This window comes from Gymnodraco acuticeps, unplaced genomic scaffold, assembly GCF_902827175.1.
Source record: "Gymnodraco acuticeps unplaced genomic scaffold, fGymAcu1.1, whole genome shotgun sequence".
Lineage (NCBI taxonomy): Eukaryota > Metazoa > Chordata > Actinopteri > Perciformes > Bathydraconidae > Gymnodraco > Gymnodraco acuticeps.
In genome coordinates this window covers 1-58,401 of record NW_022992125.1, presented here as the reverse complement: position 1 = coordinate 58,401, position 58,401 = coordinate 1, and the positions used below count along the sequence as shown (strand labels likewise).

The window sequence follows — 58,401 nt, the reverse complement described above, 5'->3', positions numbered from 1 at the left end:
TTTTCTGTCCTTTCTTTGTGCAGTTTTTCATTATTTTGGTCGTTATGCATCTTTTTCTCTCCAATCCGAGCAGCGCTTTATCGAACAGCCCTCAGTATGAAACACATTCACATGATTATAAGCGTGGTGTGAAATGAAGCCGTGATTACCTCGCGTGTGAGCCAACACACGACGCGTCATCGTGTCGGGGGAAATCTCACGGTGACTTTACATCAGCTCCTGATTTTAATGAATCTGCTGCTGGTCCAGGATCAGACCTGCAGGGAGCCGGGGGTAATTAAATAAAACTCGTTAAGAGAAACTACAGCGAGCGATGAGACAGCTGCTGAGGACGAGTGAGAGAAACACTGACGAAGAATCCTGTAGATTCACTCATTCAACGCCCTTTCAGTCTTGCTTTTACAATTTCAGAGACAGTTCCAGTTTATGGGGCTTTTGTGATTGTCCGAATAAATGAACCACAAAAACCAGAAATTCTCACAAATGTATGATTTAATAATCCAAGAGAATATCCAAGATACTTTAGAGCAGTGGCCAAAAACCCTTTTAAGCCCATGATGCTCGGCCTCGGCCTCGGCCTCGACCTCGGCCTCGACCTCGACCTCTGCCTCGACCTCGACCTCGACCTCGACCTCTGCCTCGACCTCGACCTCGGTGAAAGGTGGATCTAGCTGTTGCAGAATTGAGTGAAAACACGGCCCAGACTTCCAGTTTGAAGCCTTTTATGAATTCCATCAAATCATTTGGTGCAACTTCCACTTTGATTAAACCAAGAATGTTTATATTTATTAAGGATCCCCATTAGCTTTTGCTCTCGACAAAAGCTACTCTTCCTGGGGTCCGACACTTAAAACAATAATACAACAATAATACAGCAACATTTAGGACATAAGTCCTGACATCATTAACAACATTAAAAACATCATCAACAACATGAGATCACATGACATGAGGGTTCACAGCTCACAGGGTACGGTCATCAGTAGCCCTTCCACCTCTTGTTGAAAGAGGCTCTGGACTCTGGACTCTGGACTCTGGACTCTGGACTCTGGACTCTGGACTCTGGACTCTGGACTCTGGACTCTGGACTCTGGACTCTGGACTCTGGACTCTGGACTCTGGACTCTGGACTCTGGACTCTGGACTCTGGACTCTGGACTCTGGACTCTGGACTCTGGACTCTCTGTCAGCAATGAGTTCCTTTATAGCTCTATAAGACACAGAAGAGTTCAGGAGATGGGTCCTGGGTGTAGGTGCCCGTAGATGGCCTGATGCAGCTTGTCTAGTCTTATAGTCGTGCTCGTCTCTTGTGTAAACTATTGGATCATAAAAATACAGTGTTTTTTTGCTAAATTGGACGTTTTTTAGAAAAGTGATAACACGAGATTGCAGACGTTTCTCAACTGAACACAACTAACAAGTCAAAAAGGATAAATATATATATTTACATCATACCTATCATTTTAAGTTTCATTCATTCCTTCATTACAATCCTAAATATAAATGTATGTCGCTTATTTTCCATTTGTTTGAGTGAATGAGTAAATTATTTTGTTGACAGCAACAACAAAGAAAAAAACAACATGTTGCAGTGAGCAGATAACAAAGTGCCATTTGAACTGTGAGGCTTATCCACTGAAGCTTCTTTAACATTAACATTAAAACTAGTTATTTCAACACAATTCTTACAAATTCAAAATTCTAACAACATTCTTTATCCGTGCGTAGACCATCGGTGCGTTCACACCGGACGCGATTACATGTAAAGTCAATGTAAAGACGTGGACAGACGCTGTTGATGCGAGTGACGCATTCGCGCGGTAGCCAATCAGCGGTGAGGATCTCAGACTGCCGTCACCACTCAAGCTCACAGCTCCTCATATCTGTTCAGAAACTAGACAGAAGTTAAACAAGTACAAACCACAGACTGTCTGTGTCATGGCGAATACAGTCGCTGCTTTATTTATGTCTGTAGGCCGTTGCTGTGAGTGTGGACGGTCGGAGCATATATAACGTTAGCTTAGCCGATCTCCATTTAGAAAACACGCATTTTAAAGGTGTTTCTCTGCCGTCTGTCTGCAGACTTGTCAAAGCATTAATTCATGGTTTTTACTAACCGGTATCAGTACGTTGTTACTTCGGCATCATTTTGAAACGTGTATTACAATTAAATCACGGTCAAATATGTTCATCTTGTTGTAGTTGGTTTCTACCACAGTATTTACATGGAGATAAGCCCCGCCCCCTCTCCAGCGCGTCATTGTTTGATCATGTGGCCTTAAGTTACATTTGGGAGAAAAACACTCAGAAAAGCTGAAAGTACACTGGTTAGTGTGCAAGAAATATAAATCTAGGTTTTCTGAAAATCTCAAAAAAATGTAGTCATCCAAGCTCTACAATTGCATTTTCCGTTAGTTAGTGCAATGCATTCTGGGAGATGCAGTTGACTGAATGTCCACAGGATTCCTGTTGCTGTTATTATAGCAGCAGATCTTTTCTAACTCTCCACGAGAAACATGAGCGGTTGTTGTTTTAGCGGCTCTATATTCTCAGTTCTCTCCATCGTCCACTTTCCCACGTCTAGATCTCTGCTGTCATCATCATTCATTTCTACAGACCTAGAACATGTCTGAAGTCCTGCAGCTTCAACGTGTCTACACTCTCCGTTCCCTTTGCATCTTTTTGAGGGGAATCGTGCAATAATTAAAGTGTTTTTCAGAGACTGGAAATCCTCCGCTGAACTTTGAGATGATTTTCTGCGTCAGATTAATTTGACGTTTTAAAGTTTGAACGAGACTCAACAGAAACCTGGACCAGAGGATCCTCCAGAGACATTTAAACTGTGTGTGTGTGTGTGTGTGTGTGTGTGTGTGTGTGTGTGTGTGTGTGTGTGTGTGTGTTCTAACGGAAGTGAGATAGTCGAGGCTCCAGCATGAGTCAGAGGGTTTGAGAGACATTGGAAGCAGTGGCCGTTCTAGACCAATTTGACTGGGGGGGCCACTGGGGGGCCAGTTATTTTCTGAGGGGGGCTCAATAAATGCAGGACGAAAAAGAGAACTAGACAGTATGAAGTAATTGCGCATAAGAAAACAATGCAATACAGTTATTGGTATTTGTTTCAGTACACTTATTTATTTCAGATAGATCTTATAGTTATTACTGTTAGCTTCAGCTTAAGTTATAGTGCAATGTTTGCACTCACACATTTAACATTTAAAAAAATAAATAAATACAACTTTTCATTGTTAGGGGGGCCACAGGGGGGTCAGAGGTCAGTGTTAAGGGGGCACTGGCCCCCCTGCCCCCCCCTAGAACCGCCCCTGATTGGAAGCTACAGAACAAAATGAATGAGACTTTACAATAAAACTGTTTAAATGTCCTTTAAATATTTGATATGCAAAAAACACTTTCAATAATCCAATAAAAAGGGTTGTGTCTTGTTTATGTCGTGTATCAATGCTGCTCTCAAACAGAAAGACGGTCCTTGAGTAAAACTCTATTTATATGAATGGGAAGGTAAAAGGAGAGCTTCTGGAGCTTCTGGAGCTTCTGGTGCTTCTGGTGCTTCTGGTGCTTTTGACATTGTGGCTGCATGCGAACACAGCATTGGATGTTCTCTACTGATACACATGTTGTGTTATTACTTTGAATCCTCTTAAAGTGGGATTAAATCTGTATGTATACAATTTTCTGAATGACTTAGCTAAGGGTTTTGAAACTGAAATTGTGTTTTTGTCACTAAAACGGTAATTTAATAACGGAAAACCCTTTTTATTTGAAAGGGCAGGTACATTTTAAAGTGTTTTTCAGGCATTTTGAGACATTTTGAATCTAAAAAGTACCGTGTGTTCTATGTTCTCAATGCTAACTCACTGATATGGGCAAGTTGAACTTACGGTACGTCCACACTGCAGCTTTTCAAAAATCTTGAAAATCTTGGAGCTGGGCGTGTCTGAAAGCTTGGGGATTTTTTGCGAGCAACGCGACCAACAACCAATCACATGAATCTCCCTCCCCCGACATACAAAGCAAAAAACCCCGGGGATTTTATGCGAGCAATATATATATATATATATATATATAAACTCCCCAAACAGGCGAAAACCTACCAGTTTCACCCACTGTCTCTGCCACCTCCCTCCATGCCTGGTTCCTCCGGTTTGTATCCCGTTAATAGTTCTGGTCGTAAAGAACCGGGTGATTTGCTACCGTAATTTCTCGTTTGGAATATGAGGAAATGAACTGCGGTCTGGCTCTCCCTGCTTACACGCGGTTTGATTGGCTGACGCTTCTACTGTCAGATTTGCATAAACGGGATTTGATTGGCTGTCGCTTCCAGCTCAGCTTCAAAAGTTGAACATTGCTCAACTTTTGAATCCTGAAAATCCTGGAAATCCTGGAAATCTTCGCTCCCCCACAATGCAGTTCGGCGACAAGCGAGGCAAAGTGACGTCATCCCCATTCAAAGTCAATGGGCAGAGAAGCGTTGGAAGCGGTTGAAGATTTGTTTAAAGCTGCAGTGTGGACGGGCCGTCACTAAAACAGTTTTTTTGTCACTCAAACTGTAATTTATTGAGTAAAACTAATATGAATTGGCAGGCACATTTTAACTGTCTTTTTGAGACTTTGGTGCTTTTGACATTGTGGCTGCATACGAACACAGCATTGTAGTTCTCTACTGATATGCGTGTTATCACTTTGGATTCCCTTACAGAGGGATGTTTCCTATTCTCTCACTGAATTAGCCGAGGGGTTTGAGACTGAAATGGTGCTTTGGTGACTAAAACAGTAACTTATTGACGGTTCCTAACAGAAAACCCTTTTATTTGAATGGGCAGGTACATCTTTAAATGTTTTCTAAGTATTTTGAGACATTTTGAACTTTGACAATTTTCTCAATGCTTTCTGACTAATATGCAAGTTAGACGAACTAAAACAGTATAGAGGCGAAGTCCCTCCCCTTCCTCCATGGGACCTTATTTAGGAAAAAGTATGTATTGAAGTCAATGGAGAGAGAAAGATTACCTTTCGATCCCGTTTGAATTGTGCCACGAATTACACATATGATGTTTGTCAATTTAAAAGATAATTTTGCAAGTCAAACTAATTTAAATATGTCGTAAAACTGTGAAGGAACACTTTGTGTGTGAAACCGCTCAATGAACTGATTGATTGATTGATTGATTGATTGATTGAAAAGTGTATTAACAGCTTGTATATTGGGTACAGTACAGTACAGCTCAAAACATACAATTGTTAAGGGGATGCAGACCAGAGAAAGACTTTCGTCTTGTTTACATCAGGGTCCCCCATTTCCAATTCATCATGTCATTTAAGACATATAAGACATACAGATGGCTTATTTACAATTTACATTTTAGATTTCGTTCTAATACATCCTAACCGGACATTTAAGACATACCAAGTCTACAGATATACAGTTAGTAACAGAGTCTAAAATGCGAGTATATACATAGATGGGGGGGGGAAGCTGTCCATTGAACGACAGGTTGAGATTTGTACCATTACCGGGGGCCAGTTTTGCAATGCTCTCCCCCGAAGGTGCTCTTTAAGAGAGGTTTGAAGGTAAGTATAGTTTTACTTTCCTTTACAGTTGTGGGAAGAGCGTTCCACCTTGATGTGGCATCATTGCGAAACGTGTATTCCCCCTTTTTTGTGCCAAATCTGGGTTTCACATGATTTGTGGAGCTCCCTCTGGTGTTATGATCATGGTATTCCTTGACCTTTGGGAAGAGTTTTGACATGTACATGGGTACCATAGAGGTGTAGTGGATCTTGTAGACCAGGCCCATTGCAAGTAGCTGTACTCTGTCGTCTACTCTAAGCCATCCTAGGTTGTCAAAGTGGGCAGAGGTGAGGTGGGTTCTAGATGAAAGGTCAAGCAGTAGTCTGACCAGTTTATTTTTGCGATGTTTGAAGTTTTATTTTTAGCGCCTTGGAGGTGCTATGGTACCATGACGTGCAAGCATAGTTATAGTACCCTTGAATGAGTGCTCCTGCCAGAGTTTTCAGGGTGTTCTTGTTTACCAGAGAGGAGATCCGGTATAGGAATCTAGTTCTTTACATCTCCCGTCTCGCACCACACACCCAGACGGCCGTCACGTTGAAACATTTCACTTCTTTCTTTCAGAACGAGGCGGAAAGTATTCATATTCATATTCACACACACACACACACACACACACACACACACACACACACACACACACACACACAACACACACACACACACACACACACACACACACACACACACACACACACACACACACACACACACACACACACACACACACACACACACACACACACACACACACACACACACACACACACACACACACACACACACACACACACACACACCACACACACACACACACACACACACACACACACACAACACACACAACACACAACACCACACACACACACACACACACACACACACACAACTGGCAGAGAGCGAACGCTGGCGCACTTAGCTGCCGCTGCTCTCCAGCTACTTTTACTTGTATGTAGCCTAATGCAACTGTTATCGCTCACTTTGATGACTTTGGCCATTATAATATGATCTGGATGTATCTGCCCAACGATCAAATTAACCGGTGTACGTATATGCAGTGTGTGTGTGTGTATTTTGGACTAACATCAACCCTACCTGCTGTGTGTCGGGGCCACCACCCCTCACCTGGCTGCTTCCGCGGCGTGAGGCCCATCCTCTAGCCAAACCTCACCGACAACTATGTGGATCAACAGCTGTTTGTGTGGTCTGTGGTCATCTGGACTGCCCTGTCGTTCAACCAAGCTGCTGAGCTCCTCCGACTACGAGTCCACCTGCCCGACACATCACCGGCATTGCACCTCTTTCTGGACATCGCTCGTCATCCCCGTCGGAAATATATCCACCGTGGTTCCCGGCGAAGGTTTTACATCGATGACTCCAAACCCATACAATCCATCTGGTCTTCAACTCGACAACACCCAAGAAACTCCGCACGCAAAGTTGACCACACTGTCTTCGCCAGCTTAGCCAGGTCGGCTAACGTTAGTGCTAAACATAAACACGACCACACTGATGTCAACTTTGCACTATTCAATATCCGTTCTCTTACGACCAAGGGTCCTCTTCTCCAAGATCTCCTGACTGATCGTAAGTTTGATTTTCTCTGTTTGACAGAAACGTGGCAACAACCTAATGACTTTTCACAGCTGAATGAATCTACTCCTCCTGTTGACAGATGTGGAGGCGTGGCCTCGACTGAAATACACATTTCGATCGCTTCTTCTGTCGTTTACATACATCTTTTGGTATATTAGGCTTCGATAGGAACACTTTGATGCACATTCAGTACCAGTGTGTGAGGTTGTGCTTACGATGGCAATATCCGGACGCGAACAGCGAGGACTACAAAAAGAAAAACGAGTTGATCGGGGATGTCTGTTCAAAACATTGCGAGCTCCAATAAATCATTTAAACCAGCTATTGTTGCCAGACTTATTTCTGAATATCGTTCTTAATGTGATACCAAGTCCATCTGAGACCTGTGTACACCTTCAGACAGCCTCCAAGTGAAGCACATGTTCTTTACTCACAGTTTGAAAGCAGCGTGGAGAAGTCTTCAGCTGTGTTAAGTTGTGATCCGCTCGAATAAATCCTTAAAACCAGCTATTGTTGCCCGATTTATCACTGAATATCGTTCCTAATGTGATACCAAGTCCATCTGAGACATGTGTACACCTTCAGACAGCCTCCCAGTGAAGCGTACGTTGTTTACTCAGAGTTTGAAAGCAGCGTGGAGAAGTCTTCAGCTGTGTTAAACTGTTCCTCTCAGGTAAACTGTGATTCGCTCAGGGTCAACTGGGATCCACCCATGGGAAAATGGGATCCGCCCAGATTAAACTGGGTTACGACTTCTGTGGCTATCTACCAGCGATCATGTTTAATATGAAAGACACACACATCTACATGCCTTATAAAAACGGCATTCTGCAGCACTCATCCAGATCACATGTGACTGTTAACTCGTTTTGCAAAGATAGCAGCAGAAATGTCATTGCTGCATGTGCAGGGATATTAGACTTTAAAATGCTGATGGGTCATTAATGTTGGTCTCGGCAAACAATATTAGGAATCCTCTATTCAAACTACATAATATTCAGTGTCCATCGACATGAAAATAACAAAAAAGTTCATGCTGGACTCAAACCCGAGTTCCAACAGCAAAAGTCACTCCAGCCCTGCGCGTTATGAGTGCGCCACAGATCAACACGAGGTATCGAACCACCACACTATAATATTTTAGATTAACCTTAACACACTTATATGTAAAACTAACACTTATCACAACATAATGTGGGCTCGCAGGCTGATAAACTAGGATATCTGATCTCGGTGGGTCTTAATGAGGCTTGATACAGACCTCAGTCAGTAGGCTATACTATATTATAATATGTATATTATATGGCTTAAAGTGTACATTCGCTCACATTATAAATGATGGTCGGGTTGCATTTTTCTGGAACTTTTTAACAAGGTTAATCTAAAATATTATAGTGTGGTGGTTCAATACCTCGTGTTGATCTGTGGCGCACTCATAACGCGCAGTGACTTTTGCTGTTGGGACTCGGGTTTGAGTCCAGCATGAACTTTTTTGTTATTTTCATGTCGATGGACACTGAATATTATGTAGTTTGAATAAAGGATTCCTAATATTGTTTGCCGAGACCAACATTAATGACCCATCAGCATTTTAAAGTCTAATATCCCTGCACATGCAGCAATGACATTTCTGCTGCTATCTTTGCAAAACGAGTTAACAGCATGTTATCTGGATGAGTGCTGCAGAATGCCGTTTATATAAGGCATGTAGATGTGTGTGTCTTTCATATTAAACATGATCGCTGGTCACAGCGACAGAAGTCGTAACCCAGTTTAACCTGGGCGGATCCCATTTTCCCATGGGTGGATCCCAGTTTACCTGAGAGGAACAGTTTAACACAGCTGAAGACTTCTCCACGCTGCTTTCAAACTCTGAGTAAACAACGTACGCTTCACTGGGAGGCTGTCTGAAGGTGTACACATGTCTCAGATGGACTTGGTATCACATTAGGAACGATATTCAGTGATAAGTCGGGCAACAATAGCTGGTTTTAATGATGTATTCGAGCGGATCACAACTTAACACAGCTGAAGACTTCTCCACGCTGCTTTCAAACTGTGAGTAAAGAACATGTGCTTCACTTGGAGGCTGTCTGAAGGTGTACACAGGTCTCAGATGGACTTGGTATCACATTAAGAACGATATTCAGTAATTAGTCTGGCAACAATAGCTGGTTTAAATGCTTTATTGGAGCTCGCAATGTTTTGAACAGACATCCCCGATCAACTCGTTTTTCTTTTTGTAGTCCTCGCTGTTCGCGTCCGGATATCGCCATCGTAACCACAACCTCACACACTGGGACTGAATGTGCATCAAAGTGTTCCTATCGAAGCCTAATATACCAAAAGATGTATGTAAACGACAGAAGAAGCGATCGAAATGTGTATTTCAGTCGAAGGCCACGCCTCCACATCTGTCAACCAGTTGATCGGGGAACCAGTTAATCTGGAACACCGGCAGAGGGGGAGGTCTCGCGATGATTTACCGCGAGAGTTTGAAAGTCTCGTCTGTATCTGTGCCTATTCACGGCTCATTTGAATCAATTGCCTTACAACTCAATGGGCCTATCCCTACCATAGTTGCAAGCGTCTACCGTCCACCTAAGCTTAATAATAAATTCATAAACGAATTTGCTGCTTTCCTCACACATCTCTGCTCACTCTCACCTAACATAATAGTGCTGGGAGATTTTAATATACATATGGATACTGTCAACAATGCTCTCACAAAGGACTTCACATCTTGCCTGGAGAGTTTTGGATTACAGCAACATATCGATTTTCCGACTCATTCCAAAGGACATATTCTGGACTTGATCTGCTGTTCTGGTGTCACTCCTCTTAAATGTACTGCCGCTGATCTTCCCATTTCTGATCACTCATTAATATCCTTTACTGTCACCTTAACACTGTCCAAACCAAATTTGTCACGTGTTATTTCCTTCCGCAACATCAAGGATATTAATGTAACTACACTCTCCAGTGGCATTGACAACCTCCCCAGCATAAATTGTTCATCCCCGCCTGATGAACTGGTTTCTCATTACAATAACAATCTTCATAAACTGCTCAATACCCTGGCTCCTTTAAAAACCCGGTCTGTTTCCTTCAGCCATTCTGCTCCTTGGTTTACACCTGAACTACGCCAACTCAAAACAAAATGCCGTCGATTGGAACGCCTCTGCAAAAAAACTGGACTTGTCGTTCACAAAGAGATGTACAATAACCACATTCTCCACTACAAGGACACTCTCTCTACAGCCAGATCATCATACTACGCAGTTCTCATCAGCTCTGGCGAAGGGAACACAAGGGTCCTGTTCTCTACAGTGAAGAACATTCTACGACCACCGGACTCTCTTGCACCTCATCAGTATTCAACTGCCTACTGTAACTCCCTCATGTCATTTTTTAATGACAACATAGAAAACATTCACCAGCAACTAACTCCTAACACCACCTGCAGTATATCTCTCCCTGTTTTCACCGACCATCTCTCTCATTCTCTTTCAAGTTTCACACTTCCCTCTGCTGTTGTAATATCTGACCTCATCAGTAAATCCAAGCCATCTACCTGTCAGTTAGACCCTCTTCCTACCCCCCTGGTAAAAGCCTGTCTACCTTCATTGTCCTCCCTTATAACTGTCATCATACACTCCTCCCTCACCTCTGGTCTTGTTCCCTCACTTTTCAAATCAGCCGCCATCACGCCCATACTGAAGAAACCTGGTGCAGACCCCAACAACTTTAATAACTACCGTCCCATATCTAACCATTTCTCTCAAAAATCCTGGAAAAAACTGTTGCATCCCAAATCCATACCCACTTGTCTGACAATAACCTGTATGAACAATTTCAATCTGGTTTCCGCCCCCATCACAGCACAGAAACAGCACTGGTGAAAATCACTAACGACCTCCTCATGGCAGCTGACTCCGGACTATTAACTATCCTCATCCTCCTTGATCTTAGTGCAGCTTTTGACACCATTTCCCACAGCATCCTCATTGACAGACTGACCTCCATCGGGATCACTGACACACCCCTCCTCTGGTTTAAATCATACCTCTCTGGCCGCACTCAGTTCATCCAACTCAAAACCTTCAACTCACAGCCACTTCCAGTCACGACCGGTGTTCCCCAGGGCTCTGTCCTGGGGCCTCTGCTTTTTATCATCTATTTACTTCCTCTTGGCAATATCTTCCGTAAACACAACATCCACTTTCATTGCTACGCGGATGACACCCAGCTCTACTTGTCCTCCAAACCAACCACCATCCTCCCTCCATCCTCCCTGTCTGACTGCTTACAGGACATCAAATCCTGGTTCTCCTCTAACTTTCTCAAACTTAACGACAGTAAAACCGAGGTTCTCCTCATTGGCACAAAATCCACCCTAACCAAACCTGACAGTTTCTCCATTACTATAGACAACTCTTCAGTCTCCCCCTCCCCTCAGGTTAAGAGTCTGGGGGTCATCCTCGACGGCACACTTTCATTCAAATCTCACATCAGTAATATCACTCGGTCTGCCTATTTCCATCTACGCAACATCAACCGCCTCCGGCCGTCCCTTAACCCTAAGACCACCGCCATTCTTGTTCACACCCTGGTCACTTCCCGCATCGACTACTGCAACTCCCTTCTCTTTGGTCTCCCTCTCAAATCCATGCACAGACTTCAACTGGTTCAGAACTCTGCCGCCCGCATCGTCACCAGAACCCCCTCCATTAACCACATCTCTCCTGTTCTTCAGCAACTTCACTGGCTCCCCGTCAAATCCCGTATCGTTTTTAAGATTCTGCTCCTCGCCTTTAAGGCCATCCATAACCTCACTCCTCTGTACCTCTCCGACCTCCTGCACATCAACACACCCATCCGCACACTCAGGTCTTCTGCTTCCCTCAGCCTCACTGCACCCCCCTCCCGTCTAACCACCATGGGGTCTAGAGCCTTCAGCCGCTCTGCACCCCGCCTCTGGAACTCCCTCCCACCTGACATCCGCAACACTGACTCTCTCCCCATTTTCAAATTCCTCAGAGACTCAGCAACCGCCATCTCACCAGTCATAGCTCACATAATTAACCTCTCCATAAAACAGGGAAAAGTACCCAAAGACTTCAAAATTGCAAGAGTAACCCCCCTGCACAAAAAGGGCAGCAAATTGGACCCAGGCAACTACCGCCCTGTTTCTATACTTACCTCCATCTCGAAAGTCATGGAAAAAATAGTATATGAACAGGTCGAAAAGTACCTCTCGGAAAAGAAACTAATCTATGAATTTCAATCTGGCTTTAGAACATCCCACTCCACTGACACATGCCTTCTTTATTTGAGCGACCACATCAAACAAGAGGTGGACGAGGGCAAGTACTGCGGCATGGTGATGCTGGACCTACAAAAGGCTTTCGACACTGTCAATCACCCCATTCTGATTGACAAGCTAAAAGCAATTGGTTTTGATAAACTATCGGTGAGCTGGATGCAATCCTACCTGGAGGGGAGAGAACAGATGGTGGAGGTAAACGGTACTCTGCCCCCCCCCCTCCCAGTGAGCTGTGGTGTTCCACAAGGAAGCATATTAGGTCCGTTACTGTTCCTAATTTATGTAAATGACATGTCATCAGCATGTGACTGCAACTTGTTCCTGTTCGCGGACGACTCAGCCCTGCTGGTCTCTGGCAGGAACAGGTTGCAGGTTGAAAAAACCCTCAGCTCCGAGCTCGGCAGAATCTGCACCTGGCTCGCCGATAATAAACTATCATTACACCTGGGTAAAACAGAGTCCATTCTCTTCGGTTCGGAACATAATCTCAGCAAATCCGACGACTTCTCAGTTGCAGTGGGCGACATTATTGTCACAAGTAAGAAGGAAATTACATACCTAGGATCTATTCTTGAGGCAAACCTCTCCTGTGACAAAATGGCATCCAATGTAATAAAAAAAGTCAATCAAAGAACTAGATTCCTATACCGGATCTCCTCTCTGGTAAACAAGAACACCCTGAAGACTCTGGCAGGAGCACTCATTCAAGGGTACTATGACTATGCTTGCACGTCATGGTACCATAGCACCTCCAAGGCGCTAAAAATAAAACTTCAAACATCGCAAAATAAACTGGTCAGACTACTGCTTGACCTTTCATCTAGAACCCACCTCACCTCTGCTCACTTTGACAACCTAGGATGGCTTAGAGTAGATGACAGAGTACAGCTACTTGCAATGGGCCTGGTCTACAAGATCCACTACACCTCTATGGTACCCATGTACATGTCAAAACTCTTCCCAAAGGTCAAGGAATACCATGATCATAACACCAGAGGGAGCTCCACAAATCATGTGAAACCCAGATTGGGCACAAAAAAGGGGGAATACACGTTTCGCAATGATGCCACATCAAGGTGGAACGCTCTTCCCACAACTTTAAAGGAAAGTAAAACTATACTTACCTTCAAAACCTCTCTTAAAGAGCACCTTCGGGGGAGAGCATTGCAAAACTGGCCCCGGTAATGGTACAAATCTCAACCTGTCGTTCAATGGACAGCTTCCCCCCCCCCCCCCATCTATGTATATACTCGCATTTTAGACTCTGTTACTAACTGTATATCTGTAGACTTGGTATGTCTTAAATGTCCGGTTAGGATGTATTAGAACCAAATCTAAAATGTAAATTGTAAATAAGCCATCTGTATGTCTTATATGTCTTATATGTCTTAAATGATATGATAAATTGGAAATGGGGGACCCTGATGTAAACGAGACGAAAGTCTTTCTCTGGTCTGCATCCCCTTAACAATTGTATGTTTTGAGCTGTACTGTACTGTACCCAATATACAAGCTGTTAATACACTTTTCAATCAATCAATCAATCAATCAACGCCTCAAAACATATCTCTTCACACTCGCATATCCACCCTGATCATTATCCATCACACATCCTCTGTTTTATTTATTTGATTTGTTGCATTGTCTTGTTTATGTTTCTTATGCTGGTGTTAGGTATTGTGTATCTTGTTTTTTATGTGTTTGTACGGCGACCTTGAGAGCCTTGAAAGGCGCCTATATAAAATAAATGAATTATTATTATTAAAAGAGGTGGAAATCACTCCAAGTCTGCACGTTGAGAGCTGTGCACACACACAAGGGGAGTTAGTCGGTTCCTAAGAGCCAGCATGCGGGACCGGGACTCTGGGATTTGTAGTCTTTCTAGCTACGTATTTTTCATCGTCTTATATTTCAACAGTTTTACGACAAACTGACTTTTTTGATAAGGAAATGATTTTTAAGATTGACAAACATCATATGTGTAATTCATGGCACAATTCAAACGGGATCTTTCTCTCCCATTGACTTCAATGCATGATGTTTCAGAAATAAGGTCCCATGGGGCGGAAGTAGATGGGCGGGACTTCGCCACTTTATTGTTGTCACTCAAACAGTAAGTTATTGACGGTCCCTATAAACTCTATTAATATGAAAGGGCAGTATTGTTACGTTTTGACTCTTCTTGAGAGCTTCTGACATTGTGGCTGCATGCAAACTTCTCTACTGACACACTTTATTATGTTTGGCTTCAAGTGGGATAACATCTGATTGTTTGCTATATTCTGAATGACAGTTGTTTAAGTTGTATCTGGCTTTTTGAGAGCATTTGAGGTACTTTTGACATTGTTGTTGCGTGTGATCACAGCATTGGATGTTACACATGTTGCTTCATTACTTTAGATCCCCTTAAAGTGGCGTGAAACCTGCATGTGTGCTATTTCCTGAATGACTTCACACTCTTCTTGCTCAGAGATGCAGATCTGTGTTTTCCTCTCATGTCGCCCCCCCCCCCCCCCCCCCCCCCCCCCCCCCCCCCCCCCTCGCCGCTCCCTCGGGTTCCTCCCTGGGAAAAGACTCTGTTTTCCTGCAGCCCGGAGAGAAATGGGTTATTTTGGGAGAACACGTCATGGCTTTGAGCCGCAGCCCAGAAGCTCTCCGTCTTTCCAGCTCGCCCTGCTGACTTGTTGCAGCTCTGTTTACCTTCTTCTGCGAGACATTTCAAACCTGCTCGCTGAGGAGGAGAGAGTGGTTCTGCTGCAAAATGATTATCATTTGTGGTTCTTCTTTAAAATTCTGGTTACGCCCAAACACTATTAAATGTCTTCATTAAATCTGCCTGTTTTCTGAATGACTTTTTTTGCATCATTTTAGACAAATGGTTTTGAACTGAAATTGGTTTTGGGTCATTTATTAACGGTCCCTAAAGGAAACCCCTTTTTATATCCTTTTAGTTATTTTGGGGGCATTTTGGGATCATTTGTAGCAGTTTTTAAAATCTGGTTACATGCAAACACTGATACATGTCTGTCAATATGTTTTTATTATTGTCTGACTTGTTTCACAGCACAGGACTGTTCCTCTCTGAGACTTTTAAAAACCTTCTCGCTGCGAGAGGAGGAAATAGTTGTTCTTGTTTCTGCTACAAAATGCTTGTAATTTGTGATTCTTCTTTAAAATTGTAGTTGCGTCCAAAGACTAGTACATGTCTTCAGATGTAGTTCAAGTGGGCTTAAATCTGCATGTTCCCTATTTTCTGAATGACTTTTTAAGGACTGTCCACTCCAAGTAGGGAATGAGTCCTTACCCCAAGTGAAGGAGTTCAAGTATCTCGGGGTCTTGTTCTCGAGTGAGGGAACAATGGAGCGTGAGATGGGCCGGAGAATCGGAGCAGCGGGAGCGGTACTGCAGTCGCTTTACCGCACCGTTGTGACGAAAAGGGAGCTGAGCCAGAAGGCAAAGCTCTCTGTCTACCGGGCCATTTTCGTTCCTACCCTCACCTATGGTCATGAAGGATGGGTCATGACCGAAAGAACAAGATCGCGGATACAAGCGGCCGAGATGGGTTTTCTCCGCAGGGTGGCTGGTGTCTCCCTTAGGGTTAAGGTGAGAAGTTCGGTCATCCGGGAGGGACTCGGAGTTGAGCCGCTCCTCCTTCGCGTCGAAAGGAGCCAGTTGAGGTGGTTCGGGCACCGAGTTAGGATGCCACCTGGGCGCCTCCCTAGGGAGGTGTTCCAGGCACGTCCAGCTGGGAAGAGACCAAGGGGTAGACCTAGGACCAGGTGGAGGGATTATATCTCTTCTCTGGCCTGGGAGCGCCTTGGGATCCCCCAGTCAGAGCTGGTTAATGGGGGGGAAAGGAACGTTTGGGGCTCTCTGCTGGAACGAGACCCCCGAGACCCGACCACGGATAAGCGGGAGAAGATGGATGGACTTTTTAAGCATCATTTTCACTAATATATCCAAGTTAGCCAAATGTTTTTAAACTAAAATGGTCATTTATTAACGGTCCCTAATTATATGCAGAGACTTGTATTGAATTCTTTGGGTCATTTTGAAACACTGATAAATATCTTTCCATATACTTGTATTATTATTGTTATGGCCGGTTCCACAGCACAGCACTGTGTATCTCCCTCTCAGACACATGTTGCCTTAAAATAGGAATATTTTAATGAAAAAGTCTTGTTTTGTTCAATAGCTTCTTTACAACAGGACACGTGTTTTTAAATCAATGCAGCATTGTATTAATGGAGTGTGACACACCTCTGGAAATATACTGGATTTTAAATCAAGGAAACAGTTTAATAATACAATTTGGAGTAACTGGTTTACATGAGAGCTATGGAAAAAACCTCCATAAGACACATTTATTGTAATTTTTAAATACATATATTTTCACTCTATGGGAAAATGTAAGCATTGGGTGTAATAATGATTTAATGACGGTCCCTAAGTGAAGTGAAAGGAAGAGAGGAAGCTGCTCTCAGTGAAAAGGAGAATACATGTGTGTTTGTGTTGTTCCTCGTGCACACAGCTTCATCGCAGAGCCTCGTGCAGGGTGTTTGGCTGCAGGAAGACAACAGGTACTCAGGTCCACATCATGAATGAAAAACACCGCTTTCCTGCACGAGAATCGCGTGTTTTTGCATGAAATCTCACGTGTTTCACGCCTCCATTCATGATTGCATGCGCGTATTTGGAAACATCACACCGTGTTTCACCTTAAACTTGAACCCACGCGCATAACCTTGAGCCGGTGCGCGCACTGGAGACAACAGGTTCCTTACGCACGACTCTTTGCGCGTTCACGTGTCGTCATGTTTACAGGCAGTAACAGGGTTTTAATGTGTGCACGATTTCTGTTGTGTTTGGGTCAAATCTGACCGGTTTACTACTTTCATCAAATCATAGATATTGTGTTCAGAACAATCAACACAAATTAAACGTGTCTGTGACTCAGATGTGCAAATATTATCCATCAAGGGTAAGCCGAATCAAAGGGGGGGTCATAAAATATCTTAAATGTTAAAAACATATAAGGTCAAATTCTGCTCCTTAGACTTAATAAATAATAATACATGTTTTTTCTAATGGAAATCAGAAGCAACCCAAATAATAAGGAATTTGAAACAGGGTGTAATGTGTGCACGCGTGTTGCTGAATATCTGGATTGGATCCATAACGAGCATATGCGTGTGTGTGTGTGTGTGCGTGTGTGTGTGTGTGTGTGATGTGTGTGTGGTGTGTGTGTGTCCCCCTCAGACTGAGCGCACACACACACGTCAGCGCGAGGAGGGCTCTGTGAATGTGACAGTCCAGACAGCCGCGGCAGAGAGAGCACGCGGAAAGGTGAGGAGCGCAGCGGGGGGGGGAGGGCAACACAATGCCAGAAGAGCCAGCTCACCTGCAGACGTGACACGGAGTAACGAAGAAGAAGTAAAAAGAAAAGACTCAGAAAAGACGCGAAAGAGCCGGCGGAGGAGCGAGAGAGGAGCGTTGGAGAAGCGCAGAGGAGCGGCGGCGCCTTGAGGAACCTGGGGAACCATGACCGTGGTTCCCGGGGAGAACCTGGATGAGACTGTGGCTCTGGACCCGCAGCAGAGCACGAGGAACCATGACTGCTGCTGCGAGCGCGTGCTCATCAACATCTCGGGGCTGCGCTTCGAGACGCAGCTCCAGACGCTCGCGCGGTTTCCACAAACGCTACTGGGGAACCCGAAGAAAAGGATGCGTTTTTTCGATCCTCTACGCAACGAGTACTTCTTTGACCGCAACAGACCGAGTTTTGACGCGATTCTTTACTACTATCAGTCCGGGGGGAGGCTGCGGAGACCCGTTAATGTTCCCGTGGACATCTTCATGGAGGAGATCAAGTTCTACGAGTTAGGAGAAGAAGTGGTGGAGAACTTCAAGGAGGACGAGGGCTTCATAAAAGAGGAGGAGCGCCCCCTGCCGGAGAGCGACTTCCAGCGCCAGGTCTATGTCTGACACTCATTAAGAAAACTAAACCCATTGTGACCTTATAATCCTTCAAATAGTGACATAATTAAAAAGTCCTCTCCTGCTGATGTCCAGGTGTATATCAGTATGTAGTGTCTCTACTTTAAAGAGTCCTCTCCTGCTGATGTTCAGGTGTATATCAGTATGCAGTGTCTCTACTTTAAAGAGTCCTCTCCTGCTGATGCTCAGGTGTATATCAGTATGTAGTGTCTCTACTTTAAAGAGTCCTCTCCTGCTGATGTTCAGGTGTATATCAGTAATGTAGTGTCTCTACTTTAAAGAGTCCTCTCCTGCTGATGTTCAGGTGTATATCAGTATGTAGTGTCTCTACTTTAAAGAGTCCTCTCCTGCTGATGTTCAGGTGTATATCAGTATGTAGTGTCTCTACTTTAAAGAGTACTCTCCTGCTGATGTTCAGGTGTATATCAGTATGTAGTGTCTCTACTTTAAAGAGTACTCTCCTGCTGATGTTCAGGTGTATATCAGTATGTAGTGTCTCTACTTTAAAGAGTCCTCTCCTGCTGATGTTCAGGTGTATATCAGTATGTAGTGTCTCTACTTTAAAGAGTCCTCTCCTGCTGATGTGCAGGTGTATATCAGTATGTAGTGTCTCTACTTTAAAGAGTCCTCTCATGCTGATGTTCAGGTGTATATCAGTATGTAGTGTCTCTACTTTAAAGAGTCCTCTCCTGCTGATGTTCAGGTGTATATCAGTATGTAGTGTCTCTACTTTAAAGAGTCCTCTCCTGCTGATGTTCAGGTGTATATCAGTATGTAGTGTCTCTACTTTAAAGAGTCCTCTCCTGCTGATGTTTCAGGTGTATATCAGTATGTAGTGTCTCTACTTTAAAGAGTCCTCTCCTGCTGATGTTCAGGTGTATATCAGTATGTAGTGTCTCTACTTTAAAGAGTCCTCTCCTGCTGATGTTCAGGTGTATATCAGTATGTAGTGTCTCTACTTTAAAGAGTCCTCTCCTGCTGATGTTCAGGTGTATATCAGTATGTAGTGTCTCTACTTTAAAGAGTACTCTCCTGCTGATGTTCAGGTGTATATCAGTATGTAGTGTCTCTACTTTAAAGAGTCCTCTCCTGCTGATGTTCAGGTGTATATCAGTATGTAGTGTCTCTACTTTAAAGAGTCCTCTCCTGCTGATGTTCAGGTGTATATCAGTATGTAGTGTCTCTACTTTAAAGAGTCCTCTCCTGCTGATGTTCAGGTGTATATCAGTATGTAGTGTCTCTACTTTAAAGAGTCCTCTCCTGCTGATGTTCAGGTGTATATCAGTATGTAGTGTCTCTACTTTAAAGAGTCCTCTCCTGCTGATGTTCAGGTGTATATCAGTATGTAGTGTCTCTACTTTAAAGAGTCCTCTCATGCTGATGTTCAGGTGTATATCAGTATGTAGTGTCTCTACTTTAAAGAGTCCTCTCCTGCTGATGTTCAGGTGTATATCAGTATGTAGTGTCTCTACTTTAAAGAGTCCTCTCCTGCTGATGTTCAGGTGTATATCAGTATGTAGTGTCTCTACTTTAAAGAGTCCTCTCCTGCTGATGTTCAGGTGTATATCAGTATGTAGTGTCTCTACTTTAAAGAGTCCTCTCCTGCTGATGTTCAGGTGTATATCAGTATGTAGTGTCTCTACTTTAAAGAGTCCTCTCCTGCTGATGTTCAGGTGTATATCAGTATGTAGTGTCTCTACTTTAAAGAGTCCTCTCCTGCTGATGTTCAGGTGTATATCAGTATGTAGTGTCTCTACTTTAAAGAGTCCTCTCCTGCTGATGTTCAGGTGTATATCAGTATGTAGTGTCTCTACTTTAAAGAGTCCTCTCCTGCTGATGTTCAGGTGTATATCAGTATGTAGTGTCTCTACTTTAAAGAGTCCTCTCCTGCTGATGTTCAGGTGTATATCAGTATGTAGTGTCTCTACTTTAAAGAGTCCTCTCCTGTTGATGTTCAGGTGTATATCAGTATGTAGTGTCTCTACTTTAAAGAGTCCTCTCCTGCTGATGTTCAGGTGTATATCAGTATGTAGTGTCTCTACTAACTTTGAATGAACGGGTACTTTTATGATGTTTAGGGCATGTTATCTTCTTTTGACCTCCTGGTTGCAGTAACACTCACCTTTCTTTCTCCCCAGGTGTGGCTCCTGTTCGAGTACCCGGAGAGCTCGGGTCCGGCCCGAGGCATCGCCATCGTCTCCGTGCTCGTCATCCTCATCTCCATCGTCATCTTCTGCCTGGAGACGCTGCCCGAGTTTCGTGAGGATTCTCAGCAGCTGTTCCAGCAGGTAGAGAGGCTTTGAAGTGTCCTTCAGTAAAAAGTACCCATAACTAGCAGCTGCTTTAAAGAGTACCTGACCTCCCTTTATATTAATAGAACAATAATGTCATTGTTAGCTAATGAATGTTTCCATGCTGAACAACGGCAACATGACAACGTTTCCATTGGTCCCTCTTCTTTAGAGAAGACCAGGAAATGATGGATACACGGATCGTGTTCAAATCAATAGGCACGCAATGACTCTAAAGAATAATGATCACGCATCAAACACACATTCAGACTAAAGGAACCAGCTGTTTGGAAAATGAGAGAAGTAGAAAGTACAAGTATTTGAGTTCAACATGTAAGAAGTAGAAAGTACAGGTATTTGAGTTCAACATGTAAGAAGTAGAAAGTACAGGTATTTGAGTTCAACATGTGAGAAGTAGAAAGTACAGGTATTTGAGTTCAACATGTAAGAAGTAGAAAGTACAGGTATTTGAGTTCAACATGTAAGAAGTAGAAAGTACAGGTATTTGGGTTCAACATGTAAGAAGTAGAAAGTACAGGTATTTGGGTTCAACATGTAAGAAGTAGAAAGTACAGGTATTTGGGTTCAACATGTAAGAAGTAGAAAGTACAGGTATTTGGGTTCAACATGAGAGAAGTAGAAAGTACAGGTATTTGAGTTCAACATGTAAGAAGTAGAAAGTACAGGTATTTGGGTTCAACATGTAAGAAGTAGAAAGTACAGGTATTTGTGTTCAACATGTAAGAAGTAGAAAGTACAGGTATTTGGGTTCAACATGTAAGAAGTAGAAAGTACAGGTATTTGGGTTCAACATGAGAGAAGTAGAAAGTACAGGTATTTGAGTTCAACATGTAAGAAGTAGAAAGTACAGGTATTTGAGTTCAACATGTAAGAAGTAGAAAGTACAGGTATTTGGGTTCAACATGTAAGAAGTAGAAAGTACAGGTATTTGAGTTCAACATGTAAGAAGTAGAAAGTACAGGTATTTGAGTTCAACATGTGAGAAGTAGAAAGTACAGGTATTTGGGTTCAACATGTAAGAAGTAGAAAGTACAGGTATTTGGGTTCAACATGTAAGAAGTAGAAAGTACAGGTATTTGGTTCAACATGTAAGAAGTAGAAAGTACAGGTATTTGTGTTCAACATGTAGAGAAGTAGAAAGTACAGGTATTTGAGTTCAACATGTAGAAGTAGAAAGTACAGGTATTTGGGTTCAACAATGTCAAGAAGTAGAAAGTACAGGTATTTGGTTCAACATGTAAGAAGTAGAAAGTACAGGTATTTGGGTTCAACATGTAAGAAGTAGAAAGTACAGGTATTTGTGTTCAACATGTAAGAAGTAGAAAGTACAGGTATTTGAGTTCAACATGTAAGAAGTAGAAAGTACAGGTATTTGGAGTTCAACATGTAAGAAGTAGAAGTACAGGTATTTGAGTTCAACATGTAAGAAGTAGAAAGTACAGGTATTTGAGGTTCAACATGTAAGAAGTAGAAAGTACAGGTATTTGAGTTCAACATGTAAGAAGTAGAAAGTACAGGTATTTGAGTTCAACATGTAAGAAGTAGAAAGTACAGTATTTGGGTTCAACATGTAAGAAGTAGAAAGTACAGGTATTTGAGTAACATGAAGAGTAGAAAGTACAGTATTTGAGTTCAACATGTAAGAAGTAGAAAGTACAGGTATTTGAGTTCAACATGTAAGAAGTAGAAAGTACAGGTATTTGGGTTCAACATGTAGAAGTAGAAAGTACAGGTATTTGTGTTCAACATGTAAGAAGTAGAAAGTACAGGTATTTGAGTTCAACATGTAAGAAGTAGAAAGTACAGGTATTTGGGTTCAACATGTAAGAAGTAGAAAGTACAGGTATTTGAGTTCAACATGTAAGAAGTAGAAAGTACAGGTATTTGAGTTCAACATGTAAGAAGTAGAAAGTACAGGTATTTGAGTTAACATGTAAGAAGTTAGAAAGTACGGTTTGGGTTCAACATGTAAGAAGTAGAAAGTACAGGTATTTGAGTTCAACATGTAAGAAGTAGAAAGTACAGGTATTTGAGTTCAACATGTAAGAAGTAGAAAGTACAGATATTTGGGTTCAACATGTGAGAAGTAGAAAGTACAGGTATTTGAGTTCAACATGTAAGAAGTAGAAAGTACAGATATTTGGGTTCAACATGTAAGAAGTAGAAAGTACAGGTATTTGAGTTCAACATGTAAGAAGTAGAAAGTACAGGTATTTATGTTCAACATGTAAGAAGTAGAAAGTACAGGTATTTGAGTTCAACATGTAAGAAGTAGAAAGTACAGGTATTTGAGTTCAACATGTAAGAAGTAGAAAGTACAGGTATTTGAGTTCAACATGTAAGAAGTAAAGTAAAAAGTCATTACCAGAAAAATGTACTTAGACAGACAGATGGACAGATAAGTACTTTATTGATCCCAATTTGGGAAATGTTTGCGTTGCTGCAGCATAAAAACATAAATAAGTTAAGATACTGGAAATAAACAGTCCAAAATATTCTGAAATAAAATAGCATTAAACAGTTTAAAACATTTATATACATGTGGAAAAAATATTTTAAAAACTTTTTTTAAAGGTGTTGATGAAAAACATCAATATATCACAGGTCTCAGATATATCCAGAGCCTGTCTCTGATTGGCTGAAACACCAAACAGATCATTGCAGCATTACCCATAATCCCCTCTGTTTCAGCCCTGTTTCCAAAGTGCTGATTCTCTGTCTGTTACTTTAGATGAAAATAAGGAGCCCCTCCCCACGCCCCTCTGAGAGAGATCTGGTTACAAAGAACTCAATGGTGCTCTAGGAGGAGATTCAGGTGATAGGGGGGGGGGGGGGGGGTTACCTTGGTTGCTGATTGGCTAATGGTTACACAAGACAACACATCGTTATGACTTCATCAAGTGGCCAAAATCTGATCAGCTCATTTTCAGCATTTAGCTGAGGCTAGACAGAGCCTTCTCAGTGGCAGCTCCTAGGCTCTGGAACTCCCTCCCCCAAGATCTCCGTGACTCTGAGTCCCTCACAGTCTTTCAGTCTCACCTCAAAACACATATTTTCAACTCTGTCTACCCATAAGCCCCCCCCCCCTCTCAATCAACTTCCTCTTGACTGCCTTTTTATTTTTTACTTACTTGTTTGCCTGTCCTTGTTTGTCTACCTTCCCTCATACTGTGAAGCGTCTTTGAGTTGTGAAAAGCGCTATATAAATAAAATGCATTATTATTATTATTATTAAGGACAGGTTGTTATCTAGGGTCACACCCAGATTCCTTGCAGTCTGAGTCGGGGAAACAACTGAGGTGCCGATGTTGATTGTTAGGTCAAGAGTGGGACAATCTTTTCCCGGAAGGAGGAGCAGCTCAGTCTTGTCAAGGTTGAGCTTGAGGTGGTGAGCAGACATCCACTGAGAGATGTCAGCTAGACAAGCAGAGATGCGTGCGACGACCTGGGTCTCTGAGCGGGGAAAGGACAGAAATGAAAAACCATGCGGGCTAATGACTGATCCGAGCGAGTTTGTGTACAAGGAGAAGAGGAGGGGACCAATAACAGAGCCCTGAGGGACCCCTGTAGTTAATTGACAAGGGTCGGACTCAGACCCTCTTCAAGTCACCCTGTAGGTGCGGTCTTTGAGGTATGAGGTGAGGAGGGAAAGTGCAGAGCCTGAAACTCCAAGTTCTTAGAGAGTGCGAAGGAGGATCTGATGATTCACCGTGTCGAATGCAGCAGACAGGTCCAACAGGATGATGACAGAGGAGAGGGATGCAGTTTTGGCAGTGTGCAGTTCCTCAGAGACAGCAATGAGAGCAGTTTCTGTGGAGTGACCTGCCTTGAAACCAGACTGGTGCGGATCCAGAAGGTTGTTCTGATTGAGATAACAGGAGAGTTGTTTAAAGACAGCGCGTTCAAGTGATTTAGACAGGAACGGGAGGAGAGAGACAGGCCTGTAGTTTATAACATCAGACGGGTTGAGAGTGGGTTTCTTTAGGAGAGGGTTTACTCTTGCCTCCTTGAGACTGTTTGGAAAGTGACCAGAAGTTAGAGAAGTGTTGATGAAATGGGTGAGAAACGGTAGAATATCAGGAGCGATAGTCTGAAGGAGGTTTGAAGGGATAGGGTCCAGAGGACAGGTGGTAGGGCGGGCAGAGGTAATGAGGGTAAGAACCTCACTTTGAGAGAGAGGGGAAAAGGAGGTCAGTGTGTGGGTGGAAGGAAGGTCTGGTGACCCAGCGGTGAGTAGAGGTGAGTCAGAAAAAGCACAGTTACAGCCAAGTGCTCGACTCAGTCTGTGTAACAGGTTTATATTTAGCAGATCTGAGAATTTCAAAATCTCCCAAAAGCACAATTTGAGTTAGAATAACTATAGAACATTTATACAGAGTAGAATAAATGAAACAGAGGTCTATTTAAACAAAAATATAACTTACAGAGATTGCTGAGTCAGCAGGTATTGTCCTCACCTGGTCAGGGTTAGCACAGACACTGGTTCCTGACACTTTCAGAGTCTCTTTCCACAGAGGGGACACATGTTGATGTAGAAGAGACATGAAGAAGAGGGGACACATGTTGATGTAGAGGAGACATGAAGAAGAGGGGACACATGTTGATGTAGAAGAGACATGAAGAAGAGGGGACACATGTTGATGAAGAAGAGACATGAAGAAGAGGGGACACATGTTGATGAAGAATAGACATGAAGAAGAGGGGACACATGTTGATGTAGAAGAGACATGAAGAAGAGGGGAACACATGTTGATTGTAGAAGAAGACATGAAGAAGAGACGACACATGTTGATGTAGAAGAGACATGAAGAAGAGGGGACACATGTTGATGTAGAGGGACATGAAGAAGAGGGGACACATGTTGATGTATAAGAGACATGAAGAAGAGGGGACACATGTTGATGTATAAGAGACATGAAGAAGAGGGGACACATGTTGATGTAGAAGAGACGTGAAGAAGAGGGGACACATGTTGATGTAGAAGAGACATGAAGAAGAGGGGACACATGTTGATGTATAAGAGACATGAAGAAGAGGGGACCCATGTTGATGAAGAAGAGACATGGAGAAGAGGGGACACATGTTGATGTAGAAGAGACATGAAGAAGAGGGGACACATGTTGATGTAGAAGAGACATGAAGAAGAGGGGACACATGTTTGATGTAGAAGAGACATGAAGAAGAGGGGACACATGTTGATGTAGAAGAGACATGAAGAAGAGGGGACACATGTTGATGAAGAAGAGACATGAAGAAGAGGGGACACATGTTGATGTAGAAGAGACATGAAGAAGAGGGGACACATGTTGATGAAGAAGAGACCTGAAGAAGAGGGGACACATGTTGATGTAGAAGAGACATGAAGAAGAGGGGACACATGTTGATGAAGAAGAGACATGAAGAAGAGGGGGACACATGTTGATGAAGAAGAGACAGAAGAAGAGGGGACACATGTTGATGTCGGAGAGACATGAAGAAGAGGGGACCATGTTGATGTATAAGAGACATGAAGAAGAGGGGACACATGTTGATGAAGAAGAGACATGAAGAAGAGGGGACACATGTTGATGTAGAAGAGACATGAAGAAGAGGGGACACATGTTGATGTAGAAGAGACATGGAGAGGTGGATCTTAAATAATAGGTGACCTCTAAATACAGTAACAAAGTATTTTTCCTCCCCCCCCCCTGTCCTCAGGTGAACGGCACCTCGACTCGAGTGAAGAAGCCGAACCCCTTCACCGACCCGTTCTTCATCGTGGAAACGCTCTGCATCATCTGGTTCTCCTTCGAGCTGCTGGTTCGATTCCTGGCGAGCCCGAGCAAAGCGGCGTTCTTCAGGAACATCATGAACACCATCGACATTGTGGCCATCATACCGTACTTCATCACGCTGGGTCTGGAGCTGGCGGAGCACCAGGGGAACGGGCAGCAGGCCATGAGCCTGGCCATCCTGAGGGTCATCCGCCTGGTCAGGGTCTTCAGGATCTTCAAGCTGTCCCGACACTCCAAGGGGCTACAGATCCTCGGGAAGACCCTGCAGGTGGAGTACTACACACCTAGGATACGACACTACATTACTACTTTTGTGAGGGGAGTTAGAGAAGTGATTTTTAACCAGTGTGCCGAGAGGATTGTACAATTTCTCAACTTAATCCGTCCAAAAGATATTATGTAGTCGCTGTAGAGCCTCTGTGTCTGGATAAGTAACTCCCAGGCCAGTGGGGGCAGTAGGGAGGGCGTCAATGACCTTGTTAATTAAAGCCTGTAGAGCAGGGGTGTCAAACTCAAGGCCCGGGGGCCAAATCCGGCCCCTGACTTCATTTTCTGTGGCCCCACAAGAGCTTGCAAAGAATATGATATGTTTATTATACGGTTACATGATTTACAGAAGCACGTTGCCCATAAACTACATGTCCCACAATGCATCTCAAATTAGACTTTTTTTTCTCAGAATTTGACTTTCTGCCTTCTAAATATGCCTTTTTTCTTATAATGTGCCCTTTTCTCAGATTTTGACTCTTTTTTTAAAAAATTACTTTTTTTTAAAATGTCACTTCTTTTAAAAAAAAAATTCACTTGATTTCGACTTTTTTTTCAGCTTTTCTTTTGAAATCATTTTGTGACATTCTCACTGAAGAGACTTGCAATGATTTGCCCCAGACTTCTGCTTTCAGACGTAGTTAATTATGAAGTTATTAACCTATCCAATAATAATTCAATGCAGAGGCAATAATGTAATATAATAATACATTATTTGATATATATATTTATATTTAAGTTACAACCGGTCCTTTGAGTGCAGCCATAATACTGATGTGGCCCGCGATTAAATTGAGTTTGACCCCCCTGCTGTAGAGGTTGTGGGGACAAAACGAACAGCGATGGATGAATAATTGAAAAGGAAATATGCAGACTGAACCGGATCCTGCACACAATCCTAAGTCAGATGTAGAGCCTGGTTTTAGTGGTGCTGGAAGAGAAGAGGGGCGGGGAGCTCGAGGGAATACAGAGAAAGTTTTCCTTTTTTAAAAATGTACTTTCCAAACTAAACAATGATCAAAAAACCTTCAAAGGTGTCTGAGATCTCAACGATGAAGCGGCTGAACTCAGAGCCAGATTGAGAGACTAGTCATTACATATCAATACGTTGTGTTGGACTACAGTCAGTCATTAAGGTTTCTCTTGGTTGATGGTGGGCCGCCGCTCAAAACAGGTCAAAAACACGGAACTGGACAACACCCTCAGAGAGTAAAATAACTATTTGTGCATTAGCAGATGTCTAGGGTATTGGGCGATGTTACACAACAACAACAACAACAACAACAACAACAACAACAACAAACTAGCTGAGAGAGGACATTAGGAGCATGTCAGTGTGACCCTGAGATACCAGGTTTATAAAAAGAGGCTAATATGAGTAAGTCCAACCTCCTGGTAGCAGATACAGGAGCAAGTGCAATACTCTTTTATTTACCTAACTCATGTACACTTGAACATAGAACTTTTGAAAGACCCTGTATCCCCCGTAACCCCTGTATACCCTGTATCCCCCGTATCCCCTGTATCCCCTGTATCCCCCGTATCCCCTGTATCCCCCGTATACCCCGTATCCCCTGTATACCCTGTATCCCCTGTATCCCCTGTATCCCCCGTATCCCCTGTATCCCCCGTATACCCCTGTATCCCTGTATACCCCGTATACCCCGTATCCCCTGTATACCCCGTATCCCCTGTATCCCCTGTATACCCCGTATCCCCTGTATCCCCTGTATCCCCTGTATACCCCGTATACCCCGTATCCCCTGTATCCCCTGTATCCCCTGTATCCCCTGTATCCCCTGTATCCCCTGTATCCCCTGTATACCCCGTATACCCCGTATCCCCTGTATACCCCGTATCCCCTGTATCCCCTGTATACCCCGTATCCCCTGTATCCCCTGTATCCCCCCAATCCCCTGTATCCCCTGTATCCCATGTATCCCCCGTATCCCATGTATCCCCTTTTCCCCCCAATCCCCTGTATACCCTGTATACCCTGTATCCCCCGTATCCCATGTATCCCCTTTTCCCCCCAATCCCCTGTATCCCCTGTATACCCTGTATACCCTGTATCCCCTGTATCCCCCTGTATCCCCCGTATCCCCTGTATCCCATGTATCCCCTTTTCCCCCCAATCCCCTGTATCCCCCGTATCCCATGTATCCCCTTTTCCCCCCAATCCCCTGTATACCCTGTATACCCTTTTCCCCCCAATCCCCTGTATCCCCTGTATCCCCTGTATCCCCTGTATCCCCTGTATCCCCTGTATCCCCCGTATCCCCTGTATCCCCCGTATACCCCTGTATACCCTGTATACCCTGTATCCCCTGTATCCCCCGTATCCCCCGTATCCCCTGTATACCCTGTATCCCCTGTATCCCCTGTATCCCCCGTATCCCCTGTATCCCCCGTATACCCCTGTATACCCTGTATCCCCTGTATACCCTGTATACCCCGTATCCCCTGTATACCCTGTATCCCCTGTATACCCCGTATCCCCTGTATCCCCTTTTCCCCCCAATCCCCTGTATCCCCTGTATCCCCCGTATCCCCTGTATCCCCCGTATACCCCTGTATACCCTGTATCCCCTGTATACCCTGTATACCCTGTATCCCCTGTATCCCCTGTATCCCCTGTATCCCATGTATCCCCTTTTCCCCCCCAATCCCCTGTATCCCCCGTATACCCTGTATCCCCCGTATCCCATGTATCCCCTTTTCCCCCCAATCCCCTGTATCCCCTGTATCCCCCGTATCCCCTGTATCCCCTGTATCCCCTTTTCCCCCCAATCCCCTGTATACCCTGTATCCCCTGTATCCCCCGTATCCCCTGTATCCCATGTATCCCCTTTTCCCCCCAATCCCCTGTATACCCCGTATCCCCTGTATCCCCCGTATCCCCTGTATCCCCTGTATCCCATGTATCCCCTGTATCCCCTGTATCCCCCGTATCCCCTGTATCCCCCGTATCCCATGTATCCCCTGTATCCCATGTATCCCCCGTATCCCCTGTATCCCCCGTATCCCCTGTATACCCTGTATCCCCCGTATCCCCTGTATACCCTGTATCCCCTGTATCCCATGTATCCCCCGTATCCCCTGTATACCCTGTATCCCCCGTATCCCCTGTATCCCCCGTATCCCCTGTATCCCCCGTATCCCATGTATCCCCCGTATCCCATGTATCCCCTTTTCCCCCCAATCCCCTGTATACCCTGTATCCCCCGTATCCCATGTATCCCCCGTATCCCCTGTATCCCCCGTATCCCATGTATCCCCCGTATCCCCTGTATACCCTGTATCCCCCGTATCCCATGTATCCCCCGTATCCCCTGTATACCCCGTATCCCATGTATCCCCTGTATCCCCCGTATCCCCCGTATACCCTGTATCCCCTGTATCCCCCGTATCCCATGTATCCCCTGTATACCCCGTATCCCCCGTATCCCATGTATCCCCTGTATACCCCGTATCCCCTGTATCCCATGTATCCCCCGTATCCCCTGTATACCCTGTATCCCCCGTATCCCCTGTATACCCTGTATCCCCTGTATCCCATGTATCCCCCGTATCCCCTGTATACCCTGTATCCCCCGTATCCCCTGTATCCCCTGTATCCCCCGTATCCCATGTATCCCCTGTATCCCCTTTTCCCCCCCAATCCCCTGTATCCCCTGTATCCCCCGTATCCCATGTATCCCCTGTATACCCTGTATCCCCCGTATCCCATGTATCCCCCGTATCCCCTGTATCCCTGTATCCCCCGTATCCCCTGTATACCCCGTATCCCATGTATCCCCCGTATCCCCTGTATCCCCCGTATCCCATGTATCCCCTGTATACCCTGTATCCCCCGTATCCCATGTATCCCCCGTATCCCCTGTATACCCTGTATCCCCCGTATCCCCTGTATACCCCGTATCCCATGTATCCCCCGTATACCCTGTATCCCCTGTATCCCCCGTATCCCATGTATCCCCTGTATACCCCGTATCCCCCGTATCCCATGTATCTCCTGTATACCCCGTATCCCATGTATCCCCTGTATCCCCCGTATCCCATGTATCCCCTGTATCCCCTGTATCCCCCGTATCCCATGTATCCCATGTATCCCCCGTATCCCATGTATCCCCTGTATACCCCGTATCCCCCGTATCCCATGTATCCTCTGTATCCCCTGTATACCCCGTATCCCCCGTATCCCATGTATCCCCTGTTTACCCCGTATCCCATGTATCCCCCGTATCCCCTGTATACCCTGTATACCATGTATCCCCTGTATCCCCCGTATCCCCTGTACCCCCCCACAATGATTGTTTACGTCTGTTTTTCCGTCACTGTGAAAGGGTACAATCCAAAATCTCGTAGCATATTGTTGTACAGAGACACAGTGTCTGTGTCCTCTCCCCCTGTTGGACTTTGTGATCTGAACACTTGTTTCTCCTCCAGGCCAGCATGAGGGAGCTGGGCCTTCTCATCTTCTTCCTCTTCATCGGAGTCATCCTCTTCTCCAGCGCCGTGTATTTCGCAGAAACAGACGACCCAGATTCAGGTTTCGCCAGCATCCCGGACGCCTTCTGGTGGGCCGTGGTCTCCATGACGACGGTGGGATACGGAGACATGTGTCCGGTGACCATCGGAGGAAAGATCGTGGGTTCGCTGTGCGCCATCGCCGGGGTTTTAACCATCGCTCTGCCCGTTCCTGTCATCGTGTCCAACTTCAACTACTTCTACCACCGCGAGACGGACCACGAGGAGCAGTTCCAGTACAAACACGTGACCTGTGGACAGCAGTTTGAGATCAACAGTGACAACAAGGACGAGTTCCTGGAGAGCAGCGAGGAGGACGAGGAGTCTCTGAAACACACCAACTGCAGCCCGAGGAAGGCCTACACAGGGAAGCTCACCGACGTCTGAGGGGGGGATGTTGGGGTCTTTGGGGATAGAGTTACGCAGCAACAAGGATTGAAGTTTAGCACCAAGACAAGGACTCATTTAGGAGGGATTGCACTCCTCATATACCCAAACACTGTTCTTCCATTACACACTGCGGGCGGGAGAAAGGGGTCCCCGTTTGCACCAAGACAAGGATTCATTTAGGGGTTAGGGTCCTCTTTTATACCCAAAACTGTTCTTCCTTTACACAAGGCCTGAGTGGAGAAAGGGGAACGTTTAGCCGTGTACCCAAACAACTGATATCCATTACACTGTGGGAGAGAGGAAGAGATGACATGGATTCATTCAGGGGTTAGGGTCCTCGTTATACCCAACAACTGGATTATAATCAGAGGGGGAGGAAGTACTCTGGTCTTGAGTAAAAGTAGAAGTACTCAGATCTTGTACTTGAGTAAAAGTAGAAGTACTCAGGTCTTGTTTTTGAGTAAAAGTAGAAGTACTCAGATCTTGTACTTCAGTAAAAGTAGAAGTACTCAGATCTTATACTTCAGTAAAAGTAGAAGTACTCAGATCTTGTTCTTGAGTAAAAGTAGAAGTACTCAGATCTTGTACTTCAGTAAAAGTAGAAGTACTCAGATCTTATACTTCAGTAAAAGTAGAAGTACTCAGATCTTATACTTCAGTAAAAGTAGAAGTACTCAGATCTTGTACTTGAGTAAAAGTAGAAGTACTCAGGTCTTGTTCTTGAGTAAAAGTAGAAGTACTCAGATCTTGTACTTCAGTAAAAGTAGAAGTACTCAGATCTTATACTTCAGTAAAAGTAGAAGTACTCAGATCTTGTTCTTGAGTAAAAGTAGAAGTACTCAGATCTTGTACTTGAGTAAAAGTAGAAGTACCAGAGTGTAGGAATACTCTGTTACAGTGAAAGTCCTGCATTCAAAATGTTCCTCAAGTGAAAGTATAAAAGTATTCTCATCAAAATATAGTGAAAGTAGCGACAGTGAAAGTAGTCGTTGTGCAGATTGGTTCATTTCAGAATAATAGATATGATATGTTTTATAATTATTGATCATTAAAGTTTAGCGGAGTAGAAGTACAAATTAGTACAACATTGAATTACTCAAGTAAAGTACCTTCAAAGTGTACTTGAGTAAATGTACTTAGTTACTTTCCACCTCTGATTATAATCCTCTTTGATCTAAGAGCCGTCTTCCTTTGCGCGGCCTGATGGAAAGCCAAGCACTTTATTCATGTTCTTTTGAATGTTTATCTTAGTAAAGGAGTAATTTATTGCCATAATGATTCAGGTTTAAAGTTTACATTTACGCTTATTTGTATATTATTTGAAGGACGAGGGACACAACACAGGACCAATTAAAAACACAAAAAAAGCAGTTCTCTTTTACCCAAACGAGCAGCGCCACCAAGTGGATGAAACGCAGCGCTGCGTCTCCAAATGAAATGGAAGCAGTTTCTATAGCAACCGTCAGACTTTCTGTATTGTCTGACACGGGAGTGAAGGACGAGCCACGAAAACCACCATGTTGTGCAAAAAGCCTCCATGTTGTCTGATCCAGAGCTCTTTCAACATTTATCAGTAAACAATATACAATTCAGCATCTGCAGGGGACGTCATCTAAACAACACATTATGCTCTAACTATGATATGTTAGGGTTACAAGTTCTCAGAGACACTACTGAGCTTATATTTTTATATATAAAAAGGGATCCATCCATCTTCTCCCGCTTATCCGTGGTCGGGTCGCGGGGGTAGCAGTTCCAGCAGAGAGCCCCAAACTTTCTTTTCCCTGGTGACATCAACGCCTATCCCTATAAAAAGGGATAGGAAGTAATAAAACAGAAAGGAAATGGTCACATTCAATAGTTTGACTGAAAAATATGACTTTGGGATGTTTTAGAGTTTGACTGATGCTGATTTTGAGATGGATTTGGCCAATATGGACACCAAGATACTAATTTAGTACCTTAAGCTGGACACTTTAGCGTCAACGAGCAGTTTTCTTGATAGTTTGTATGGAAAAGCAAAAATGTAATGAACAAAACACCCAAAAAACAACAACATTTAAAGACTTTAAAATGCGAAGTATGGAAGGTAAAAGGTGCCATAATGTGAATCTTTGGCATTGACGTTATTTTATTTGAAAAAAATTACAAATTCATTGCTTGTCACCCTCAGTAAAGTTTAGTAGTTGTTTAAAATCTATTGATATTGAATACTTGCCACTATTTTTAGCATTTTAGGTAAGTCTAAAAAAACGTCCAATTAGGTTATGATCTTCCAGTCACATGACCCAACAGATAAACCTTATTATTATTGAAAAAGGGTTTCAAAAGTCAACATTTCAACGCCATAAACGCAGATTTAAAAGTCACTGAATCGCCTGCTGTGTTTTCCATAAAAACCTCCGTCATTAAAGCACCTTAGTTTCTGGACTCCCGTCAACAACACCTGATGGAAGAAAGGGGAATTTATTTTGGATTTAAAGAGTTTCCTGGAGACGTTGGATTATTATCTGATGGATGGAGTTTAATCATCGACGGAAGGACGGACAGACGATGGACGACCAACATCTGGACGTCTCGTCACAAAGCGAGGTGAGTTCAACCAGAAGACCTTTAAGTTGATCCTGTGTTGATTTGTCACAAGAACTGATGATTTAGTACAAATTTAAAGTCAAAATCCTGGAAAATGTGTTATTTACGACAATAACGTTAAGACTGGGATGCAATGTTGACAGAGGTGGAAGTTAATTTACTAAAGTATTCAGAGTTATGTGGTCATACTTGTAACTTTACTCCATGTTATGCTGCTTTTCTACTGCACTACATTTCAGCTGCAATTAAAGCACATTTATTCAACCCTCATAGTCCGGTTTTAACATATACTTATAAATACATCGTATATAATATGATGCAGTACTGACTGATAATATACACAACAGGTAAGCATCTCAACTGTGCTTTAAAATGCTCTTACAGGTATAGTGTAAACAGAATGGTATTATAACAAATATATAGCTTAGCATGAGTTATCTTAAACCCACGGAGCCGCCGAAGGGGCCGAAACCACAACGTCTGCAAGCAACATCGTCTGAGGGCTTCTTAAGATTGAATAAACTATGAATGTTTCATATCCATGTAACGGGAAGAAACTCAGCGAACTGATAATTGTTTTAACGCTGAGCCTCTGAATTAGCCACGAGCGAAAAAATGCTAACGGCGGTTGCACAGAAAACACGTAATCGTAACTGCAAATCCAACCCATCGATTAGCATCGTGAGAGTACACAGAATCGATAGGTATCTATATCCAGGGGTGCACATAACTTTTTACCTGGAGATGTTGCTTGGTGCTCATCCTTAAAATGAAATAAACCGTAACTTTTGAGGGGTCTTGACTTTATTTGCCAGACACACGGCACTGAACACACATGCAGAGGTGAACACAGAACACACATGCAGAGGTGAACACAGAACACACACGCAGAGGTGCACACAGAACACACACACAGAGGTGCACACAGAACACACAGAGGTGAACACAGAACACACACACAGAGGTGAACACAGAACACACATGCAGAGGTGAACACATAACACACACACAGAGGTGCACACAGAACACACAGAGGTGCACACAGAACACACACACAGAGGTGCACACAGAACACACAGAGGTGCACACAGAACACACAGAGGTGAACACAGAACACACACACAGAGGTGCACACAGAACACACACACAGAGGTGCACACAGAACACACAGAGGTGCACACAGAACACACAGAGGTGAACACAGAACACACAGAGGTGCACACAGAACACACAGAGGTGAACACAGAACACACAGAGGTGCACACAGAACACACAGAGGTGAACACAGAACACACATGCAGAGGTGCACACAGAACACACAGAGGTGAACACAGAACACACATGCAGAGGTGCACACAGAACACACAGAGGTGAACACAGAACACACATGCAGAGGTGCACACAGAACACACATGCAGAGGTGAACACAGAACACACATGCAGAGGTGAACACAGAACACACACGCAGAGGTGAACACTGAACACACATGCAGAGGTGAACACAGAACACACAGAGGTGAACACTGAACACACATGCAGAGGTGAACACAGAACACACAGAGGTGCACACAGAACACACAGAGGTGAACACAGAACACACATGCAGAGGTGCACACAGAACACACAGAGGTGCACACAGAACACACAGAGGTGAACACAGAACACACACACAGAGGTGCACACAGAACACACATGCAGAGGTGAACACAGAACACACAGAGGTGAACACAGAACACACATGCAGAGGTGAACACAGAACACACAGAGGTGAACACAGAACACACACACAGAGGTGAACACAGAACACACACACAGAGGTGAACACAGAACACACATGCAGAGGCAGGGCCGGACTGGGACAATAAATCAGGCCGGGAATTATACACCCAACCAGGCCACTACCAGTTTTATTTTGTGTAATTTTCCTGGATTTATGTGTCAATATTTACAGCGTTGCTGCCCGTAGTGATAATTCTAAACTTTAAATCTACTACCCCAGAATAAATATGGACATGGGTTACTATTTTTTTTTAAAAGTGCAAATCTATTTAGGAACCTATCCATGTGAACATATTTTAAGTGGAGGTGGACCTCAAATCCTCTAGGGGGGTCCGGGGGCATGCTCCCAGAGGAAGATTTTTTTTTAAAATGTTGGACTTAAATGCATCAATCTGGTGCACTTTGAGGGGGAAATAAAGAGACTACACCTATATGAAACAGAACTGTATACATTTAAATAATCATAAAATCATAATAACATGGCCATAACCAATAACATACCATATCCAATATGAAAAAACATTGAAACTTGTTTATTTGTTTTTGGTTCATTTATAGTTAGCATGGCATAGTGTGTCTGTGCTCCTGAACCAGCCTCTCCTGTCTCCCTCCTCTCCCCCTAATCCTCTTTGAGGCAGCAGCAAAGACTAGTTTTAGCTCTCAACAAGTTTTTAAAGTTTATCTTATCTTTTTTCACCTAGTTAACTTTTTTTAAATTATTATTCATGCATATTTTACTAATCACTCTCCCTTCAAATTGAAATATGTGTTTCCATAAATGGTGACCACACCGTTTGAGACCCACAGTGAACTTAGACTAAGTTAACGATCTAAACACTCAGAGAGTCCTTTACCTCACCTGAGCTGTAGTTATCAGCCTCTCAGTCTGACAGGAGAGGACTCTCCTCCACCTTGTTGAAAGCTCATTCCGTTAGCGCCGCTAGCTAGCACCGGATGCTAACAACAACAATACACGTAACCAGTGCACGCGCTTTCTCTCTCGCTTTCTCGCGCCACACATACACACCCCCCCGAGCTTGAATGACACGAGACCAATCGAGGGCATTAGTGTATGATCTGTATGAAAGTGTCCATGTCGGCAGGCCACATCATGTAGACAGCCAGTCACCCTCTGTGAGGCAGAGTCAGACCTACATTTGCGCAGCGTTGCGTTCACAATACATAAAAAAAATTCCTCAAGCCAGCAGGCCACTTAGCAGGCCTGGCCATCGGGAAACCTCCCGGTCCTCCCGATGGCCAGTCCGGGCCTGTGCAGAGGTGAACACAAGACAACATTAGCACGAGCAGTAATCCTACAAGCTGTCATCACTCCCCTCCTGACTGTTCTCCTCACTGTCTTCCTCTCTGTCAGACATGGTAGCTGATGATGTAGGCCTACTTCTCTCTCTCTGGTTGAGTCTGTGATTAGCTGCTTGCATCCACAAGTCAACAGCTGGGTTTGGGTCGAAAGTCTCTGTTGTCATCTTAGACAAGTGGATGTAATCAAATAAGTATGTGAACATAACCAATAACCTACCATAGCCAATAACAAATTAATGTAACTTATTTTATTTTTGTTGTTCATTCATATCTTATTTTACCTTAACATTCATTTATTTATGCATTTTTTTTAATTTATGCATTTTTTTTAATCTCCAGTTTAAAACGATATGGTGTAGGCTACTCATAGGCGGCGCGTGAGGCTCAGGTTTGGGAAGGCTACATAACTTTTTTTTTATCTTACGCTGCCCGCCTCCGGCGTCTATAGAAAAGAGATCAACTCAGTGAAAGCACCGCCTGCTGACCGATCAGAGCTCAGTGTGCGGAGTTTAAATCTATCAAGTCATATTACAGGAAAAAGGAAATGCAGTTTAAACTGCCGTATGCAGAGAAGACGCCGACGTGTCGCACTTATCATTCATATCACACTGACATCACATCATCAATCAGATCATCGATCTCACATCGATATCACAATATGTCCTTATCTGAGTCAGCTTCTCGAGCCGTATCTGGCCGTGCAACACTTAGTTACATTGTCACATATACTGGATGCAGACGGATTATTTTAAGCAACACATTAAGTTGACGAAACACTCAACTCAAATGTAATAAAGTCAGATCCCCTCGTGTTTTAGATGGGGCAGTATAATAAAACTGTTGTACGCTTTCAAATACTCGGTAGTTTATTTTTTAACGAGTTGTTCTGTATTCTCCTTGCAGGTGCAACTATGTGGCTTGTATCCTGGATTATATGTTTAAGTCATCATGGATGTTTAAAGTTCATATTTGTCTAATATTAGTTTACTTTTCATTAATGAAGTATGATGTTGCGCTGTCAGTACACTTGTCCCTGTTTGTGATTGGTCAAATGTAGCTAACCCCGCCCCTTTCACGTGAACGCGCTCTCAGCTGGAGAGAGAAACCCTGGCTTGATTTACCGAGTTGATGACCAGCGCCGTAGGACCGTTTAGCGAGATCTCGTTTGTTAGGGTTAGTTAAGATAACTCAAGCATATCCAGGGTCTGTTGAACTGGCTTCGTGGTACAGGGCACAGGTGGCTGCATAGCAGCGCTAATGTCAAAGACATTATATATTTATTTTACCAGGATGCAGTTACACAAATATTTGGGAAGGCTTAGCCTTCCCTAGCCTGCAGCACCCGCCGCCCCTGGGTATACTGTCCTATAGTTTACATTGGAATGATTTCAAACCTGTTTTATCCCAATAATTATAAAGGAGTGCCTTGGAAATATGTGTTTACATAAATTGTGATCAAAACGTTTGAGACCCACTGAGATAACTTAGACTAAAGTGAACTATCGAAACACTCAGAGTCCTTACCTCACTGAGCTGTAGTTATCAGCCTCAGTCTGACTGGAGAGGACTCTCCTCCACATCATTGTAGAAACATCTTCTTCTTCCGTTAGAGCAGCTAGCACCAGATTGTAATAACAACAGCGCCGGTACCGGGCGGTGCACCCTCCCTCTCTCCCTCGCTCACTCGCACTTTGTCTGTGAGCTGCGGGCGCCAGATAAGCCAACATCCCCCATTTTCATCACTGACAGCGCCCATCGCACAGGGCAAATGAAAAGTGTAACCGGGGTGAAAAGGGTGTTACATTTACTTAATTATGAATGTTGTTACATCAAGGCCAAAAATTAGGATGAGCACCAACAGTCAAAAATGTTTATGGTTAATGGTTATTAAAAAAAATAAAATAATACAAAATAAATAAATTAAAAAAAATCATATTTTGAAAAATTATTGATTCGAAAATAATATGATGCAGTACTATTACGTCTGGGTCTCTGTGTTTCATTAAAGCTCGGCTCTGTGTGTGCGCGAGCGAGAGAGAAAGAGAGAGCGCACCGGAGATCGTTGATGTTAGCTTCTGGTGCTAGCGAGCTACGCTAACGGATATAAGGAGTTTTTTCAACAACAAGGTGGAGGAGAGTCCTCTCCTGTCAGACTGAGAGTCTCAGTGAGCTAAAGGACTCTCAGTGTTATCTCAGTGGGTCTCAAACGTTTTGGTCACCATTAATGTAAACAATTATTTCCGAGGCACACGTTTATATGATCATTATCGTTATAAAAAAATAAGAGAATAAATGAAAAACAGGTATGTAATAAATACTATATGACAGTAAAAAAAGAATAAAGTTTAAAAGGGAGTGATTTGTAAAATATCCATAAAGAAAAAGTAAATCTGTTTACAATTCTGTTTCATCTGGGTGTTGAGAGATGTATCCATAGATCTCTTCATGTTGCTCTCAAAGTGCACCAGATTGATGCTTTCAACTTCAATACTTAAAAATCTTCCCGGGGGAGCATGCCCCCGGACCCCCCTATGTGAGGTCCACACACAACCTATAAAAATAGCACTTTACCCCTGCTTACACCTATATGCCGTGAGCTTATTATCGAGCCTTCATTGTAACAGTCGCAGGTACACTGTGGCCCATTCCTAAACCGCCCCCGACACCCTACCCCTCCCTTTGCGTGTTCACGAGGAGGGTCCGCCATATTAAGTGCTGTTCCAAACCAACGAGTGTGGAGGGGGAGTGGGCTATCAAGCCCTCAAACAGCAAGTCTGCAGCGGTGCTGACTTGAGACCGGTCTCTACCCGACCGGAGTCACGCTGTGTGCGTCCGTCAGGAAACACGCCATTAACAAGTAGTTCCAGCAAACATCCACTGATAAACTGCGATGTTAACAACCTCATGATGACCTCATATGTTTTTAACTTAGGATCAAACCTGTGTTTAGTCTAGAAAAAGGTAAATGTGTGGATTTTATTATAAAGTTGTGTATATTTACAGACCGCTGCAAAAACTAAGAAGCTTATAAACATCAGGTTTAAAACTAAAAGAGCTTTGAAACACAATGAAAGATGTTTGGAGTTTTATTTGAGTTATTCATTTAAACTTTTTGTCTAAGAGATGCTGATTTGAAACCGTTGTTACATACAGTTACAGCATTTCCTGTTTCTCAAAGGCCGTCCCAAAGCTTGCCGCTGTGTTTACTCCCTCCATCTGACAGGAGGGAGCCTCGTTGAGCTGCGAGTGTGGCTACAGACGGAGTTCACTCCGTCACGGAGGGGTAGGGTCGAGGGAGTGGTTTGGGATTGGGCCTTAGTGTTTGCGTGGGGGAGTGTTGCAGTAGAAGATTCCTCTGTAGCGCCCGGTACATTAATGGGAAACCCTAAATGTTTGAGCGCCCTCTATGAAACGTCAAGCTACCCCACAGCACCCCCAAAATAAATCTCTGGCGCCGCCACTGAACCTGACTATTTGTGTTGGGGGGGCCCGACTTTTTTTTTTCTCCAAAGGGGGGGGCCTGACAGAAAAAGGTTGAGAACCACTGCACTAAATAAAGCAGAGCCATTACTCTGACTTGTTTTCAAAGAGCCCTCCAAAAAATTAAATACTTCCTATTTTACGAGTTGTTTTGATGGTTGGCAGCAAAGTGTATGACCGCCCCCTACAGGACTGGAGGGTGGAGCAGTGGATACATGGCAGAATGAAAATGCACCAAAATGATCTGACCTATTATCAACTAAATACAGTTAGTACTTATCCTGCAGCCGGATGTGTGAATGCAGTGTGTTGTCAGTGCAGGTGTGAGCCAGCAGGGGGCAGCAGCTTCCTGCAGCCGGATGTGTGAATGCAGTGTGTTGTCAGTGCAGGTGTGAGCCAGCAGGGGGCAGCAGCTTCCTGCAGCCGGATGTGTGAATGCAGTGTGTTGTCAGTGCAGGTGTGAGCCAGCAGGGGGCAGCAGCTTCCTGCAGCCGGATGTGTGAATGCAGTGTGTTGTCAGTGCAGGTGCGAGCCAGCGGGGGGCAGCAGCTTCCTGCAGCCGGATGTGTGAATGCAGTGTGTTGTCAGTGCAGGTGTGAGCCAGCGGGGGGCAGCAGCTTCCTGCAGCCGGATGTGTGAATGCAGTGTGTTGTCAGTGTAGGTGTGAGCCAGCGGGGGGCAGCAGCTTCCTGCAGCCGGATGTGTGAATGCAGTGTGTTGTCAGTGTAGGTGTGAGCCAGCAGGGGGCAGCAGCTTCCTGCAGCCGGATGTGTGAATGCAGTGTGTTGTCAGTGCAGGTGTGAGCCAGCAGGGGGCAGCAGCTTCCTGCAGCCGGATGTGTGAATGCAGTGTGTTGTCAGTGCAGGTGTGAGCCAGCAGGGGGCAGCAGCTTCCTGCAGCCGGATGTGTGAATGCAGTGTGTTGTCAGTGCAGGTGTGAGCCAGCAGGGGGCAGCAGCTTCCTTCAGCCGGATGTGTGAATGCAGTGTGTTGTCAGTGCAGGTGTGAGCCAGCAGGGGGCAGCAGCTTCCTGCAGCCGGATGTGTGAATGCAGTGTGTTGTCAGTGCAGGTGTGAGCCAGCAGGGGGCAGCAGCTTCCTGCAGCCGGATGTGTGAATGCAGTGTGTTGTCAGTGCAGGTGTGAGCCAGCAGGGGGCAGCAGCTTCCTGCAGCCGGATGTGTGAATGCAGTGTGTTGTCAGTGCAGGTGTGAGCCAGCAGGGGGCAGCAGCTTCCTGCAGCCGGATGTGTGAATGCAGTGTGTTGTCAGTGCAGGTGTGAGCCAGCAGGGGGCAGCAGCTTCCTGCAGCCGGATCACATCTAGAGACAGAGCCCTTTCAAAACACCTGCAGGGTCAACATGGTTTATTACACCTGCATTTACTGTGTTATACACATTTTAATGTTATAGTTTTTATATTTTAGAACAAGATGCACGTTTTAATTTTTTTTTTATCAAATGTTATTTAATTGTATTTAATTAACTCTGATTCAAATGCATATACAGATCTTATTTAATTTGTTATGTTATGAATGATCTACTTTTATTTATTTTGGTTCTTTTAGGTCTTTTTTACTTGTTATTTCTTGTTGTATGTATTTATGTATCCCCTGTGTGGTGTGACAGGTTTGTGTCTGCAGGTCAGAGGTCAGCGGTATTTAAAGACTTGTGTGTCACTTTTACACTTTGATACATGGCGGCTGCAGACCTTGAAGCAGCAACACTAAAAAAAACACTGTAACAACAGCTGCTGGTTGCCATGGTGACGGGACCATAACAACAACAAACATGTAAACAATGTTGTGTTGTATTAAATGCAGGGACTTATTATATGCAGCTGGTGGAAAATTACTTTAAAAAATCACTATTTTTTTTAGGCCATGTTATAGATTATGATTTCCCCCCCATAGCAACAGAGAATACTGGATTCTGATTGGCTGGAGATTTTTTTTAAATGTATTGTCATTAAGAGATTCGTGCTGCAGCGCCCCCTGCTGGTATGGAGGGGAGATTATAGGTTTTATACATATTGATTCATGATTGAGTCAATTACTTCAAAAAAAGAGTTAATATATTTAATTCAATAAAATATATATATTCTTTTGTAATTAAACTCAGGTATTCTATTAAAGAAAAGAAAATAATAAAAAATAATACAAATAAATAAATACACAATAAAAATAATAAATAAACTCTAGTATTTAATCAATAAATAAATAAGAAAAAATAAATAGTTGTTCGAATGTGTTTATAAAATCAAATACAGTAAAACATAAAAAAACTAAAGGCAGCAGTTCAATTAAATGTACATAAATACACGCTCTGGTAACATCACTAAACACAACCTCATAGCTCCTGTTTGTCTACCACTCTGATATTGATTATAGCTCATAACACCTCTTCCTGGAGAACAGTGTGTTATTTATTGCAGAGGCCGAAAGAGGCCCTGAGTTTCTCTGGATTACTTTACCAAACGATGTCTCCGGATCACCGTCATCCCGTCCTGAAAGCTTCCCACCGGCGTCCATATCTGAGCCACCTGAGAATAAACTGGGTCAGGGTTACAACCTGCTGGGCCCCGAGGGGTTAAATCTCAGGGGGGTTTTTTGGTGTGAAAATGCTATTAAAACATGAACCCTGTCCTGTGCTGCACAATCAAGTAATATCCATGTTGTGTTCGTGACAAGCTAAGCTATCAGCACATGTAGCTGCAGGGATGAGACCATAAGTACAAAAGAAAAAACGAGACGAAAATGTTATCACTCAGAAATGAATTAAAATCCCAAAGTGAAAAGTAGTCTATAATATTCTTGACGTCAGCACATTTTTATTTGAAGTCTTGGGGACCATGGGGAAAAAATAAAAATATTTCAAAGCATCAAAATCAATATGTCTACAATATTTAAAAGAAAAGTCATGGCGCTTTTATGTTCAAAAAATGGGTCTGTGGCTTATCAGATAATTGGCATTTACTGTCACAAACCATGCTCCAATGATGCATACGTTTACATTTAACATAGTTAACAATAATGAGTTTTATATAGTTGTAATAAAGGTGGAAATGAGCCGTGGAGACCAAAAATGTTTTTTGCACAAGGCTGTAAACCTACTTTTTCTTGCTCTTAAGTTGGACATTTTAACATGGGGGTCTATGAGGATTGACCGAGCTCCAAGTGGCCAAACGGTGGTACTACAAAACAAATTCTTCCCATTGACTTACATTGGGAAAGAGACGTCTGTAAATCAGGGGATAATAAAAAAATAAAACGAATCACTAACCCAGTAGGAAAGCCCTATTTTAAATCAATTAGGGTCTAAAGGTTGTAAAATGAGCTTGAAGCCGAATCGAATGCTGTGGAGCCTCAAGTGGCCTTTAAAGGAACTGCAGTTCTTGACATTTCTGGAAAGTCTTCGCTGTTCAGTCGGATGTTAACGCTTAGATGTTATAATCAGTCTTTAATACTTTGTAACAAAATCACGTTTCTCTGTTTTTGTTTTCAAGGGGAAGAAGCTGCTCCTGCATCACCTCGTCAAACCAAAAGAGTGTAACCTCCCATCCTTCCTCTTCTTCATCCTCCTTCCTCTTCTCCATCCTCCTTCCTCTTCTCCATCCTCCTTCCTCTTCTCCATCCTCCTTCCTCTTCTTCATCCTCCTTCCTCTGATGAACGGGATAAAACACTGACACTCGTACACGGTTTGGAGACGCCTTCCCATCACAAGAGGACTCTGAGGTACGACAAACGTTACTTGAATCATCGTATTTACAAAATGTCTGGAGTCCTTCGTATTCGTGAAACAAGAGTCTGGAGATTTGCTCGTCTTGCGGTAGAGAAGAAGAAGTCCTGTCTGTACGTTGCATATCTTAAACCAAAACATAATACTGCATGCTGGGAAAGTAGAGCATGTCAACAGAAACGCGGGATCATCGATAACATTCAAATAATTCACGTTCGACTGGTGGAGTTAGTCGCTAAATCTATATTTTTTAAAGTGTCATACTGTATATGTTTTATATGGAAACGAATTGTTTCATTATTTTGTAGATTTTTAACTTTAGTTGTTGTATTGTTTGCCTGATGAAAATGTCTGCCTGCCTAAAACACTTTAAAAAGAGATCTGCCCTTATGTGAAGAATGTTTGTGCGGGAAGATAAGAGCGTTAAAATGCATTTATAGCAGACATCTGATTTTCTTTGGATAGTTTTGAATGTGTCCGAAGGTGTTTGGGTTTTTGATCACAATGCTGTAAATCTGTTATTATTGATAACATCTACCTCAGTGTCGCTCATTACCGACAGAAACACCTGTGTCCCTGAACGCCTCTCTGCTTATCTGGAGCAACTAGATACAGGCTCTCGATGAACTGCTGTTTGATAGCGTAGAGAAGTCCAAAATAGGCGTCTTGAGGCGATGCATTCAAGACCATAATAACTGGGGTTGAGTACAGCAGACTTCACAGTTTACTTTGCACATTTCATGTATTGTTTAAACGAGTTTGTTTTAATTTAACGGCAATAATTTACTACAAAGCTTTCCTACAATTTATGAAATGAAGTGGGTAAGCCCATCTTAAGAAGATAAAGAGTTTAACGTAGTAAGAAAATGTGGTTTTATGCCATATGATGGTCTGAAAGCTATTTTCTTGGTTGTCGTTTAGTTCCGTTCCAGTTTTAGATAACAAATGGTGACATGGGGAAAACTTTAGAGGTTTAAGGATCAGTTAGAGCCGAAGCCATTTGGTGACAAACATCGACTTTATTGAAGTGATACAAGTCGACACCAATTCAAAATGTGTGGTTTACACGAAAGAGAAATAGCACTGGGACATGTTCGCCGATGGGAAGAGGCCGTTAGCTTAGCTTAAAAAAGACAGGAAGAAAGGGGAAACTGCTAGCCTTAAAAAACAACAACAAACAACCAGTCATCAACTCTAAGGCTAACTTCTCTCTTGCTACAGACTTCCACCAAATATTATACAAATTGAACTTGTAGTTTTTCTCTAATCCTGCAGACAAACAAACTGAACCGAACTAATAAAGCTAGCTAGATGGTGAATCTAAACTAAATCATATTTATAACACAAGTGGAAGGGAAAGTTCTGCAGCAATGGAGAGTCAGGACTCAGAGAGACATGAGGAGAGTTGGAGCTTTGATGTCAAACACTGGTAGTTTATCACAAGTCAACGGCCGGAGAATTCACATCACAAGTCACAGCAGCCAAAGGTTCTGACTGCACGGGTGGGTTGTCATGTCAAATCTGCCCCGCCTCACATCTTGGTAGACCCTTTACAGAGAGTCAACCCACATATTGGGGGAAGGTATACGTGAACCCCTGGAGACACTGAATCACTTATCTGACTCTTTGGCTCTGTGACCGAGAGTCATACAACTGGTAATGTCAACAATAGTGCTGGGGGGAAACGATTATTTTGAAAACGATTAATCGGGCGATTATTTGAACGATTAGTCGACTAATCTAACGATTATTTTTCTGTTGTTCAATTCATAAAAAACGTAATGTAAAAAAAACGTAATGTAAAATTTTTTTTTTCACGATACTGTGTCTCAGGGGATCTTAATATTTAAGAACCTATTAATGTGTTATACCAGATTAACGGAAATAAACTCAGCTAATTGACGATACAAACCATGTTTACCAAAACAAAACACAAGTCTCATAAGAAGCATCTAAATGACCCCTGAGCGAAAAATGCTAACGGACATTGGCACAGAACTCAAGATAAAAGTACCCTTATTACTTATCGTAGCTGCACATACAAGATATCCGATTAAAGCTGAGACTCCACAGATTATGTAGGTATATAGTATCATCACTGAGTGATCCGGACTCGCGACAGGGGAAGCAAATACAGTCATCACAACACGTACCTTCACAGAGCTTCTAGGGAGATCGTCTCACCACCGTAGCTGTCAATCTGATCAAAAGACGTGTTCAATGGCATTAAAATGAGAAAAAACGCGGCTGAATCGGTTAATCCATAGGTTTTTAACGTCTATGTATAAAAAAATGATTGAATTTATAATCCATAATTCCATTTTTATGAAAAATCGGAGAGCAAATGTTAGCTGCTAATGGTAGCCACCACAGCTAGCTGCTGCTTCTGCTAGGCTATGCAGCAGTCTCAGTGAGATATAAATATTAGGGCCGGGACTCGATTAAAAAATTAATCTAATTAGAGGCTTTGTAATTAATTAATCGAAATTAATCGCATTTTTAATCACATATACATATTTGACCTAAGAACAGTGAGAAGCAATTTTTTTCACATGGATTTTAGTATACCATTAGGCGCATTCACACCGCAGTACTTTTCCCACAAAGGTTCATGAGAACTTAGTTCATGAGAACTCTTTGAACCTGGGGGTGGATTAGGCAAATGAAGCCACTGACGTCACTTCTTCTTCTTCTGCTTTGGGTTTACTGGCAGGCCGCAAACCACTTCACGGCGTATACTGCCGCCCAAAGTCCCCGGCCGGAAGTCCCCGGAGTTGGGGACTGGCTTCAGTAGAAGCTGCTGGGAGTCCCAGCAGCCTTCCGAGTAAATCGCCAGAACGCCGACACCTCCTCATCTCCACCGCTCCCATGTTTTATTTTGTGTTGCCATAAGTTAGTCTCTCTGCGTTTCTGCGCTGGGCTAATGCTAATAATGCTAATGCTAATAATGCTAATGCGAGGATAATAAAATGGCGGCTTCACAACACTTTTTGGGAGTTTTACGGGGCGTGGTTTGCAATCCGCCCAGCCAATCAGAAATATAGCTCTTTTCTCACAAGAGAGCCGTATGAAAGTCCCTGCTCTCTTGCAGCTCTCTGCTCTCTAGCAGGGACTTTCGTGGGGGTAAAAAGGTTCTCATGAACTAATTTTAGTACCGGCTCTTTTTGGTGTGAACGCGATAAAAGAGGCTAACGTCCACGCTAGCTTTCACGCTAGCTGCTATATGTTTTGCATTGAGGTGATACTTGAGGCTTGATGTGCTGCGGTGACATGCGAATTCCTTTTTGCATAATTTGCACACAACCGTGCTCTTATCGACGCTTCCATCCGTCCGTTTTTTAAAACAACATTTCCCACTGTTGTTCACTGTGGTTTGTTGTTGTCTGAAGTCATGAACGTTAGTTGGTGCTCCAGTATAATCGGTACGCCTGAAACTCATCCAGTGAGAAACGTTCCGCGGTGCAAAAATAAGTGCGATTAAAATGCGTTAATTTTTTTAACGCGTTAATTTTTGTGTAATTAATTAATCTTAATTAACGCGTTAAAGTCCCGGCCCTAATAAATATCTTTGCGTTTTGGACTAACTTTAAAATATTCCCATGCTTTTGAAGACCTAGGGCGAGATGTTTTCGTTTGGGGGCTTCGTGCGCAATCCTGTGAGGAGGAGGTGGTAGCCGTTTCAGTCTCCATTGTGTTTGAAGTGCGATTGCGAACTGCTTGTTGCTTTGGGTGACCCACGTGTGTGTAGCGACGCGTCGCTACAGCACTAGTCAACAATAGCTGAGACCTCCCATTCCTTAAGACAGATAACAGACTTAGGGTTGGTCGTAAATGTCAACAGGCAGAAAGGTTACATATCTTAGGAGTAAGACAGAAATATTCTCTAACACAAGCAATTATAAACAAACCAACAACACCTCCCTATCAGAGCAAATGAGCAGTTTTTACTTTAATGAATGCTAAGAGTTTCCCCTTACTTCCAGTCTTTGTGCTAAGCTAAGCTAGCATGCCCTTGACTTCTCACTTCTAAAACGATATCCAAAAACACTTTCCGAAATGTTTCTTTTATTGTAATTATCATCAAAATCCCTGCAGGAGCTTCCCTCAAACCCCCAGCCTCAGCTCTGGTTAGGAGCTTCCCTCAAACCCCCAGCCTCAGCTCTGGTTAGGAGCTTCCCTCAAACCCCCAGCCTCAGCTCTGGTTAGGAGCTTCCCTCAAACCCCCAGCCTCAGCTCTGGTTAGGAGCTTCCCTCAAACCCCCAGCCTCAGCTCTGGTTAGGAGCTTCCCTCAAACCCCCAGCCTCAGCTCTGGTTAGGAGCTTCCCTCAAACCCCCAGCCTCAGCTCTGGTTAGGAGCTGTGACTGCATTAGAGACATAATTCATGTATCCTGCAAACTGTACGTCCAACAAGAACGTCCTTATGACTAAAGACTTGCAGTCAGTCATGTTGGTTTATCTTCACTTCAATGTGTCCGAGGTCTTCTTCACTTTCATCACCAACTCCAGTTCAGACTCGTCACCAAATGATCTTATTTGCATGTTAAATAAGAAGCAATATGAGTGTGACTGGTTGGGGAACTTCAGTGTGAAAGCAAATGCATTTTTTAAATTGTTGTTCCTTCTTCAGTTTTTATTTTATTTCCACTTATTGTTGAATTGTTTATTTTTGACAATCTTTTTAATTGTGATCTATTTTTGATAAAATAAATACTTTATTCTGATGAGTCTCCATGTGTTTCAGAAGACATGCAGATGAGTGCTTTTCTTTCTGTTTCTCATATTACCACTGGTGTGTAATGTTGTTGGGATAAAACCATCTCTTCTGAATTCACTCCCACCCAGCGGTCCCTCGTTAAGATCCAATCCAACTTTATTCATACAGCACATTTCAAAACAACAGAGTTGACCAAAGTGCTGTACATCAATACATATATAAAAAGCAGCATAAATACATTTACACAAAACCGATAGGACAAAAAAACTCATGTAAAAACACAAGACAATAAAAACATACTGGTACCACTTTACAGACTTATAAAGGATTCATAAAGGGTTTCTAATTAACACTTTATTAATGATTAAGAACCATTTATAAACCAGGTCTAACACAGTTTTCATACATCAACACAGGCTCACTATTTAGCAAGATGACTAAGCCTTATATTGGCTACTTAGCGAGAATCAACTCAGTGAGCAACAGATACCAAGGATGCTGGCTGATGAAGGAGACGAAGTAAGCTAGGTAGCCAATATAAGGCTTAGTCATCTTGCCAAATAGTGAGCCCACATGTATCTGTACTGCTAAGCCTTACATTGGCTACCTAGCTTACTCCGTCTTCTTCATCAGCCAGCATCCTTGGTATCTGTTGCTCACCGAGTTGACCCCCCCCTTCCATCTTGATGTTTCTTGGCATCTTTATGACCATTTATTTACGAGTTACTAACATTTATAGTTGCCCAAAGAGAGCCTTATTGTAAAGTGTGAAACACATCACTACTTACTTGCCAACCTCCCGATTTTCGCGGGAGACTCCCGGTTTCCTCCCGGGGTCATATTTCTCCCGATTTCTGACAAAATCAGATTTACTCACGACTGTTTCCACTCGGACTTTAATACAGCTTCCATGGTAGCGCGTCTCTTTAGTAGCGCGCGCGACTGACAGTCTGAGAGGGTGAGGAAGATAGTCACAGAAAACAGAACAAGAATCGACAACTCCACTCTCTGCTCACTCCTTTCCTTTCCTGTGCACTTACAACTAAGCATGTGTAGATGTTAATCTAATACAGCTCCGGTGATCCACTAACACCCCCCCCCCCGCGGTGGTTTTGAAATAAGACTTAGCAGTACAGATAAATGTGGGCTCACTATTTGGCAAGCACCCGGTCACAGTCGCCCCGTTTATCTCATGTCTTATAAAAGCTTATTAATGATTTATAAAATGTTCACAACCTAATTAATAAACGAATTACAAACTATTCGTAAACCCTTTATAAGAGTAGTCTTATTGTAAAGTGGTACCAACACACTTATAGCCACAGACTGAAACTCTCATACACATAAAGAAGAAGGGATGGATCCGTCCAACTTGAATTGAGTTGTATTTAATGTCGACTACAGCAAACCTACCTGTGTGTAATTTAAGAGACACCATCGGACATCAGAAAGGAAATCCATCCCATTTGATGTTTTTTGGTTTCTCAACAAACCGACATCTTGAATTTCTTTGTTACCAAAATGTTTCTGAAACATAAATAAAGCCAGAGGTCTGCAGGGTTAGGATTAGAAAGGCTCCGAGAAGCTTCATAGTTTTATCTGCATATTAAAAAACAGAATGCGGATGTTCTAAAGACACAAGCAGCACACGATCATACGGCATGAGGGGGTGTGAGTATCTGGTTGTTCATATGAGAAGTTACTAGTGCCTTAATCATAACCTGATTCAGTTGATAACCCGATCAAATGCATCCGTACCATAGAAGAAGAACGGTAGTACGTATATTAGCACAGTAGGGATGTGATGGAGTGGTAGAAATAATGTTAATGTAAATGAATATATTGAATGTAAGTAAGACGTCTTCCTGGTTGGTGTTTTGAGAGGAAAAAATAAATATCTCTTTCAATGGAGGTTCAAAGTGGACCGTGGAGGATCTTTGAGGCCAGTTTTTGATATCTTTTTCAAATGATAACGCCTGTTATTAATTCAAGATTAAAATAAAATGATCAGGTCTTTGGGATATCTGTCGCTGAGTGGTTTTCATATATTTTCTGAAAAATGGTGTAAAAAGAGTGATTTTTGGATTACAGGCCAAACTAATGTCCCTTTTGAGCTTCCTTAGTTGTTTTTTTTAACTTACATTCCTCAATAACGTTCAACATAAAGCTGTGATTTTAACCATGTCTCCATTTGTCTCCATACAACATGCTGTTTTATTTTTGCTATCATTATTGTTGCATTTATTTCTTATTTTCGTCCGGGTGATAATTAACGTTGGAACTGATTTCTACGACGATGCGAATGTTTGTGAAAGTGAAAGTGAAACTACTACACTGAGAAAATGTGATCAGATAACTAAAAAGCTGATATTCCTAATTCAGACAAACTTCCGTAGAAAATATAAAAACCTAAAAGCTGTTTTTTATTCAGTGGTTAAAGAAAAATATCAACTAAAGTTTAGTTTCCTGGCTTTTATCTCTTACTTCTGAACCGTTAGATTTTAAAGTGAAACAAGACGGAGAAAGATTGAAAAAAGAGGTAAAAGTAATTTTCATAGACTTCCATGTATTTGAGTCGTGTGTCCAAAAAAAAGAAAGCGTTACTTCTGCAAAACCTCAACTCGTGTCCTCAGTGTTTGAATCGCAAATCATATTTTTGTTAACGTCTGTGTGTTTCGCTGTGTGACGGGTATAAAGTCAAAACAATGTAATCTGATTGTCTTGGGATCGTGCGTTCACTGTTTCTGCACAACAGATGGATCGCTGTGACGTTTAATGTGGCCTTTTCTTTCTCTGTAACTGCGATGTTGTAAATGATCTGTATGACATCATGTATATTAAAGTTACGAGGCTTTATGTTTCTACCACCTATGTTTAATAAATAAATGAACTGTGCTCAAATGTATGACTTTTGACCTTTTTGTATTCCGTGTTTAGGTCAGGGTGGTGTCTGAATACAAGCAAACATGTTTAAACTAGGGCTGTCAGTCGATTAAAATAGTTAATCGCGATTAATCGCAAATTAATCGCACATTTTTTATCTGTTCTAAATGTACCTTAGAGGAATATTTTTCAAGTTTTTAATACTCTTATCAACATATGAGTGGACAAATATGCTTTATGCTAATGTTTATTATCATTTGAACAATAACAAATATCCTCATGAATATTAAACACAACAACCTGTGTGTGTGTGTGTGTGTGTGTGTGTGTGTGTGTGTGTGTGTGTGTGTGTGTGTGTGTGTGTGTGTGTGTGTGTGTGTGTGTGTGTGTGTGTGTGTGTGTGTGTGTGTGTGTGTGTGTGTGTGTGTGTGTGGGGTGTGTGTGTGTGTGTGTGTGTGTGTGTGTGTGTGTGTGTGTGTGTGTGTGTGTGTGATGTGTGTGTGTGTGTGTGTGTGTGTGTGTGTGTGTGTGTGTGTGTGTGTGTGTGTGTGTGTGTGTGTGTGTGTGTGTGTGTGTGTGTGTGTGTGTGTGTGTGTGTGGTGTGTGTGTAGTGTGTGTGTGTGTGTGTGTGTGTGTGTGTGTGGTGTGTGTGATGTGTGTGGTGTGTGTGTGTGTGTGGTGTGTGTGTGGGTGTCGTGTGTGTGTGTGTGTGTGTGTGTGTGTGTGTGTGTGGTGTGTGTGTGTGTGTGTGTGTGTGTGTGTGTGCGCGCGCCACTCAAGGCATATGCTCGAACCGGAGCTGCCTGGACGCTGCAATCATGTTGCGCACTATCCGTGCTGAGTGTGCTGACTTCTCGTACAATGTCCCTCTGTCTGGCTTCCTGCATAAAGTCAAGTGCTCGGCGCAGTTGTGGCGAAATGTCGCTCCTCTGTTTTCATTTAAACAGCTCCATATCCGTTAGCGCAGCTAGCTAGCACCAGATGCTAACAACAACAATGCACGTAAGGTCTCTCTCTCGCTCGCTCGGGCCACACATACACACACCCTCCCGGTCCTCCCAACAGCCAGTCGGTGCCTGCCGGTGAGCGTGGAAGTGTGGTCTGCCACAAGCGGGCGGCAGGAGCGGGGCTGTCAGCATCAGCTTGTAGATGGTATTTTAAACTCGATGTGCTCTGAAACTACGGGGCGGCCGAGGACAAAAAATACACATGCGTTAATCGCGTTAAAATAATTAGTGGCGTTCATTTTTTTTTGCGTTAATGCGTTATTAACGCGTTAGCTTGACAGCCCTAGTTTTTAATGATCAGATCTCAGATTTTGTTTTGATATTAAGTCTTCTTTCTCATACATGTAAGAAAACTCCAACATTTAGGAGTTCATTTCACTAATTTGGTAAATTTGTGTGCGTGTAGATTACTTCCAAATTCACCAAACGAGCATTACTAATATCCTCATTTGTATATTTCAAAATAACACTATCAGAAAACTTGTAATATAAACAGATATCGTGTTAATGGCAGTAAAGCACTGTTGAAGTTTCATGATGATATCTGTTGGTTCACTTTTTTACCCTAGTCATCATTTGTAGTCGTTTTTGTAACTCGACTTTCCCCACGGGAACATTTAAGCAGTTTTGTTTTTGTGACTTCTTGACTCCTGTTTGCAGTTAGAGACCAGCAGGTAGCACGCTATCGTCCTGCCGTCTTTAAAAGCTCATCCAAAATGCATGACTGTTCGCTGCAGATCCATTACACAAAGAGGTCTGCTGTGAAGAAGTGTGAGGACACAGCAAATGGAAAACTGGACTCAGTGAGTGGCCATTAGTGCTGAGAACGGCTGAATCAGCAACTCATTATTGTTCCTCAGCCGGCCATCCGTCCATTTACCGCCACAAGTCCAGGTCAGAGGGTCGAGCTAAGAAGCAAAGAAGATCCTCTCAGAGACGACCGGATGGTTTATACCTTTAGGGATCTATCTCAGGGTTTTCAAAAACACCGCTTCACGATGTGATCGAAACAACCGATTCTTGTTCAGGTTGGAGTTACATTTGTGTCACTTCTGGCCCAGGGTGAAGGTGGACAGAAACCAAGAAGGTAACCACCAATACCAAGATGGTGACGGTGAACAATGAAGATACAGACGGAAAGAAATCAAGATGGAGACAACCAAAGCCAATATGTCGATTGGACACTAACCAAGATGGCGATGGCCAAAAACTAGGGTGGTGACGCCCAGAAATCACAAAGAAGGTGACGCCCAGAAATCTCAAAGAAGGTGACGCCCAGAAATCACAAAGAAGGTGACGGACAGAAATCACAAAGAAGGTGACGGACAGAAATCACAAAGAAGGTGACGGACAGAAATCACAAAGAAGGTGACGGACAGAAATCACTAAGAAGGTGACGGACAGAAATAACTAAGAAGGTGACGGACAGAAATCACAAAGAAGGTGACGGACAGAAATCACTAAGAAGGTGACGGACAGAAATCACAAAGAAGGTGACGGACAGAAATCACTAAGAAGGTGACGGACAGAAATCACAAAGAAGGTGACGGACAGAAATCACTAAGAAGGTGACGGACAGAAATCACAAAGAAGGTGACGGACAGAAATCACTAAGAAGGTGACGGACAGAAATCACTAAGAAGGTGACGGACAGAAACCAAGGTAACCATCAATACCAAGATGGTGACGGTGAAAAACAAAGATACCAATGGAGAGAAACCAACATCGCGATTGGACAAAAAGCAAGAAGATGGCGGAAGATGGCGGTCAAATCCCATGATGGCGACGAGCAGAAATGAAGATGAAGATGGCCTGAAGCGGTGATGGCAACTGACTCTTTTTTGGTGAAGTTTTATTTTTCCGAATACAGACACCAAGAATGTTATAGCCAAAAACCAAGATGGTGGCGCATATTTGATTACTGGCAGTCTGACTGACCTTACATGACCTTCAAATACCACAAGTTGGACGAAACAACAATACATCTCCTTTTCTTAAATGTTCATTATGGTTTTAAGTAGGGCTGTCAAGCTAACGCGTTAATAACGCGCTAACGCAACAAAAAATTAACGCCACCAAATATTTTAACGCGATTAACGCATGTGTATTTTTTGTCCTCGGCCGCCCCGCAGTTTCAGAGCGCATCGAGTTTAAAATACCATCTGCTGATGCTGACAGCCGCTTGTGGCAGACCACACTTCCACGCTCACCGGCAGGCACCGACTGGCCATCTGGAGGACCGGGAGGGTGTGTGTATGTGTGGCTCGAGCGAGAGAGAGAGAGACCTTACGTGCATTGTTGTTGTTAGCATCTGGTGCTAGCTAGCTGCGCTAATGGATATAAGGAGATGTTTAAATGAAAACAGAGGAGCGACATTTCGCCACAACTGCGCCGAGCACTTGACTTTATGCAGGAAGCCAGACAGTGGGACATTGTACGAGAAGTCAGCACACTCAGCACGGATAGTGCGCAACATGATTGCAGCGTCCAGGCAGCTCCCGTTCGAGCCTTGAGTTGCACACAGCACACACACACACACACACACACACACACACACACACACACACACACACACACACACACACACACACACACACACACACACACACACACACACACACACACACACACACACACACACACAGCTTGAAAACAGCAATTTATATTTCAAATATTGTTGGTATATATTCTTAAAGGCCTTGCTAATTTGCCTTTCTTCTCCTTGGTTATACTTTTAAGGGATAAAACACTGTAACATTTCCACTTCCAACATCAGGTAAGAGGTATTCAGTAAGTGAATGCATCACCGTGCAAAAGACCCTAAAATATGTAACAGGAAGTGAAGGAATCTGAATTGAAATGTTCCTAACAGGAAGTGAAAAGCTCTAATATTTCTCAGAGACTCTAAAAAGTTGCATTTCTATCTCCTGGTTGTGTTCCACATGTCAGAGGTGTAAATAATGCACGGCGGTTGAATCCACTGGAGCGTTTTTATGGATTTCTTCTTCGTGTTTAATTAATGTTTTTTGTTCCTTCAGTCTCTCGTGTTCGACATGTCGGATGAACTCTCTGAGTCGGACTGAGTTCTTCTTCTGCTCCTCCGTAAGATCAGGAGTGATATTCATCCTGTTTGAGGGGGGGGGGGGGAGTCTGTCCGTCCTGCTGCTGTTCCCCTCTGTACGCCGGGTACCAAACACATCATTCATTCATGCTGCACAGCTTGTTACTCACAGCCTGCCTGAGCGCCGTGCACTTCCTCCTGAAGGATCTGAAGCAGACGAGCAGCGAGAAGGAAGAGAAATAACCCAAAAACACTTTCTCCGACTTCATTTATCAAACGACCGAATGAGGCCTCGATGCTGTTCGAGCATGACCTAAAAATGAGTTAAGATCCGAAGACAAATGCCCAAACAAAGAAGATTGAATTGCATTAAATCAAAAACGCCTCAGTTATATATAAATAATTTGGTCACATAAAGACGATGCATCCAACCATAGAAAAGCAACAAGCTTCAGCACAAATATGTCAGCAAGAAGAACAGCTAGCACACAAGCTAGTGAGTTAGCAAGAAAGCAACCAAAGCAAGTAGGTAAGTGCGCAAGTAAGTAGAAAAGGAAGTAAGCAAGTAACTAAAGAAAGTAGGCAAGCAATACGCCTTAGTAAGCAAGCGAGTAAGAACAAAGTAAGTAAGCTGTCAGCACAACAGCTAGTAAGTATTCAAGGAAGCAAGGATGCAAAGAGTAAGCTAGCAAGTAAATGAACAAGTAAGCAGACAATGAAGGTACGCAAGTAAGGAATCAACCAAGTAAGCTTGCACAACAGCTAGTGAGCAAGTAGGAAAGTAAGCTAGCAATTAAATAGGCTAGCGAGTAAGCAAGCAAGGAAAGAAAGTAAGCAAGCACAACAGCTGAACAACATGAACAAGTAAGCAGACAAAGAAAGTATGCAAGTAAGGAATCAAGTGAGTACAAAAGTAGGTAAGTAAGGAAAAGAAGAAACCAAGTATTACCCAAGCAAGCAAGCAAGGAAAGAAAGTATGTGAGCAAACTAGTGAGTAAGCAAGGAAGCAAACAGGAAGCTAGCAAGTACATAAACAGTCAGTAAGTAACAAACACAACAAAGTAAGAGCGCAAATAATTACAAAAGCAGGTAAGAACGCCATAAAGTGAGCTAGTGAGCTAGTGAGTATGCAAGGAAGCAACCAAAGCAAGTAGGTAAGCTAGTTAAATGAGCAACCAAGTAAGTAGAAAAGGAGACAGGTAAGTAAGCAAGTGACTAAAGTAAGTAAGTAAGTAAGCACAGCAGCTAGTAATTATGCAGTAAGCTAAGAAGTCAATGAAAAAGCAAGCAAGGAATCGACCAAGTAAGTAAAGGAAGAAACAAAGTAGCCATGCAAGCCAATAAGAAAGCAGGTAAGTAAGCAAGCCATAAAGTGAGCTAGTGAGCTATCAAGGAAAGAAAGTGAGCTATCAAGGAAAGAAAGTAAGCTAGTGAGCTAGCAAGGAAAGAAAGTAAGCTAGTGAGCTAGCAAGGAAAGAAAGTAAGCTAGTGAGCTATCAAGGAAAGAAACTAAGCTAGTGAGCTAGCAAGGAAAGAAAGTAAGCTAGTGAGCTAGGCAAGGAAGAAAGAAGCAGTGAGCTATCAAGGAAAGAAAGTAAGCTAGTGAGCTAGCAAGGAAAGAAAGTAAGCTAGTGAGCTATCAAGGAAAGAAAGTAAGCTAGTGAGCTAGCAAGGAAAGAAAGTAAGCTAGTGAGCTAGCAAGGAAAGAAAGTAAGCTAGTGAGCTAGCAAGGAAAGAAAGTAAGCTAGTGAGCTAGCAAGGAAAGAAAGTAAGCTAGTGAGCTAGCAAGGAAAGAAAGTAAGCTAGTGAGCTAGCAAGGAAAGAAAGTAAGCTAGTGAGCTAGCAAGGAAAGAAAGTAAGCTAGTGAGCTATAAGGAAAGAAACTAAGCTAGTGAGCTAGCAAGGAAAGAAAGTAAGCTAGTGAGCTATCAAGGAAAGAAAGTAAGCTAGTGAGCTAGCAAGGAAAGAAAGTAAGCTAGTGAGCTAGCAAGGAAAGAAAGTAAGCTAGTGAGCTAGCAAGGAAAGAAAGTAAGCTAGTGAGCTAGCA

At 43.1% G+C, this 58,401-nt stretch overlaps 1 protein-coding gene across 1 annotated transcript; it reads left to right on the top strand.

The window, feature by feature from the left end:
• Positions 1–17,049: 17,049 nt before the first annotated feature.
• On the top strand, positions 17,050–32,241 carry LOC117537857 (potassium voltage-gated channel subfamily A member 3). Its single transcript, XM_034203235.1, has 5 exons — positions 17,050–17,092; positions 17,772–18,485; positions 20,648–20,797; positions 26,519–26,863; positions 31,312–32,241. The coding sequence occupies exons 2-5, from the start codon at positions 18,054–18,056 to the stop codon at positions 31,777–31,779; spliced, it is 1,395 nt and encodes a 464-aa protein (XP_034059126.1). The 5' UTR covers positions 17,050–17,092; positions 17,772–18,053; the 3' UTR covers positions 31,780–32,241.
• The last annotated feature ends 26,160 nt before the right edge of the window (positions 32,242–58,401 follow it).

Excerpts from the sequence above, each read along its gene's own strand:
- LOC117537857 (XM_034203235.1), top strand. The coding sequence starts at position 18,054 with ATGACCGTGGTTCCCGGGGAGAACCTGGATGAGACTGTGGCTCTGGAC. Across the intron at positions 20,798-26,518 it reads CTCAGCAGCTGTTCCAGCAG|GTGAACGGCACCTCGACTCG; the intron begins GTAGAGAGGCTT and ends CCCTGTCCTCAG. Across the intron at positions 26,864-31,311 it reads TCCTCGGGAAGACCCTGCAG|GCCAGCATGAGGGAGCTGGG; the intron begins GTGGAGTACTAC and ends TTTCTCCTCCAG.